The following is a 64590-nucleotide window of genomic DNA, read 5'->3' on the forward strand; positions in this document are numbered from 1 at the left end:
AAAAGTTATGGGACAAAAGGAGAGAGTGGGATGACCCGCGGCTACCTGAGGACCTATTAGCCACTTGGAAACACTGGGAGAGCGAGTTGGAAGACCTGCAGCACATCACTTTGCCCAGATGTTATTGCAGCAAGGAACTGGACTGCTCTACCAGCATTAGGCAGCTTCACATCTTTTGTGATGCCTCAGAGAAGGCCTATGGCTCTGTGGCTTACTTAAGAACAGAGAGCTCTCAAGGTAAAGTGGAGGTGGCCTTTGTAACAGCTAGGTCCCGTGTCGCCCCCAAAAAACAACAGAGCATTCCTCGTCTTGAGTTGTGTGCAGCACTCACAGGGGCGCAACTGGCTAAAGTCCTGAAAGCAGAGCTAACATTACCACTCAGTAGCATCACTCTGTGGTCTGACTCCACTACAATACTGACCTGGCTTTTATCAGATTCTTGCCGCTTTAAGGTTTTTGTGGGGACTAGAGTAGCAGAAATCCAGGACTTAACTGAATCTGATACCTGGCGCTATGTACAGTCTAGCAACAACCCAGCGGATGCCATTACAAGAGGAAAGTCTCCCTCTGATCTCACCAAAGACAGCAAATGGAACCAAGGCCCAGCTTTCCTCCGACAGACACCAGCCAGCTGGCCAGAGATGCCACCATTAGCCCATGTAACCCAAGACAGTGAGTTGAAAAGGTCAACCTTCTGTGGACTGGTAACTTCTGCTCTGTCATTACCAGATCCTCATCAATTTAGCACCTTTTCAGACTACTTAAAGGCCCTCATACAATACTCAAACAAGAAATCACCCTCGAGTGCCACTGCAGAAGACTATAAAGAAGCTGAGCTCACAGCCCTCCGTCACATCCAGATGGAATCATTCCCAGACGAGATGTTGCACTTGAAATCTGGTAAACCCATACCTAGCAATAGTCAACTGCTGTGTCTAGCCCCTGAACTGGATAACAGCACCAATCTCATTCGCGTCGGTGGTCGTCTCAGACAGATCAGTCCATTAGACGAAGATAACATCCACCCCATTGTCCTCAACCCACATCACCCACTCACCAAGCTGATTATCAAAGACTATGATGATCGTCTGCATCACCCTGGACCAGAGAGGGTGTTTTCAGAACTCAGGAGGAAATACTGGGTATTAAAAGGACGAGCAGCAGTCAGACATCATCAACGCCAATGCACTGAATGCCAGAAATGGCGAGCCAAACCTAACCCCCCCAGAATGGCAGACCTTCCACAAGCAAGGTTGAGAATTCACCAGCCAGTTTTCTATTCAACGGGGATAGATTGCTTCGGTCCCTATCTCATAAAGGTGGGACGCAGAAATGAGAAACGTTGGGGGATCCTTTTCAAGTGTATGACCACCCGTGCAGTGTATATTGATCTCCTTACAAGTCTGGACAGTTCCTTATGGCCCTTCGCCGTTTTATTGCTCGGCGAGGCAAACCCTTTGAGATCCTTTCAGATCAAGGAACGAATTTCAAAGGTGGGGAAAGGGAACTTCGGGAAGCCTTTGTAGCTCTTCAGCCCGAGATCCAGGCTCAACTTGCAAGCCAACAGATTGGTTTCGTGTTCAATCCACCCAATGCACCCCATTTCGGTGGATGCTGGGAGCGGGAAATTCGATCACTGAAAACAGCCCTGCAAGTAACTCTCGGAGCCCAAACAGTAACTGAAGAAGTATTACGAACTGTTCTCATTGAAATAGAGGGTATACTGAATGCCAAGCCCATCGGCTACACATCTTCAGACATAGCCGACCCCGATCCAGTTACACCCAACATCCTGTTAATGGGGCGGCGAGACGCATCACTTCCACAAGTGACGTACCAAGATTCCGAACTCCTGAGCAGACGGAGATGGAGGCATAGTCAGCTGCTAGCTGATCACTTTTGGAAGCGATTCATCTGTAACTACCTACCTAGCCTTCAAACCAGACAGAAATGGATGTCAGAGAAGGACAATCTACGAGTAGGTGAAACTGTTATGATTGTAGACCAGCAGCTACCTCGTGCACTTTGGCCAGTTGGAAGGATTGTGCAGGTTTTCCCGGGGAAGGATAACCGGGTCAGATCAGCTGAAATTAAAGTGAAGGACAGAACTTACCTAAGGCCAGTGACCAAAATCATCAGCCTACCTCCACTGCCTGAGTGATATACCAATAACTTAACTCTTAGTAAGGCCTTTTTAATTGTTCAAATTCACATTGTGAATTTGGGGGCGGCTGTAAAAAGGCCACCCTTCAGAAATGGACTCTCCCAAACTCCCCCGCCTCTGTTCGTGACTTGGACTGTTCCAAAACTTTCCGGGGAGTTGGAAAACAAGATGTTATGGAGAGAGACTGCGTAGATGTGCTTGTTTATTGTAAATAATAGTTAGATTCGTCAGAAGTGTTGCAATCCAAAGATTTTGAGGATTATGTGTGTGCGTGCAACTAATTGTAAGTACATTTGCATAGTTATAATACGTTCATGATAGAGATTAAAGATCGCCATCGCGGCATTCCGCCTAAATGTTTACATTGTTAAATATGTTTGCACTTTATATTGTCACGTAAATTTCATGAGCCTCCCGTGTTATTTATATGGACAGTGTTTAATGTTATATCTTTATTATATAGTGTTGGATTGAAACGCGTTTCAGGGAACATGTACAGGCATGTCTATTTAGTGAGTCAGACGCATGCGCTGTTAACACTACATGCGCTGGGCACGCAGTACAGTATTATAATCATTTGTATAGAGTTTGTATTTGTGTAATTATATAATTCACTTTGTCTAGTTTTCTAATACCCTTTACCATGCTGATTATCGTTATAACCAGTATTCAAGTACTCACTTATAGATCTAGTACTGTTTATAGATCTGTGATTGTTTGTTTGTTTATTTATATTTTGTATATTGTTTATGTTTACAGAACCACACACACAATAAATCAACTACAAGTACCCCTGGTGTGAGACGTTATGTTCTAACCGGACATCCTGTGGTCGTTCAATTACTCCGAACCAAAAAAGAGTGAACAGTAGTTTTTTTTCATCTCCAGTACTCCTCGTGTTCCTACCTGCTTGTGTGTGTGAGTGTTCCTGTCAACCATCTCCAGCGTCTCCTTCCACCATCACCTGCAATATAAAGAATAAGGACAGTATTACCTCTCATTCACCTCCAAGACTTTCGTTATCACCATTCACTTACCTGTTTGCTCTGCTGATTGTCTCAATAAACAACCCAACTGCTTTTATCTCTGCTTCCGGTGTCTCTGTTGTAACACCAATACTGTGTACAATACATTTTTAAGTCCATCTAAATGTAGAGGTAACAAACTCACAGAATAATGTCCAGAATGTCAATGTGTCATTTCTGTAATACTCTATATCAGCACCAAACAGAATTAAATAAATATTGATTGTTCTCAGGGGGTTTTCCTGAACACTCTTACTAACTTCAATTGTTCGGACAAACAAGACATGGAAACGAAGGCCTGAAGAATGTCGGTGTCCCATGGGAAGAAGTGGAGAATGTGGTCACAGATTGGATACGTTGGAGGACACTTGTTACCCAATGTGCCCAGCACAGCACTTGATGATGATGTTGTGAGTTCATACATAACCGTAGGATTTCCTTCTGTAAAGAGTGTTGCACAATTAAATGTTAAATGCATTTATGTAATAAGTTCACTGATGTGTGGGCATTTCCATGATTAAAAGTATATTAAGCTATATTCATATTTTAAAAAATAAAAATAAATAAATAACATGTTTCACATGCAAGCAGGACATTATCAGCAGTGTAAATGATCATGAAAAAATAATCGAATATCTGATGTCATGTGACAAGTCAAATGATAATTTCCACTCTTGCAAACAGAGGTAGTTATGAGGTGCGGAGAGACATCATGTATCATTGGAACATTTTGGGCCCAATCTGTAATCATTTTAAAGAATTCAATGGAATTAATATAAACTTTTATGTGTGGGACGTCCAGCTGTCCAAGAAGGGGCACAACTGATTTACAAATAAGGTGATAAATATGTACAGGATTTGACTTTAATTTTAATTTACTGGTTTAATAAATGTAATAAAATGTTTGATAAAGGGTTAAAAGCAACACATACATACCATTGCAATTATTTGCCTTTGCAGCTTTCTGTCTCCTTCATCCATTTCCGAAAGGCCCTTTTTGTCTTTTCAGCTAAAACAAGAGAAAAGAAAATATCATTATTTATAATATATAGGTTTATATATAAATATATATAGGAAAGAAGTTCTTATTGACCTTACAGTTTTTGGATTTAACATTATTAGGCATTAAATGCATGATAAGTGTTGTGGTTACTGTATTTACAACAAAAAAATCACATTAAAACTACCAATACTGTGGTAAAAAAGCATGGTAAGTGTTGTTTTTTACCGTGCTTCTACAACAAATACCATTTTGAAACTACACTTGTACTACTTTGAACCTGATATAGAGATTGCTAATGTGTCGTGACGTATTCCCGGTGGTGAACGCAAAGCATTTTCAAGTATAGGTCTCTGCGGAACAAAAGAGGGGCGTCTCCCAATTTTGGGGTGTTTTCTAACTGAGAGAGGTGTTTATAACGATCCAACCAAAAAAGTACGGAAGCCGGGATAGGCGTTTTTTTTTTTAAAGTACGGAAGCTTGAAAGGCCATTCATTATTATTTTATTTAATTTTTTCTTGTTTTCTTATGAACACAACTACTTTTTTAATGTTTAGATCCCGAGAAACAATTATGTCGAAATAATGAAAAATAAATAAAATATTGCTGCATGCTTGACTTCCGTAACAGGGAAACTATGCGTTTTTCCCGAGTGCCTGCCTAGATATATGGAAACATTTTACTATAATACATTCATTTATTTTGAAGAGTATGAACTATTTTACAGGACCTGTAGCTTCCCAGCAAACACAAACGTTCCCCTAACGTTCCCATATGGTTCCCGTTTGGTTATTTTTTTGGGGAACCAAATAAGAACGTTCTAGGAACGTTCTCTATTGGTTCTTTTTTTGCTACCTAATGAGAACGTTTCCAGAACGTTCCCTGCAGGTTATATTTGGGATTTATTTTTATAACCTAAAGAGAACGTTCTGGGAACGTTCCCTGCAGGTTATTTTTGGTTCTTTTTTGACAACCTAAAGAGAACCTTCCCAGAACGTTCCCTGCAGGTTATTTTTTGGTTCTTTTTTTTGTAACCTAAAGAGAACGTTCCCAGAACGTTCCCTGCAGGTTATTTTTTGGTTCTTTTTTGTAACCTAAAGAGAAGGTTCCCAGAACGTTCCCTGCAGGTAATTTTTTTGTTCCTTTTTGCAACCTAAAGAGAACCTTCCCAGAACGTTCCCTGCAGGTTATTTTTATTTTTAGATTTCATTATAACCAAACTATTGCAGAAGTGTCTGATCACGCGCTTCTCCAGCACGCGCTTCTGTCTTCCACAGAGAGCCGCGCACTCGCGTAATTTAAAAATTAACGGTCATTTCATTTTACTGACTGGCTAACATTTGTTTATCGATCTCCTTATTCAATAATTATTTATAATTAATATATGTACGAGTGTAAATAGTGTGATTTCAGAGACATTTGACATGTAATTGAAGACAACATGATGTTAACCGAGAAGTTTTTGTTAACCGACCAAAAGAGAGCACCCGCTAATTCAGTGGTAAGAAATTAATGTAATGTTATCCCAGTTAAAGTCACATAATTGTTATAATTTTTTTAGTGTCTGTGAATAAAATTAATATTTAAAAACCCAATATTGTGTTGAAGTCATTGTTTGTCGCTTAAGAAACGTAAAATCTGCTATTGGTACAGTGTCACTGATACAATTCACGAAATCTTACATATTAATGCATAAATTCGATCTTATTTAATCCTCCATAAGGTTTATGTGCTCGGATTATTTATAACATATTTCTATTGATTAAATAAAAGTTCAAAACAAAACATGGTCTGTAGTATTGACGTCCATTCATGCGATCTTCCGTGCCGCTTACATCAGATGGGACGCGGAGTGACAACGAGCCTACAACAGTAAATTATATCGGAGTAAAAAGAGGTTAGGGGAACGTTCCGGGAACGTTCTAAGAACGTTCTGGGAAGGTTAGGGGAACGTTCTCCAAACCAACAGGGAACGTTCTATTTACGTAAAGAAAACTTTCCTGGCTAACCAACAGAGAACGTTAGGATGTATGTTCTGGGAACGTTCCCAGAACGTTCTGGGAACTAGAAACTAACGTTCCCAGAACGTTCTGGGAACCAAAAATTGTTAGCTGGGTTATAGCTCGAGAGGGCGAAATATGATTTATGCAAGTTTTATTAGCCTACTCCGTTTTTTAGTGCTAGTTATTTATTTATTTTATTATTATTATTTTGCATAAACTAGCCTACGAATTATAATGACACGGGATGTAATTTTGTCACAATGGCTATATATTTTACATAGACAAGTAGTCATTTGTCTGAACTTATCTGATCGGCGTCATTTGGTTGGACATGCATGGGGTGTAAAAATACTATAGTAATTGATAGTATATAGTGTTTTTGAACCAGTAAATTGTAGTGTAGCCTACTGTATATTATAGTATTTACAACACTTTATTGTTAATGAATGCTACAGCAGCATAGGCTGTAGTACTTTAGTTTTTACTACAGTAAACTGCGTGTATTGTAATATATAGTTTAAAGAAAACTTAGCACAGTATTGGGTAACGTAATTTGTTTATATTACTATAGTTGTTATATTACCACAGCAATAGCCTATAATTACCACAACAAATTAATTCAAGTATGGTTCAAAACACTATAGTATTTACTATAAATTACTACGGTATTTTTTCACCTCAAATAGTTTCTTAAGGCTAGATCGCCTTCTTGTGCTACTAGTCTTGTTTAATGATTGATGCTCTTCAATATGAATATAACGCAGAAGAACACAACCAGTTGCACGCGATCAACAGCCTATTTTATTTAATCTCTCGCATGCCAAATTTCACGTGCATAGTGTAAACCTTCGTCATAAAAGCTATAGTCTTATATATATAATATATAATATAATATTATATATATAATATTATAATGATATAACCACTGCACTAACAGACAAGCAGAGAGAATACATAGGCTAGACAGTGCTTGTGATATAATTAACTTTAATTTTAAGTGTAAGTTAGCCTAATTGTTTTTTATAGGCTATCAACCACACAGAAACACATGACTGTCTCAGCGTATATTGTATGAGTATAAGCTTTATATGCATTCATAAGACTACTTACTGACCTTGTGTAAACTTAAAAAAAATAAAATAAAATGTGTTAACCTGAAATGATGACTCTGAAGACTTTAAACTTTATAATCATTTTATTGACCACAGACACTGTAGCCACAACCTCGCAAAACTAAAACAAATCAAGTGACTAACAGATACATCAAATAGAATAGCGAATGTTAGCTAATAATAGTTATCGCTAGAAGTGAGTGGAAGATTGCTTGGAGCTTTTTACAACGAGCTAGCAAACATATTCACACAAAAGAAACGTTAAACAACTTAAATAATACACTTACATTCATATACAATACATATCTCTTATTGTTTTTCCGGAAATATCCCACTCGATTTGAGCAAATCAGGTAAAGAGGTTGAAAAACACCTATTCCCGTGTGACAACACCCCAAAGTTGGGAACCGCCCCTTTCTGTTCCGCAGAGACCTCCTTCTCAGCATTTTGGGAATCCGCGGCACAAACATACACACGCATACACAAGGCGCCAGACTTCTCTGCATGCAGGGAAGAACGCAGTGTTCAAGATGTCGTCTACCTGCTGTTTTATACAGTAACTTCAAGTCGCTGCAGCAGGCACAGGTCATTTTTACAGATGGATGGGTCCAGGGTCCGTGTACCTTCGTATAATTTGTTTTTTCGTTTTTGTCTTCTAAACGGAAAAAGGAAGAAAGCATTCATTTATCACATATTCGACCCTCCTCACGAGCATAAATAAACAAATCTCGAGTCGTTTTTTCATATTTTTATTTTCGTTTTAATCACACTTTGTTCTAATCCACCAAAAGGAAAAACAATAAAACCAAAATGGATAAACGGCTTGAATATTCGATTTCTACATGGGCGGGAATAAAACGCCCCTTTCCGCTGATTGGTCAACCAAAGATAAAGCTGCGCCATCAGCTCTCGAATTAGATTTGATTCTAGATTGGTCAGTCTACTGAAGCGCAGAGCAGAATCGATTCAAGGGTCGAGTCATCTTCATTTATATAGCGCTTCTTACAATACAGATTGTTTCAAAGCAGCTTCACAGTGATAATAGGAAAATTAATAGACAGCGTTTGTTTTGGCTTTGCAGCAGCTATAAAGTCTATCGAGCTAAAGGTTTTGATTGAATCACTTTCGTTGTAAAAATCAATAATTATTAACTTAAATGACGCTTAAATGACACATTTTTTAACTGAAAACAGAACAGAAACTTTCAATGCGTCTTGCCGTTCATTACGTGTTTAAGGGTTATTGCCATCTTTTACCGTCAAAAAATTAATTAGTAAAATAAGCTATATTTAAAATAGCTATATATTATTAAAGGCATGCCATTTTTAATTTAAAATCTTACATTTAGTCAATACAATTCTATTTTTTACATTATTTTGTTTCAAAGGCATCTTGCACTGTAGAGGTGGCAATGCAGCATCTGAAGTTGCTTTTAGATGTATTTACACAATTAATGCTGCTTAGAGAGGTCCGCTAATACATTCACACAGCAGAGCAAATACATAATGCAATTACATTAATTTTATGTTTTATACAAAATGATTTGAATACAGAAATATTAAATAAATTACAAGATGAAGCGAATATAAAATATCGCCAGTAGGTGGCAGCAAGTCACTCTGTTAATGAACGAGTGATTTTATTCAATCGATTCGCTCGAAACGCTGATTCATTCAGTAATAAAAGGCTGTATGGCTGGTGAATCACTCAAAGACTCGGATTCATTCACGAATTTACTACTATAGGCTACTCTGTGCGCCTTATGTCAGGAGTCGCACAATGATCTGTGACTGATTTAGAAATTTAGGTGGCAGAAAAAAAATATAACATTGTTTTGAGGGACATACTCAATGTTAATGAAATAAACGGTTCAAAACAATGTCAGGACTGCTGATCTGCACTTCACTACAATGTAACACTCTGCGCTGTTCGTCGTGCATTTTTGGTGCACAGATTTCAAGAGATGATCAGCTAAATAAAACAGGCGGTGTGCCAATAGACCTTTTTCACAAAAATCGGAAATCACGTGACGCAGGGTAAAGTTAGTTCCGCTATGCGTCTACGGCTATTACATTGATATGCTCTTTTCTCAAATATCGCTTCTTACCTTTTCTGTTTTCCAAATAGCTTTTGTATAATCTACAAATAAATTATTTTCTACTTGTTTGTAGCTTATACAGCCACTCAGACCGTTGATCGAATTTACCGGAAGATGGATTTATATCACCAGCTGTCATACAGCAAAGGCTATGCAGCTACGCATTCAGCAATTTCCCAGATCGTATTACGTACTACGAACATTTATATAATTTATTAATTAAAAAAATTAACTCCCAATATATACTTTAATGTGGGATATAAAGTCGTGAGATACATAATATTGTCGTGAGTTTAATAGCTACGTTTTAAAAAATATATAGCATGTCTCATATGGCATCACATCCCACATTCAAGCATATGTTATCATTAATCCTGATCGATTAAAATGATTAAACTAAGACAATTTCCAAAACCACACTGTACACAACTATCAGTCTTTGCATGTTGCAAGAGCACAACAATGCTGCGCATAATACACACTTTAAGATGATGATGACAGGAAAATGAGTGAGAGATGACTGAAGTGTTTATATCCAGAAATATCATGGTGCGAGCAGTCCTGCTTCACGAATCAGAGGATCAGGCTTGTGTGATAATTAAGGGATCTACCAGTCGATCATTTCCCCAGCACGTCGCTAAAAACACTCTATACATCTCATTATGTGCATACTATCCACCCTAAATAGTACTGAATATTAATAATGTCACATAGTATGCACGTTTAGACACAGACACTGTCTTTACAGCACATGGAGCGCGATAATGCACAGCCGCGCCAAACATACACGAAGAATATAACCAGTTTAACCGCCATCACTTCAAATTATTTATTAAATTTAGCTCTTAATGCGAGCTCTGTAGTCTCACCAATAATTCACCAAGGCCGTTCAAACATTTTCAAGACATTTAATTCGTAAAACGACTTTGATTCCCGAACTGGTTCTGATCGAGGCTATCTATCACTGTAACCGGAAAATCTTTTACACTGCGTGGCTCATTCCGGAAGCCAAAAACCCGGAAGTGTGAAAAAGGTCTATTAGGGGTAGTTGTGACAGCAGATGCAATATAAATAAATTAATATTTAATATGATAAACTAATTCCACCGCATGTAAATGTATGCGCAGGCAGAAGAAAGCTATGGTCTGCAGGGTTTGTGTCGAGCCATTCATTAATCTGGTTGTTTGATGAGATATAGACCCAGATAAAATATCTGATACATTCTCTCCGAGCTGTCCAGCGCGTCGCGTTGCTCCAGCAGAGATTTTTAGAATTGGTCAGCTAAATAAAACAGCGGTGTGCCAAGCAAATACATAGGCTAGGAGTAGTTGTGAGAGCAGATGCCACGTAAATTAATATTTAATACGATATAAATCCGCCAAATATTAATATTTAAACTTACGCGAATGAATAGCTTATAAGAAAGCTCTGTTTAGGCTCTACCCCGGCACGGGTTGTGTCGAGCTAGGCCTATATATTAGTCTGGCTGTTTGATGAGAACTAGATTAAACGTAGTTGCAATAAACTCTGTAATAATCCGTACAAATGTATCGGATATATAGTCTACTGTTGCGCGGAGCAGATTCTGGAGCTGAGAACTGATGGCGCGGCTTTATCTTTGGTTGACCAATCAGCGGAAAGGGGCGTTTTATTCCCGCCCATGTAGAAATCGAATATTCAAGCCGTTTATCCATTTTGGTTTTATTGTTTTTCCTTTTGGTGGATTAGAACAAAGTGTGATTAAAACGAAAATAAAAATATGAAAAAACGACTCGAGATTTGTTTATTTATGCTCATGAGGAGGGTCGAATATGTGATAAATGAATGCTTTCTTCTTTTTTCCGTTTAGAAGACAAAAACGAAAAAACAAATTATACGAAGGTACACGGACCGTCCAGGACCTGGAGATTGTAAAAGTGGGGCAGAAAACTGTCGTCCGTTCAAATGTATGCTAATGTTTTAAGCACCACACTCCTCACTCTCTCATCTATCTGCATGGAATTCAACAAACCAGCGTGTGTGTGAGATTTTGGTTGGGTGACAGTTGTAGGTTACAGTTTGACAAGTTTACATTTTGACAAAAGCACAATGTTGTGTTTTATTGTGTGTACACAGATATAAGTAAACACTTTGCAGTTTGAAAGATGTCCTGTATGAACAAAATGACGGAGTATGTTTTTATGTTTCCACTTTTCGATCGCGCCCGCGCCTCTCTCTCTCTCACACACACACGCTGGTTTGTTGAATTCTGACTGCACGCAGATAGATGAGAGAGAGCGAGGAGTGTGTGCTAAAAACATTAGCATACCTTTGAACGGAAGACAGTTTTCTGCCCCACTTTTACAATCTCCAGGTTCTGGACCCATCCATCTGTAAACTTGGGCCTGTTGCAGCGACTTGAAGTTACTGAAAACTTCGTGTGTGTATGCACTAACACTTACTGTCATGTAGTTGTGTGTAAATATACATTTGTGTGTAAAATTATATATATATATATATATATATATATATATATATGGTGGCCATTTCCATAACACCAAAAAGGAGGACACTTTGCGGCATTTAGTGAGGCAAGAATAATTGACTCTGATGTACTTGCGACTACAATGTATTCGCAATACAAATTTGTCCATTATATCGATGGTATCATGATACAGTGATTCTGAAAAAGAATTCATTGCCGGACAATTTGATGTAGACCTATGTGTAACAGAAGAGGCAAAAAGTGTTTGTTCACAGTATTTGTATTTATTTAAGACATTGTGATGTCTGTTTCAAAAAAGTCTTGCAAAGTGCACAGTGCCTGAAATCATACAATTTCTGGACTTCTGGAAATAACAGAAATACAACGTGATGATATGACGTAGCCAGCCGGCTTGTTTACGTTTTTAACCAATGATATATCAGATATTTATTTGACACCGCTTTCAGACAATCGTTTGTTTGACCAGATCTTACGGCATTAAACGCTATGCTGCAGCGTCCTAATAAAGATTCTAGAGCGGGTTTTTTAGCCTGATTCAGCGCAACTCCAAAAGGAGGACAAATGTGTTTATGAGGGGGCTTAAAATCTCTCTCTCTCGAATATATATATATATATATATATATATATATATATATATATATATATATATATATATATATATGGGTGCTGGAAGTTGGGCAACAGTTTGACGGTTGACCAGTCGCGCTGCTCTTAAGGATCCAGTCCTTTGATTCCCTTAATTTTCTAGTCATATCTCGTCTTTGCATTAGGATTTAGTTTTAGGCGGTATGGTCCGACAATGTTTTCTTTAGCCCGCTGCATTTTGTAGGATTATATTCTGTTTATCACGCTAATTTTTAATTATTTTCATGCCAGAACACTAGCCTGCAATACCAGCCCATGTAAACTGGCCAAACATACCCATAATTCTTTGCGTTCTGATGACGTTGCCACCCAGTTGGTCACATGTCTTAGCGATCTCTATATTGCACGTCACGTGACAGTGTTTAATCGCCCTAGTTCAGTATTTAATATGAAAAGCAAAACCTCAGCGGAGGTGACAGATATAATGCAGTGACTGAATATGAGGGAGCTAACGTTAATCTGATTAATATGCAAACAGAAAAGACATTATATCAAACATTAGAAGAGCTTATTTACGACTACTTACCAAAATCCAGCACACGCGAACTGATGCCAAATATCGCGATGTGTTCTGAAGGAGACTTCTTCAGCGTGATTTCATACCAATAAAATTCGCGTCAGTTTTTGACGCTAAAGGTTTCCCATTGAAAGCAATGGAGTATGGAAGGCCATGAGGGCCAAATACACGTGAATTTTAACACGTCAACAACACGTTAAATACGTGTATTTCACGCGTATTTAACGCGTATTTCACGCGTTAAATACGCGTGAAAAATCAACGTGTTAAATACGCGTGAAATACGCGTTAAAAATCAGTTTGAACGGGTCATTGTCATTGGCTGCTGAGAACTTGGGTCAAACCATTTCTGTGAGCTTAAGGGGGTGTACCATTCATTTACTAAGATGCCACCATTTAACATGCTAGATCAGCTTATTCTGCCTTGTTATTTGGTTATTTTTGTATAATCTTTAGAAATAATATATTTAAATTGCAGTTTAATGAAAAAAATAATTTAATTTTCCCACTTATGCCTTTTTTTCTTTTTACAACGCCCTTACCTTTACTGACAATAAAATGCAGCATTATAAGCTCACTGAATGTGAGTATGCTCTCATATGACCTGCAAAGTTTTTTCTCAGGTGTGTGTTGGGGTGGGGACACATAGGCTAACTGAAGTGTGTGACTAGAGATGATAGACCTGCTGCACAGTTTTGTTCTAAAGAAATAGTGCAGGGCAGCGTTTCCCAAAAGCATCGTAAGCTTAAGTTGATCGTAGCTTCATTGAAACCAATGGAGCTACGATCAACTTAGGCTTACGATGCTTTTGGGAAACGCTACCCAGGTTAGTAATATAATTTTAAAATATAGATTTAAACGGAGCGCAAGCTCAAACCCTTTGTGACATACTGGATCGAAAATATGTAAAATAAGTTATTTCTAGTCGACTAGTACTAGTTCATTTAAGCCATTAGTGACTAATCACATTTAAATTCATTTAATTTCTTAAATACTGGAGAGAATAAACCATATTAATGAGCGTTTACGCAATATCTATATAGCAAGGGCATGCATAAACCTTGCATTGAGAACTGGCAAAAGTAATGATTATGAAACTGGCAAAAAACAGCAAGGAGACATTTTAATTGTTTACTAATAAAACAAAAATTGACATTGCTGACTCTCATCATTTCCGCAGAGATGCACATTTCATTCGGATAGGCCTACATAATCAGAGAGCCTATTTCTTTTAGCTTTGAATTATTTCGTTTAAAAAAGACATATATTAAATATATATATATATATATTATATTCTGTTCTAATTCAATTCGGTAAATTAATATTTGATTAAAAAATTATTGAATTAGTAATTTTTTTTTTTTTGTGCATCGATGTTGCGCTGTAGATTAGTTAAAGCTTGCTCGCACAGGCAATTCAGCCGATTTAATTTGATTTTCCGACATATGAAATGCATATCTATCTGCAGTGCGGCCTTTCTGCAGTTATTTACATAAATATAGCATATATATTAAGGTTAAGATCCAGAACAAAAATGAAACTGGCACAAATCTTTTGCTATGTGTTTGATAACGCACATGCAAGTACCCAGAATCTACAACAATCTATTATGCCACATTAAAGAGCGCCAAAACGGTATTTATTGCTTGAATTTCTTAATGAAATGGACAGAATTTTAAATCTGAGTCTTTGTTCCATATCAAAAGCAACACAAAGCTTTAAGCCTTTTGCAATTTATTGAGTGGGAGGTGTCAACTGAAAAAGGCATATAGCCTGGGATTCGATATTGGTCTTATGAATGTGACCAAAACAGCAAGGAGACATTTTAATTGTTTATTAATAAAGTAATGTTTTCTGAATCGGTGTCGGCTGCAAAGATGAAGTTGACATTGGCTCTCCTCGTCTCCTCATGGACGCGCTTAGAGAGAGAATGAGCATTCCATTCGGTTTATTCTACATAAACAGAGTAGCCTATTTCTTTTCGTTTTGAATTATTTCGTTTTCGTTAAAGTAGATATTGCATGCTTTCTATAGAGAAATTCCCCATGTATGTGAGGCAAGCAGCCTATACGCTGAGTTTCGGTTCATTTATTGTAAGCATTCCAGTTCACGCGCCAGTGATTGCGCTGGCACATGTCATGATTATATTTTCTACTATATTTGCTTCTTACTTATTACATCCAGGCAATTGGTTGATGAAACATTGATTAAAATTAAGATACAATTTTTACAAAACGAAATTCACTTTAAAGAAAGGCTTTCTACAAAACAAAACTTGAGTGAATTTCGTTTTGTAAAAATTGTATCTCAACTTTAATCAATGTTTCATCAACCAATTGCCTGGATTTAATAAATAAGAAGCAAAATATAGCAGAAAATATAATCCTGACATAGATGCGCGGGCGCGATCACTCGCAGGTGAACTGGAGCGTGCCTTATAGGCTAAATGAACCGAAACTCAGCGTATAGGCTGCTTGCCTCACATACATGAGAAATATACAGAAAGCGTGAAATGTCTACTTTTAAACGAAATAATTCAATAGGCTACTCTCTGATTATGTAGGCCTAATCGAATGAAATGTGCATCTCTGCGGAGATGATGAGAGTCAGCAATGTCAACATCTTTGCAGCCGACACTGATTCAGAAAACATTAGGTTATTAATAAACAATTAAAATGTCTCCTTGCTGTTTTTTTTTTTTTGTTTTTGTTTTTTTTTTTTTTGCCACTTTTATCATCATTACTTTTGCCGGTTCTTAATGCAAGGTTATATCTATATAGTAGGCTACCCAAGACTCCACAGAGTCATATAGATATTGCGTAAACACTCATTAATATGGTTTATTCTCTCTAGTATTTAAGTAATTATATGAATTTAAATGTGATTAGTCACTAATGGCTTAAATGAACTACTACTAGTCGACTAGAAATAATTTATTTCACATAGTTTTGATACAGTATGTCACAAAGGTTTGAGCTTGTGCTCCGCACCATATTCTGACACAAACACAGAGGGAGCATCTACATTATTATCAGTTTAAAATTATATTTGTGTATGACTAAACTGTACTATTTCTTTAGAACAAAACTTTGCAGCAGGTATATCGACTCAAGTCATATACCAATCTTCTTCAGTGTCCCACCCCAACACACACCAGAGAAAAAACTTTGCAGGTCATATGAGAGAGAGCATACTTGCATTCAGTGAGCTTATAATGCTGCATTTTATTGTCAGTAAACGTAAGGGCGTTGTAAAATAAATAAAATAATAATAAAATAAAAAATGCATAAGTGGAAAAATTAAATCTATTTTTTCATTAAACAACAGTTTAAATATAAATATATTAAATATATTACATTATACAAAATGACCAAATAAAAGAGCAGAATAAGCTGATCTAGCATGTTAAATGGTGGCATCTTAGCAGATGAATGGTACATCCCCTTAAGCTCACAGAAATGGTTTGACCCAAGTTCTCAGCAGCCAATGACAATGACCCATTCAAACAGATTTTTAACGCATATTTAACGTGTTGATTTTTCACGCGTATTTCACGCGTTAAATACGTGTATTTAACGTGTATTTTACGTGTGAAATACACGTCAAATACACGTATTTAACGCGTTGATTTTTCACGCGTATTTAACGCGTGAAATACGCGTTAAATACGCGTGAAATACACGTATTTAACGTGTTGTTGACGTGTTAAAATTCACGTATATTTGGCCCTCATGGCCTTCCATAATGGAGTTCCCAGTTCGTCCAAATAGTGACGCCTTTCGCGTCTCCAGAGCGACGCCGGGGGCGCTTGACCATGCTTCAATCTTTGACGCCTCGGGAGTGAGAACGGGTTGACATTCACTGAGTGAATATTATGAAAATAGAATATATATTTCTCGCTAAAAATGTAATCAAACCTTATTTTTATGCAGAAACTAACTCAAAATATTGTTCATAGCAACCAAAACGTAGCAGTTTCACATTATTCTGGCGAGATCAGATAAATCTTTGCAACAACGCGCAAGCGAGTGATTATGTACATTCACTGAATGAATATTATGAAAATTAAATATATATTTTTTTGCTTAAAATGTAATCAAACCTTATTTTGATGCAGAAAATAAAATATTGTTCATATAGCAACCAAAACGTAGCAGTTTCACATTATTCTGGCGAGATCTGAAAAATCTTTGCAACAACGCGCAAGCGATTATGTACATTCACTGAGTGAATATTATGAAAATAGAATATATATTTCTCGCTAAAAATGTAATCAAAACTTATTTTTAATGCAGAAACTAACTCAAAATATTGTTTTTTTCACTAAAAAGAGAAACGTCCACCATGTTTTTTGTTCTCACAGCCGGGCTCTCTAAAGTCACGTGACTTGGACGCAAAACAACAGGCAAAAAAAATGTAAGTGTCATACAATTTAAGGCAGGGATGGACAACTCCGGTCCTGGAGGGCCAGTGTCCAGCAGAGTTTAGCTCCAACCCTAATCAAACACACCTGAACCAGCTAATCAAGGTCTTTAGGATTAGTAGAAAGTTATAGGCAAGTGAGTTTTTATCAGGGATGGAGATAAACTCTGCAGGACACTGGCCCTCCAGGACTGGAGTTGTCCATCCCTGATTTAAGGGCCATTATTGTAACCCCTCTACGTTTTGCACTTTGGACCAACGTAGTCAGGATACGTTTTCATATGAGACTGGGTTGCTTATTTTCTTTTGGCTTTTGTGCCATAACAAATGTGTTTTAAATGGTTACAGCAAAAAAAAAAAAAAAACATGTTATCAAGTATAAACATTAAGGGAAATGTAATTAACATTCCCCTTATCACTAGAATAACAGAATATTGATTCAATTTCCAGTGAATAATAAATCACAAGAATTTGAAGAAACTTCCTGGGCATGTCAAAAGACCATTTCCTAGAGTGACTCAGACAATGACCTGAAACTTTCCAACCTTGAATCATGTATGTTTTCCAGCAGAATGTAACCTCTTTTATCCAGCTGATATGTGTTGGAGGGTCTGCCTTTTTCCACTGAAATAATATTTAACCATTACTCAGAGATTGGATCTAAATGAGTTTGGTGATTCAGGTCAAATATTGATTATGTGAAAACATAACGAACACCACCTGATCACCCTTTTGTCTTTGCTTGTCTGGCTGCTATAACTCAACTACAACTTGCCCAAACAAATTCTAACATTAAAAAGCCAAGGGTCAAGAGCTCAACTAAAGCAAACCCTAATCTCTGTAATAGTGTCTTAAAAATTGTGATTTTCTCCTTTGGCGATTCAGCGTGTTATCATCAGGTGTCTTCAATAATGGTCAATCATCACTCAATTAAACACTTATTTATCTCATTAATGCGTCAGTGGGTGGAATAAAAATATGGCAGGACTTTTACTTTCTGACCCCTGGACTTTCCACCTCTGCTGTAGTGTAAACTTGGCCTTAGACTGTTTGACACTACTCTATTTCTGTAAATGGTTTTTATGATCAGTTAAGTCTGAAATAAATAATTAATAATTATTAAATAATTAAGTCCCATAATTGTTATAAATTACATTTAAACTATGGAAAACATTAAATCTGTGTTTTAAATTAGAGTGATTTTTTTTCCCTAAACCACTTCAGTGGAAATCCCGCCCTGGACCCAGCCAACATAGCATGGTGGGTCCCAGATGGATGTCACCTGGGCAGCCTAACTGGGGCCCAGACATTTTTGTCCACGGTTTCCATGGAGGCCGCACATGGGTTAGCCCTGATGAAATGAACACTGCTCAGTGTGCACACTACAGGCTGTTAAATGTTACACAGAAACATACTGGAGTTAATGAGATAATTAGGTGATAATGAGCAGAATCACAGAAGGACAGAGGAACAACAAGAACTACAACTTCAGCCAAAGCCTTCGATGAAATCAACTGAAGATAAAAGACATTAAATCACTGAAGATCTGATTAAACATCTCCACAAACAGCATTTCCAGCTTCACTTATAACTAACCAGACTGACTTTATTTCTGACATACATCTACAAAAGTTGTTATTGAGAATTACCAGAGGTTTAGATGTTGATGATTTGTTGAAAATAAGTTTGGTTTGATGTCACCGTGATCGAGGTCAGCGCTTACTTCAGTTAGGCAGTTTGACTCTTGACTGTTTTTGTAATAATGTTTCTTTGGCTGCTCTTGCTGTTTGTTATGGCAAGAAAAGCAAAATACAGTATGTTTAGCTGTTGTCAGCTGTTCAATGATATGAATCTAATTGTCATAATTTTGTGGCTTTTTTCACTGATCTAATGACTGAGCTTTATATGAAAAAAAAGTTATTAATTTTGTGCTGGATCTTCTCCAGAACTAAAAAAAAAAAAAAAAAGAGCAGAAGAATAAATCTGAATAATACAACATACATTAAATCCTTTAAAACATCTGCAAAATTTATATACACACAGACATCAAGAATCAGTGTATGAGTCTCAACAATGGTGACATGCTTCATGCTGCAATGCATTCTGGGTGCCTCATACAAAACTCATCCATGACTCCCAGAATGCATTGCAGCATGAAGCATGTCACCATTCTTGAGAATCATATGCTGATTCTTGATGTCTGTGTAAGTCAATATTGCAGGAGGTTTGACATGTTTAGTGAACAATATATTTTTCAAACTTTCTGATTAAAATATTTTTATTGTTGTAATTCAAGAAAAGATTCAGCACAAAGTTAATCACATTTTGCTCATAAAAAGCTCAGTCATTAGATCAGTGAATTAAGCCACTAAACGACTATATTTTTAATCATTTAGCAACAAACGACTATATTTTTAATCATTTAGCAAAAAACTACATTACCTCTAGTTTTTCTTGCCATAACTAACAGCAAGAGCAGCCAAAGAACACTAATACAGTCAAGAGTCAAACTGCCTAACTGAAGTAAGCGCTGACCTCGATCACGGTGACATCAAAGCAAACATTTTCAACAAATCATCAACATCTAAACCTCTGGTAATTCTCAATAACAACTTCTGTAGATGTATGTCAGAAATAAAGTCAGTCTGGTTAGTAATAAGTGAAGCTGGAAATGCTGTTTGTGGAGATGTTTAATCAGATCTTCAGTGATTTAATGTCTTTTATCTTCAGTTGATTTCATCGAAGGCTGTGGCTGAAGTCGTAGTTCTTGTTGTTCCTCTGTCCTTCTGTGATTCTGCTCGTTATCACCTAATTATCTCATTAACTCCAGCATGTTTCTGTGTAACATTTAACAGCCTGTAGTGTGCACACTGAGCAGTGTTCATTTCATCAGGGCTAACCCATGTGCGGCCTCCATGGAAACCGTGGACAAAAATGTCTGGGCCCTAGTTAGGCTGCCCAGGTGACATCCATCTGGGCCCCACCATGCTATGTTGGCTGGGGAGATGGTTCTAAACATTTAATTGGCTATTTCAATAACGATTGCCTACACCCAACCCTGATCCCTAAAACTAAAGGCCCTAAAATATACTTCAAATGAAATCGAAGACCGAACTGATGTGACATAATTTCGAACAAAATCAGGTCGAAGCGGAGTTCGTTTTGTGTTCTTTTTGGAAGTTCGAAATGGCTTGCCAAAGTGAACTTTCAGGGAAAGTTAGCTTCAGCTGAAAAACACCTTCATGCCCCTACTGGTCCATGACGATAACGTAATAAGAGGTGTGCACTGAGGCTCCGCCTTCATTCACGTGGAAGTCTTCTCTGACTCATTTGATCTGTTGAGTTCGTTGAGGTAAGATCTCCGCAGCTGAAAACATGAACACACAAACGAAGGTAACGGCTACGTACGACTAATTTGAAAAATCTGTGTGACTGCCACAAGGGGGCGAAATATACTGTGTCCTAACCAGACTTGACAAAGCTACAAGAGGACAAAATCAATCAAAAATCACAGCCAATCATAACAGCGTGTGGGCGGGCTCTGTTCGCAGCTAAACACAAAACCAAACGAAATTAAACTCAACAAAATTAAACCATAAAACATTATTCAAAATACAGTGACTGATACAATCTTTGTCATGAAATATACTTGTTTAAGCTTTGCTTAATATTAAAATGGTTTGAGCTTGAATATCATTTGGCATGACTATGAGACCAACAATGGATAATTTACCTCAGACTTAGAGTTTGAAAAGAAATAAAAGGAAAAAAGAACGTTCAAACTGTAATAAATACTTTTCTTTGTGCATTAATGTCCTTGTTCCCTCTCTATGACCTGTCCTGAAATATTCCCATCCCAGAAATATAGAAACCATTTCAAAAATAGAATCCTTTGTCGTGTCGCAGCTGGTTAGGACAGTGGTCATTTTGTAGCCAAAGCTCTTGAAATTTACATTTTCCTGGCATGTTTGCCTTATTTAACAGGCACAGGTGACTGCATTTGACTTAAGTTGATGAGCGGGAAAGGAATAAAATGCTGCTAAAAAATAGCCTAACCATAACAATAGGCAAAACAACTAAATAAAAAAATGTGGTATAGAAAAATTACATTTTGATAAATGGAAACTTTTGAGGAGAATTTGTCATTCAGATACAGATTTTATTGAAGAATCGGAAATTATGAAAAATACTGAATGGATTGACGAAGCTTTCAGTACTACTTTGCAAAAGACTCGTTCTGATTTGTTAAAAAAGAAGTCAAGAAAAAGTCATGAAAAAGCATTCCTTTACTTTTATTACGACCTATTCTTCTAAGTCATTCTTGATACGATCCATTTTTAAAAAATATTGGTATTTAGTATCTTCTGATCCTGAACTGAGTACAATTTTCCGATACCCTCCACTGATTGTATTTAAACGAGCGAAAAATCTAATAGATCATGTAGTACACGCTCGTTTTCAAAGTGGTATCGCTAGGTCCTCTCAGAAATGAATTAGTCCATTACAAAATGGAAATTATCGCTGTGGTAAATGTGCGCAGTGTAACAATACAACTAAAACCTCATTCTTTTGTCATCCTAGAACTGGGAAGAAATATGGTATTCATTCTGTTATCACTTGTACGTCTACACACGTTGTTTATCTGATTCGGTGTCCTTGTGGTTTGGGCTATGTGGGAAAAACTTCACGTCAATTAAAACAAAGAATCAGTGAACATAAAAGTTCTATCAGAAGAAAAGATGTTAATTATCCAGTCGCTGCCCAATTTTTAATATTTTAATCATGATGTTTCTTCCTTACACTTCTGTGGGATTGAAAAAGTGAGTGTACCACCTAGAGGGGGCGATATTGAATTGCTCTTACAGAGACGTGAATTGTTCTGGATTTTTACTCTTCAGACTTTATCACCTATGGGTATGAATGATGAAGCACTGTTTAATGTGATGTTATGAAATATGATCATTATATATATGATATCATTAATAATACTCCTTTAAAGATATCATTAATAATACTCCTTTAAATTTATTATATATATATATATATATATATATATATATATATATATATATATATATATATATATATATATATATTCTATTTTATTATATAATTGTTGAGTTAATGTGATGTGGTGTTAATGATTATTTAATCACTGATCTTGATTGGATATTGATGATTCTTTGTGATTCATGATGTTTTAAATACAATGGAGTTTGAATACAATGTTTATGCCTGATGAAGATCTTACGATCGAAACGTTGCTAATAAAGTGTCTTTTTTATTGTTTTGCAAGTTGATAGTGTGCGGGATTTAATTTTTTGTTTTTTCATATTTTGACTATACCAGTCTTCTTTCCTACGCACCTATCTATCACCTACAGGTGTGCGACGCTAATTATTCATTGATTGATAAATGGAAACTAAAATTTAAAGTGACAAACAAAAATCCCTGTTATTCCATGACTTGGACAAAATATATATATATATATATATATATATATATATATATATATATATATATATATATATATATATATATATATGACTTTCAATGTCTGGAATAGACCTTTTAAAATTCCATGATATTCCAGAAATTCCATGACCCGTGGGAACCCTGAGAAACATAAAAAGAATACAGCATAGACATCCTCAACTTGTAGTGTGTAACTTTAAAGCTGCAGTCCGTAACTTTTTTGGTTAAAAATGATCCAAAATCAATTTTTGAGCAAGTACATAACTAGCCAGTGTTCAAAACCATCTCATTATCTTAGCTCGATTCACAATGGTAAACTTGTAATAATGTTTTATAATAAGAGCGTCATGGTGGATTTCCGTGGGAAATTTGAGCATGCAGCATCTGTGCGTCATTACGTCACGTCTGTAAACAGAAAGGAAGGAGTCCCGTCCAGGCTAGTCGGACTGTGGAGTGGTTACAGAAATTGAAATCTACAGGTAACGCTAATTCTAAATACACATAGTCATGCAATGCTGATGTGAATTTGAGAAAAATATAACAGTAACAATAATTTGCACAGTTTGGCATGATCCGAGCTAAGCGATCGTTAGATTTATTCATCATCGGCAGTGTGATTTATTGTAGGCCTAATGCTTTTCCCCTCAGTTGGTCAGAACAAAAGTGGCAGAAATGTTAGTTACTTGTTCAGATGGTATTTTCCAGTGAAAATTCTTATATTGGTCATACTTTCAAGACCTAGAATCTGTGATTCTGAAGTACAGTATCCACACCGGTGCGGTGACTGACAGCAAGCATTAGATTAATCCGCGCTAACGAGCTGTGCCGACGCACAACGCACTTACAGATAACTGTTCCGTATATGCACTCTAAAAAATCTGGGTTAAAAACAACCCAAGTTGGGTTGAAAATGGACAAACCCAGCGATTGGGTTGTTTTGACCCAGCGGTTGGGTTAAATGTTTGCTGGGTTAAATGACCCATCGTGCTGGGTAGTTTTATTTAACCCAAATATTGTTTAAAAATTACTGTACGGCTGGCTTAAAATGAACCCAAAATAGGTTGGAAATTAAAAATCAGACACATAATTACTAGAGGCAACAATAATAATCAAAAGATGAGCATTTATTAATAAGCAATTTAATAAATGTTTATTGTTTAAGTATTATTCAAATGTTTGTTTATTAAACATATTAATAAATATTAATTTCCAACATATTATGGGTTCATTTTAAGCAAGAAATACAGTATTTTTTAAACAATTTTTAGGTTAAATAAAACTACCCAGCAGGTTGGGCAAACATTTAACCCAACCGCTGGGTTTGTCCATTTTCAACCCAACTTGGGTTGTTTTTAACCCAGCATTTTTTAGAGTGTGACTGCAATTGCAAGTTTCAAACAGAGATGGCAAAAAAGAAGAAAAATTGCGGACTGCAGCTTTAAGTGTAATAGATAGATTTGATTAAACACTAATAGTTGTAATAGTAGGCAAAATTTTAATTTTATAATTGTTTTCAAGTGTCTTGTTGAGTTTTTATGTAATAATCAATCATTTAACCTATGATGGTGAACACACTTGCATTTTTTGTTTTATGCGCTCTTTTGAGCCCATATCAATGCACTGCCACAGTATAGTCACACCAAGTAAACTAATTGTTAGCAAACATTTTTCAAATGTACAATCCGTGTGCAAATTTAATATATGAAGTATAAATACATCTTATGTTTTAATTGGACCAGAATGTAGTCACGCCCCTGCATGACATTGAAGCACACACCCTCTTCTCTCTGATCAGACTCCTCAAGACCACTTGTGACATTGTTCAAAACTGGGTTTCAAGAGTTGCTGTTCATCAGAACTCTACAGCTATGGACTCAAGAACAGTGTTGGTCTTATTATGGATGTTGCTGTCGTCCTCCACTGGAATCAAACTAGATGGAAATGGTTATGTTGATGTTACCATTGCAATCAGTTCAAGAGTACGACAGGATAACACACTCATTGATAAAATCAAGGTGATTATATACTTTTTTGTCTATTTAAGGATGCAGCAATATTATCAATATCGTAGTATCACGATAGCAAAATTGTCTCTATATGACTCACATGACTGTATGAAACAATGCGTCTTCTAATATTTGATAGTGTTATAATATTTAATAATATTTTTCTGTTATACAGATGTTTTTATTACTGTTTTATGTATATGTTTTAAGCAATATTGTATTATTTACAGTCATGCCAATAAAGCAATTCTGGATTTGAAAGAGTGAGACCCAGCTAACTTGTCGGGCTATCACCAGACCAAGCTCAATTTAAAATTGAACATTGGTCTGGGGAGTCTGCTACGTATTTTCTACTGCACAAGAGGCGTGATCAACGAGCATTATTCACGCAACTGGATAGTCCTTCAACCAATCAGATCAACGATCCGGGTGACGTACTTTGCAGCGAGGGTACACAGCAAAATCTCCAGAGTTAAATCAACTCTGCTCAGGGCACATATGGTCCCTCTCTAAATAGTTTTAAAATAGAAATGTTTTCTGAAAACACCTGCAATTGTTGATAAAGAAGCTACTTTGCAAAAGTCAGGGGTCAAGAGCTCAACTAAAGCAAACACCAACCTCCATGATAGTGACCTCAAACGAAACATCTAAACTTCTGTAGATGTGTGACAGAAATAAAGTCAGTCTGGTTAGTAATAAGTGAAGCTGGTAATGCTGTTTGTGGAGATGTTTAATCAGATCTTCAGAGATTTTATGTATTTTATCTTCAGTTCATATAAGGCTGTGGATGAAGAAAGTTGTAGTTTGTGGGGACTTACATTATGAAATAAACGTTTTTCTCTAAAACATGTTGGCCACAATTATTGGCACCCCTAGAAATTCTTAGGAGTAAAATATCTCTGAAGTATATTCCTATTCATATTTACATTTTTAGCACACCAGGGTGACTAGGAGCATGAAATTGTCCAGCCATGACTTCCTGTTCCACAGCAGTATAAATATGAGGAAACGCAAAGGCCCAATTCCCGTAATCATTCATCCCAATGAGTAAAACAAAAGAATATAGTTCTGATGTGCAACAAAAGATTGTTGAGCTTCACTAAATAGAAAGTGACTGTAAGAAAATGGCTAAAGCATTGAAAATCCCCATTTCCACCATCAGGGCAATAATTAAGAAGTTCCAATCAAATGTTACAAATCTGCCTGGAGGAGGACGTGTGTCTAAATCGTCCTAATGTGTGGTGAGGAGGAGAGTTTGAGTGGACTAAGACTCTCCAAGGAGCACAGATTGTTAGTTGAGTCTTGAGTCTCAGAAAGCCTAAAAAAATGATCAAACAGCACCTACATCGCCAAAAGTTGTTAGGAAGGGTTTCAAGAAAAATCCTCTGCTCTCATCCAGAAACAATCTTCAGCATATTCAGTTATCAGACACGACTGAAACTTCAAAAGGGATCGGCATCTATCGTCAGATTAAACTAAAACAAGAGCTTTTTGGCAGCAAACCCACCAGATGGGTTTGGTGCACACATGGATAAAAGTACCCCATGTCCACAGTTAAATATACTACTGGATCTTTAATGTTGTGGACCTATTTTTCTGCTGGAGGTCCTGGACATCTTGTTCAGATACATGGTATCATGGATTCTATCAAATACCAAATAATACTTTATATCGAGGAATTATCATACTGTGAGATTTTGATAATGTTACATGCCTACTATTTAACAAAACAAGCATTAATTTTTTTTGTGGCTTTTGTGAAACATACTATTTTGTTGCATTTTTTTAAAGAAAATCATATAAAGAAACATATAGGGTGAATTCAGGTTGATTGGGACACTTTTTATCTCAATTGCAAAAAGTTTTATCTCAATTCACCCTAATCAAGTTTCATTAACAGTATTTGTGAATGAACAAATTAATTACTTTTTTTCTAAATACTGTATATTGAGTTTTTTCTCATTTTTCATTCTGACAGGACATGGTCACTAAAGGGTCGACTCATCTTCATCAAGCATTGGATAAAAAGGTCTATTTCAAAGAAGCAACGATACTCGTTCCACCCCACTGGAATAGTACGGAATTTACCAAAGCAAGAACAGAGTCTTATGAAAATGTACAGATAATTATGCCATTTTATCTTACTTGTCAAATATTAACGTTTAATCATTTCATTAACATACTGCTGACAATTTCAATGTGAAATGCAGGCAAACGTAAGAATTGATAATGCTAATCCAGCATATGGTGATGAACCCTACACTCTTCAATATGGTGAATGTGGAGCTGAGGCTCAGTTCATTCATTTCACCCCAAACTTCCTCAGAGACGACACACACATTAAGACTTATGGGTCAAGAGGTGAATGTCATTTGTTATCCTTCAACATTTATGGAGGTTAATGCACTAATCTCTTTGTTTTTTTAACATGAATATTTGTTTGTTTGTTTGCAGGAAAGGTCTTGGTTCATGAATGGGCTCATCTGAGATGGGGCGTGTATGATGAATACAGTGAAACAAATCCATTCTACCACTCTAATGGTCGTATTAAAGCTACAAGGTCATAAAACTTAATAAAACAGAATATTTTTAAAATGTCACTGGAAATTATCTCAACCATTGATTTCCTGCTTATCTTTAGGTGTAGCAAAAATATTGCAGGTCAGTTTTCTGATGAATCACGTCGACCGTGCCACAATGATCCACAAACTTTACTACCGACTAAGGAGTGCAAGTTTTTTCCTAACAAATATCAAAACACAGTCAGCTCTATAATGTTCTTACCAAGCCTGGATTCTGTAAGCATAGATTTTACATGTTCCCACATATGCAAATTTTATCTTTGACCATTTGACGAATGAAGAAATTATTTGAAATATTTGGTTTCAGGTGAGCAATTTTTCATTTTGTCGTGACAAGGAGCACAATTCTGAAGCCCCAAACTTGCAAAACAAAAAATGTGGCAACAAAGCAACAAGGACTGTGATATTTGAGGATTCTGTTGATAAAGACGCACTTCGTTCTCTGAAACCACTGCTGTCCTCTCCACCAGCGCCAACTTTCAAAGTTGTACAGCGAAAGCATCGGGTTGTTTGTCTCGTCCTTGATGTCTCAGGAAGCATGACCGTATGCCATAACATTAACTTTACTTGAAAACAAAGATGCTTCCAATTATTATAACCTTCAATGCTCTGATATGATCTAAATCATTTTGAATGAGTATAAACCTGATATTACATGCCTTTTTTTATTGCACCCCTTTTCTAGGGCTCCAGAATCCTCCGACAGCAGCAGGCTGCCACACATTTCCTGCAGACCATCATTGAGGATCAAGCCAGTGTTGGAATTGTAACCTTTAGTTCTGATGCTAAAACTCTGAGCCCCTTGACTACTATTGACAGTGAATCCACACGAGAGAAACTCATCAAATTGTTGCCAAAAGTAGCAGGTGGAGGGACATATATTTGTAAAGGACTCACCCTAGGCTTACAGGTGCAATATTGATCATGTTTATGATGTGTTAAGTATATAGCCTACAGTTTGTTTTATACCAATGATCTGTATTTGTCTTCAAAACTTAAAGGTACTTGAAAAGGACAATGGGGATATGAATGGGGATGAAATCATTTTTCTGACAGATGGTGAGGCGACGGACAACATTAATAGTTGTGTTCCAGCTGCAATTGAAAGTGGCGCCATTATACACACAATAGCTTTGGGTGATAAAGCAGATAAAGCACTGAGGGAAATGGCTGACAAAACTGGTAAGTACCATTGTCACATAATGACGTACAGTGTTCCAGAAAAAGTCTAAATTTATTATAGTAGGCCTTCATCTATAGGTGGATCTTGACATGAAACATTTTGGGAACTAACAAAATTTCAAAGCAATTGGCAAATCTACAAACATATGTTGCTAGAAGGATAACAAATTATCTGAGCCACATTAGTAACTTTTAACCAATTGATCCCAAGGTGATTTTTGTTATATATTGTTTGATGTTTTGGTATGTATGTGTGAAAAATGCAAAAATGTAGTAAATCATAATATTCATATTATGAATGTCTGTTTATTATCCAGTGTGTGTTTCTCATATGTTTTATGTTGGAATTAGAGGGGAAATTTATCACAGCCAGTGACGACATTCTCTCTAATCAGCTATTGCATGGATTTTCTTCACTCACGATACAAACAGGAGATCAAACAAAAGACCCAGTTCAGGTTTGACATGTAATTTCTCATGGTAAAATACTTTAAGATTATTATGAATATTCTAATAATTCATTTTTATCAACACTTTAGATAGACAGTGCGGGAAAAAAAACATCAGACTGGTTCAATGGGACAATATTAGTGGATCAGACCATTGGTACCAAAACCAGCTTTACAATAACCTATGAAACAAGTTTACCTGACATTTCCATACAGTCACCAAGTGACTCAACCTACAAACAAGTACAGATGCGTCACTATGAATCAGCAAAAACAGTCACTTTAAAAGTTCCAGGAACTGCACAGGTGACAACCAGCACGAGATTTCATTAACTTTCCTAAAACATTAAAATTCATTAATTATTAATCTAATAATACTATTGTGTGTTTGCTAGCCTGGGGACTGGAAGTACAGTATCCAAACTACAATAAGTCAGTCTCTGATTATAACAGCAACGAGTCAAGCGGCGCGAGCTGATGTTCCTCCTATCATAGTAAAAGCCCGCATGAACCAGCAGTTCAGTGACGGCACTAAACCCTTGATAGTGTTTGCTCAGGTCAGTCAGAATTACATGTCTGTAATAAAGACTGAAGTGTGGGCTACGCTGGAGTCTGAATCTGGATCTGCACAACAATTACGACTCCTGGACAATGGAGCAGGTAAATTACCCATCATTTTTGTTTCAAGTGTGCACTCAACTCAGATTTACACTATAAGGCCAAAAGTGCTCAAATTAATCGAGTATTTTTTTACAGGAGCTGATGCTTTTAAAGATGATGGCATTTATTCCAGATATTTGATACAGATGAAAAAAGGGAGAAGCAGCTTGAAAGTAAGAGTGAAGAATCTAGATGGACAAGCCAGATTCACTGTCCAAAAAAGGGGTGGTGCCCCATACGTACCTGGATATGTGGTAAACGGTAAATCGTGTTCAAACGGTAAAACTGTTCAAACATTTGTCCAAGTGGATGCTGCTTACTGGTGGTGTTGAAGAGGAGAAACCCCCTGATATGGGTGTACAGTAGTACAGGAAATGCAAAAACATATAAATACTTCATTAATTAATTAAATTCCTCAACTTTAAATGTATTCATGCGGTTCCTCTAATTTCAGGTGTGGTGGAGCTGAACCCTCCAAAGCCTCCAGTTTCTGAGGAATCACTCGAGGTTGGAAGATTTACCAGGACAGCCACTGGAGAGAGTTTTGAGGTGGTTTTTACAGGCTCAACACCACCAAATTTCCCTCCTAACAGAATCACAGATCTGAGTGCTGAGATCCAGGAGGACTCTGTGCTTCTCAACTGGACGGCTCCTGGTGAAGACCTCGACCAAGGGACAGGTAAATCATACAGTTACTATACCAGAATTTAAAATTTCGTTAACGTCTTCACTGACAACATAGAAGTAGTGTCAAATTTAGAGATTTTAGATGAAATAATGAAAATTTAACTGTCTTGCATGGGATGTTTCTTTTCCTTTAAGCTAAATCCTATGAGATCAGGTGGAGCTATGACCTTCAAATGCTTCGAGAAAACTTCAGCAATGCTCATGTAGTCAACACATCTACCGTCTCACCGCTGGAGGCTGGATCAGTTGAACAGCATTCATTCAATCTCAGTTTCACAATCCAAAATGGCACCACACTCTTTTTTGCAGTTCAGTCTGAGGACAAACAAAATGCGAAATCAGAAACTTCCAACATTGCTCAAGCTTCAAAGATCCTCCCTGATGCTCTCTCCAGTGGACAGCCACTCCAGTCGACAGCCACCAGAGAGTGTTTTGAAATGGTTTTTACAGGCTCAACCCCACCAAATTTCCCTCCTAACAGAATCACCGATCTGAGTGCTGAGATCCAGGAGGACTCTGTGCTTCTCAGCTGGACGGCTCCTGGTGAGGACCTTGACCAAGGGACAGGTAAAGCATACAGTTACTAAACCAAAATTTAAAATACAAAGTTTTTCATCTTCACTGACAACATAGGAGTAGTTTCAAATTTAGATCATGAAATAATGTAAATTTAATTGTCTTGCATGGCATGTTTCTTTTGCTTTAAGCTAAATCCTATGAGATCAGGTGGAGCTATGACCTTCAAATGCTTCGTGAAAACTTCAACAATGGTCATGCAGTCAACACAGCTGCCGTCTCACCGCTGGAGGCTGGATCAGCTGAACAGCATTCATTCAATCTCAGTTTCACAATCCAAAATGGCACCACACTTTTCTTTGCAGTTCAGTCTGAGGACAAAGAAAATGCGAAATCTGAAACCTCTAACATCGCTCAAGCTTCAAAGATCCTCCCTGATCCAACCCCCTCTGCAATATCAAACCCAGGCTTGAATTTGACAGTTCTAGTAATTTCATTGTGTGTTGTAACTATGGTCATATGCTTTGTTGTTGCTGTAATCACATGGTCAGAGAGACGCAGAAAAAGCTTTGATATAAGCAGTAATTTGGAATTAACAATTTGGAATCCAACAACTTTAGAACATTACTTAAAATAACCATTTTGATCAGACAGAATTTCTTACTTTCTGAATATTTTTTCAAGTACATGTATTGCTATCTCATTTAGAAGTCACATTTATAATAGATTCTCTATCGATTTATCTTCCTCTGAAATGTGAGCGACTTTAAATACAAAAGAATAAAAATATTTTTGTACAGTAAGACATGTATTAAACTTTTATTATGATGATTTAAAGCACATTTAAGTCAGTCTTTGAATTTTAAATGGGGACCTATTATGCCATTTTTCAAAGTCTTGAATTTGTTTTTGGGCTCGACTAGCTTGTCATGCTTGAATGCTCAAAAAAACACTTTATTTTTCACCTTATTTTATAGTGTTGCAGCACCTTTCTTCCCAGTCTGTCAGTAATGCATGGTTTAGAATCCTGTCTCTGTGAAGCCTCTCCTTCTGAAAAGCTCAATGTGCTCTGACCAAACGCACCAAAAGATTATGCCCAGCATGTGCATGCTGTCACTGTTTTCACAGATTTGTGTATTTGTAGTTTACATCGAAACTATAACTGTATCATTTTCAAAAACTTCCACTTTGAACCCCGTTTTCAAACGTTTGCATTTTCAGGCCCCCAAAACGTTTTTTTTGTCATGTAAATGAGTGGCCAAAACGTATGAAGAGGTAAACTCAAGAAACTCAACCAGGCATCACCCCCTTTTTTTTGCATAAGCCTTGGACAGGAATTATTTATATTAAGACTACAATCGAGGTGTTAAAGGATTAGTTCACTTTCAAATTAAAATTTCCTGATCATTTACTCACCCCCTTGTCATCCAAGATGTTCATGTCTTTTTTTCTTCAGTCAAAAAGAAATTAAAGTCCCTGTGAAGTTGCAAACGACAGTGTTGTGCTGTATTTCCAAGTGAAACAGAATATTGAATAAAGGGAAGGTTTTACTTTAGCGCTCCTCCTCTCCATCTCTCACTCATAGCAGACTACGGTTTGAGGGGAGTGTTTTAAGCGTTTTCAACCCAAGCCGTCAAACTGACGTCATCAGAGAAGGGACGCCATTCCAGACCGGAAGTAACTTTTCAGGTTTTGATTAAAGATTAAGCCATTTTTTTCTGTGTAATAACTTGCACGGATTAATTGTTTACCACAAGACTAGTAATATGCACTAACAAAGTAAATAGGGTTAATTTTGATTTCATGACGACTTTAAGGTTTTTTTATGAAAACATTCCAGGATTTTTCTCCATATAGTGGACTTCAATGGAGCCCAAACGGTTGAAGGTCAAAATTACAGTTTCATTGCAGCTTCAAAACATTCTACACAATCCCAGACGTGGAATAAGGGTCTTATCTACAGAAACCATCGCTCACTTTCTAAAAAAAGATTTAAAAATTTTATACATTTTAACCATAAATGTTCATCTTGAACTAGCTCTCTTCTTCTCTATTAGAATTCCGGCATTGTAGACGCTGCTAAGTGTATTACTGCCCTCCTCAGGTTAAAGTTTAAACTAACTGTTATATACTTGCACTAGCATATTGTATATGAAAATTTTGTTCAAACTTTGACCTGTGGAGGGCAGTAATACACTTACCAGTGTCTACACTACTGGAATTCAAATAGAGAAGAAGAAGAAGAGAGCTAGTTCAAGATGAGCATTTATGGTTAAAACATATAAAATTATTATTTTTTTAGAAAATGAGCGATGGTTTCTCTAGATAAGACCCTTATTTCTCGTCTGGGATCGCTGTAAACTGTAATTTTGACCTTCAACCGTTTGGAGGCCATTGAAGTCCACTATAAGGAGAATAATCCTGGAATGTTTTCATCAAAAACCTTAATTTCTTTTCGACTGAAGAAAGAAAGACATGAACATCTTGGATGACATGGGGGTAAGTAAACTAATCCTTTAAGCACCCAAAAAATTCTGTTATCATTTACTCACCCTCATATCATTCCAAACCCACAAGACTTTCGTTCATCCTCAGAACAAATGAAGATATTTTAATGTCCATGCATCTACCACTTTGTCGCTTCAAAACGTTCATAAAGAGATCATAAAACTAATCCACATATGAATCGAGTGGTTTAGTCCAAATTCTCTGAAGAGACTCGATTGCTTATATGATGATCAGATTAATTCACTGATCTAATGACTGAGCTTTTTATGAGCAAAATGTGGTTAATTTAGTACTGGATCTCTTCTAGAATTACATCAACAAAACCGTTTTAATCATAAAATTTGAATAACACATTGCTCACTAAACACTTCAAACCTTCTGCAAGATTTACTTACACACAGACATCAAGAATCAGCGTATGAATCTCAACAATGCTGACAATGGTGCTGCTGAAGGACAAAATACCCAGAGTAACATTGATCAATTACTGTTACTCCAGACCTTCCCTGAAGCCGATATGGTAGGCTATGTATATTCTATTGATTTTTAATTTGGAAAATATGTTCATTAAATGTTTATCAGAGCTTAGCAGACTAATTAAGAATTATTAAGACAATAGACAGATCATATACATACACAAAATAATCCTAGTCTGTCATAATTTATGTTAGTTACTTACAGAATGACAAATTAGTGCACACTAAATTAAGCCTAATATAAAACAATATTTGTTTAAGTTTACATAAGCTACTTCATCTATTTTTGTCATCTGTCCTTGTCATGAATGGGTGTCCCTTTTTTTTTTTTTTTTTAAATGTACACATATGCAGACCTGTTTGCACCTACTTAATTTTCATATCGGAGAGTTTTTGTGGAAAATGGAGACTTTTGAGGGCGATCCTAGAGATTTTCTAGAGAGGGAAGACAGCTCTGTGAATGAATTATGGGGAATGTAGTCTTTGATGGAATGGCAAAAGTCTGTGATGCAGTGCACCCTGCTGGCTCTCAAGGGCACTCCAGCTGGTGATCGTGAAAATGTATTACTGAATGGCAAGAAAAAAAAGAATGTGATACTTTATTGTGTACCTTGAAACACTGTATCACAATAAAGCAGTTTTTATTACATTTATCATTTACATTTGTTGTTTCTTATTCATTTTATTCTACCTGTATTGTACAGCACTTTGGATCAACTAGCAGTTGTGTGAAAGTGCTTTATAAAGAAAGAAAGAAAGACACACAAGGAATTTTTTGGTGACAGAACAAGCTTCCAGTACACAGAGCCAACAACAGTACACATATACCAAAATAAAATTAATATGTGAATAAGATCCACACTATAAACAAATTTGTATTAACTAGAATTAACAAGGCAAGGAATGGAATAAGAAGAGATATAGTATTGTATCAATAAGTGATATTGCATATGATAGTCATTGCACAGTGGGGAGAACATTTAACTGCTCATGATTTCCTGGGGGAATAAACTTTTCTTGTGCCTGTCTGTTCTGGTGCTCAGTGCTCTGTATAGCGCTGGCCAGACTGCAAAAGTTCAAAGAGAAGGTGGCTTGGATGTGACGGATCCAGAGTGATTTTTTGAGCCCTTTTTCTCTCTCTAGATGTATACAGTTCATGGAGAGTATACAGTTATCTAGTGAATACTACTTTGATTCCTGAGAAGTTGACACAATGCTTGAGGCCAATAAGTTTATTTAAAAAGCACCATCAGATTTGAATCATCAGTCCATAACAGCAGGGGTGTGACTTGGGCTAACAGTCCCTAATGTTGTGTTTTTGTATGTTTTCACTAGGATCATATTTCGGAGCGTTATGAATCAGCGTGTCGAATCTATTGTTCGGAGCGCCAAAGTCACGTGATTTCAGCATTCATTGTGCTCCGAAGCTTCCTGAAGCAGTGTTTTGAAATCGTGACACTTTGAAACAGTGTCATGTAAAAGCTAAACTATTTTTTTTATTTGTTTGTTATTATTCTATTGTTGAGGGCCAAAAGTTGAATGGAAAGGATGTATTACTTTAACATAGTTAACATACAATAACATAGTTGCATGGTTGTGAACGCACTTGTCACGGTTGTGTTTCTCTTTTCTTCAGTGATTCGCTTGTTAAGAGCAGATGTTCATCATTAAAGCTTAATCATCTCTTAATTAATCTTTTAATTACATCATTAACTGTCAGGGTTGGAGCTAATCTATGCAGGAATGTGGATCTCGTGGTCCAGATTTGAGGACACCTGCTATAGCATAAATAGGCTAGTCTCCTACACAGCAAAATCCAGAGTTAAATCAACTCTGCTCAGAGTACATTTAGTCCCTCTTTAAATAATGTTAAAATAACACTGAAACAGAGTTAATTAATGACTGATCATTAATGATGAACACCTGCTGTTAACAAACAAAATCGATGAAGAAAAGAGAAACACAGGAACTACAACTGACTTTAGCAGATCTTTGCAAAGAGTCAATTGCACAAAAACAATTTATTTTAAAACACAAAAGGGTCAAGAGCCCAACTAAAACAAACCCTGACCACCACGATGGTGGCATAATTTTTTGACCAATAAAACACCAACATGTAAACCTCAGTTAATTCTCAATAAGAACATCTTTAGGGTGACAGAAATAGTCAATCTGGTTAGTAATAAGTGAATCAGATCTTTTGATCAGATCTTGAGAGATTTAATGTCTTTTACCTTCAGTTGATTTCAGTTATGGTTTTGGCTGAAGTCCGTTGTAATTCTTGGGTTTCTCTTTTCTTCAGCGATTCTGCTTGTTAACAGCAGGTGTTCATCATTACTATTCAATCATCACTTAATTAATAGCTTAATTATCTCATTAACTTTAACTCTGCTTCAGTGTTATTTTAACACTATTCAGAGATGTTCCTAATGTACTCTGATCAGAGTTGATTTAACTCTGGGGATTTTACGTACTAAACTTCTCCATATAACAAAGCAATTGTAAATCATCCAAAATAAATGCCATGATCAGTAGATTTTATACAGGAGTTACTATAATGATTTTGTAAATGGTGATCATCAGCCAAATATTGATAATGTGGAAGCTACAGCCATTTGCCTTGGTGTCACTTCTCACTTTTTGCAGACAATACAAAGGCAGAGTACATTAAATGGACCATGATGTTAGCAGAATGTAGTCACGCCTCTGCATGACCCTGCAGCACACACCCTCTTATCTTTGATCAGACCCCTAAAGATCATTTGTGAAATTGTTCAAAACTGGGTTTGGGGAATTGCTGTTCATCTAAACTCTACAGCTATGGACTCAAGGACAGTGTTTGTCTTATTATGGGTATTGCTGTCGTCCTCCACTGGAATCAAACTAGCAGAGGTGGGAAGTCCAGGGGTCAGAGAGTAAAAGTCCTGCCATATTTTTATTTCATCCACTGAAGCATTAATGAGATAAATAAGTGTTTAATTAAGTGATGATTGAGCATTATTGAAGACACCTGATGATAACAAGCAGAATCACCAAAGGAGAAAATCACCATTTTTAAGTTACCATCATCGAGGTCAGGGTTTGTTTTAGTTGAGCTCTTGACCCTTCACTTTTTAATATTAGAATTTGTTGGGCCAGTTTTAACTGCATTAAAACCAACCAGACAAGCAAAGTTAAAAGTTGGTCAGGTGTTGTTGGTTATATTTTCACATAATCATTGTTTGATCTGAGTCACTGAACTCCTTTAGAGCCCAATCTTAGTTAGATTTACATTATTGATTACAAATACAATTTTTTTTTTCTTGAAGTTCTGTTTTAAAACAAAGTTTCATTTAAACACACAGACATCAAGAATCATGTAATAAAATAAAGCATGTTGCAATGCATTCTGGGTGCCACCAATCAAAATTCATTCATGCCTCCCATCATGCATTGCTGTATGAAAAAACTCAGGATGACGTGAGAAGCACCGGGCCCGAATTCTAGGCACGTTTCGTCGACCGAAAATGCATGCAGATCCCCTACCCTCTTCAGGGAAGCCAATGCAACCAGAAGAACCGTCTTTAGAGACATTAGTTTCAGGTCGACTGATTGCAAAGGTTCGAAGGGATGACCCCGGAGAGCTGTGAGAACCAGGGTCAAATCCCAAGAGGGTACGGAGGAAGGGCGAGGAGGATTCAGTCTCCTGGCCCCCCTCAGGAATCTGACGATCAGATCGTGTTTCCCCAGGGACTTACCCTCAACTGCATGGTGATGTGCGGCAATGGCGGCAACATACACCTTGAGGGTGGAGGGAGACAGCCTTCGCTCCAACCCATCTTGCAGAAAGGAAAGCACGGATCCGACCGAACATGATCGGGGGTCCTCTCGGCGAGAGGCGCACCATTCGACGAACAGGTTCCACTTCAGCGCGTAGAGATTCCTAGTGGAAGGAGCTCTAGCGGAAGTGATGGTGTCTACGACCGCTTGCGGGAGATCACTCAGAACCTCCGCATCCCGTCCAGGGACCACACGTGGAGGTTCCACAGATCGGGATGCGGGTGCCACAGGGTGCCCCGTCTCTGAGTCAGGGGGTCCTTCCTCAGAGGAATCGGCCAGGGAGGTGCTGTCACGAGGAGAATGAGGTCTGAGAATCAGGTCCGAGAGGGCCAGTACGGAGCCACTAACAGAACCTGCTCCCCGTCCTCCCTGACCTTGCACACGAGTTGTGTGAGAAGGCTCACTGGGGGAAACGCATGTTTGCGCAGACCCGGGGGCCAGCTGTGTGCCAGGGCATCCGTGCCGAGCGTGCCGCCGGTCAGGGAATAATACCACTGGCGGAGGGCAGTTTCCGGGGAGGCAAGCAGGACTACCTGGGCCTCGCCGAAACGCTGCCAAATCAGCTGGACCGCCTGGGGGTGGAGCCGCCACTCGCCCGCAAGTAGATGCTGCCGTGACAGCTCGTCGGCTGCACGGTTGAGCACACCTGAGACACGAGTGGCCCGAAGGGACCTCAGATCCTTCTGACTCCACAACAAGAGATGGCGGGCGAGTTGCAACATGCGACGGAAGCGTAGACCACCTTGACGGTAGGTGTACGCAACGGCCGCAGTGCTTAGTGAGCGGACTAGAACGTGCTTGCCTGACAACAGCTCCTTGAAGCGGGCCAGCGCAAGACGAACCGCTAGCAACTCAAGGCAATTGGTATGCCAATGCAGCTGAGGCCCCGTCCAAAGACCTGTCACTGCATGCCCGTTGTACGTGGCCCCCCATCCCGTGGCAGAGACATCTGTGGAGACCACAGCGTGCCTGGACACTCGTTCGAGGGGTACTCCGGCCCACAGGAACAAAGGGTCCAACCACCGGACAAGGGTGCGACGGCAGCTCGGTGTCACGGGGACACGGAGCGTGCCGCACTGCCACGCCCATCTCGGGACCCGGCCGCGGAGCCAGTGTTGAAGCGGTCTCATATGAAGCAATCCGAGCGGCGTTACCGCGGCTGCAGATGCCATATGCCCCAGGAGCCTCTGAAAATCTTTCAGTGGAGCCGCTGTCCTGCACTTGAGCGAGCTCAGGCAGTTCAACACCGACTGGACGCGCACCTCGGTGAGACGCGCAGTCCGTGCGACCGAGTCTAGCTCGAGACCGAAACAAGAGATCCTCTACCCGGGGGCGAGTTTGCTCTTGTCCCAGTTGACCTGAAGACCCAACCGGTTGGGAGCTACAACCATGTCGGGTAGGACTTTGTACTGACATGCCCGACCCTCGAACGCAGACCGACCTAGGAAGGGTCTGTGTCGAGGCAGAATCGAGACATGAAAGTATGCGTCCTTCAGGTCTATTGCTGCAAACCAATCCTGGGGACGGTCCAGGATTGGCCGTAGCCCACCGCCCTCTTACGGTACAATGAAGTAGGGGCTGTAAAACCCCGACTTCATATCGGCTGGAGGGACCGGCTTGATTGTACCCTTCGCCAGGAGGACAGCAATCTCCACCCGGAGAACAGGAGCACTGTCCAACGACACCTGAGTGAAGTGGACAGCCCTGAAGACCGGGGGACGCCGGGCGAACTGAATCGCATAGCCGAGTCTGATAGTACGAATGAGCCAACTGGACAGGCTGGGGAGCGCTATCCACGCTTCCAGACACTGAGCCAGCTGGACCAAAGGCACCACAGACGCACCGGGGGTGGGGCAGCAAGGCAGAGAGGGACCCGACTCGGACGGCTTGAGGGCGGCCCGGAGTGGGGTCGGACTCTGCGAGGCAGCAGTGTGCATGGGAGACGGCGCACGGGACGCGGTCTGCACCATCACACTGCCACCTGCTGGCGAATGGGGAGGGAGCTGACAGCAGCGAGGCGGAGCCTGGCACACTGGCAGACACCCCTTGTTGTGACCTGGAGTTTGAGGAAACTGCTCTTTTTGTGGCAAAGTGGGTACCGCTGGACTCCGGAGAGCCAGCGGCGGTAGATGGACAGCCGCCACAAAATCCCCCCGGCCCTCCTCCGGGGGTGGGAGAGCAGATGGAATACTCTCCCAAAGGGCAGGAACCTTCCGCTCCAGGTCGCCCGTCTCAGGGCCGAGTTTTCCCCGACCGCTTGCCACCTGGCTGGCAGAGACGGGCTGGGCACCACGTCCGCGCCCGGCACCCTGCTGTTTGGCTGGTGTAGGCTGCTGCTTTGCCAACTTAGCAGGGGCGGAGGAAGACGCAGGCGGGCGCCCTCGGCGACGAGCGGGCTGAGGCTGAGCCACGTGCGGCTGGGTGGAGGCAGCAGCGGACCGCCGTGGCATGACATGTCTGATAGCCTCAGCCTGCTTCTGTGCAGCGGAGGACTGTTGGGCACAGCTCTCCACCGCGTCGCCGAAAAGGCCGACCGGAGACATGGGGGAATCCAGGAACCGATGTTTGTCGGTCTCCCTCATGTCTGCCAAGGCCAGCCAGAGGTGGCGTTGCTGGGCTACCAGAGTAGACATCGCCTGGCCAACAGAACGCGCTGTCACCTTCGTTGCCCGGAGGGCAAGGTCAGTGGCAGCGCGCAGCTCCCCAAGCAGCTGTTGGTCAGGACCTTCCTGGGGCATCTGCGACAGCGCTTTTGCCTGATAGACCTGCAAAAGGGCCATTGCGTGCAGGGCAGAGGCAGCCTGCCCACAGGCACTGTAAGCTTTCTCAGTCAGACCGGCTGAGAATTCACAGGCCTGGGACGGGAGACGCGGCTCACCGCGCCAGCCAGCGGCCGTTGGACACAACTGCGTCGCAACAGACCGCTCGACTGGCGGGATCTTCGCGTACCCACTGGCTAGCCCGCCGTCCAGGGAGGTGAAGGCGGACGAGGGACCAGGCCCTGTACGAGCCCCATGCGGAGCTTGCCAAGACCTGGTCACCTCATCGTGTACTTCCGGGAAGAAAGGCATTGGGGCGGGACGCTGGATTTGACCAGCGCGACCCCCCGCCAAGTACCAATCGTCCAACCGAGATGGGCCGGGACAGGGTGGAGTGTTCCACTCAAGCCCGACGCACAAGGCGGCCCGGGAGAGCACAGCCGTGAGCTCGGGATCCGACTCGGGCAACGCTACCGTCCCGGGCGGCAGCGCGTCCGAATCCTCCCCCGAGGACTCAGGCTCACCTTCCGATGCAGCGATCAACATCCGATCCGCCGCCAGCACACCAAAGGTAACGGCTGGACAGTCCGTAGAGGGCCCAGCGGAAACCAACGGTGGCACGATGGGTTGCGGTGCTGATGAGGCGGCAGGGGCCCGAGGAGCGTTTCCGCTCGGCGGGGAAGCCCTGACCGTAATCCTCCGGTCACCCTTCCTATACAGCGCCGTACCGTCATTCCGGTTCCCGGGGCCGGAAAAAACGGTCGTACGCGGCATAGGAGAGGGGACCCCCGCTTCCTGAGACTTCAGGAAGGAGAGTCTCGACCTCAGCATCGCGATAGTCATGTTCCCGCAATGGGAACATGAACCATCCACAAAAGCTGCTTCAGCGTGCAGAATGCCCAAACACGAGATGCAACGATTGTGCCCATCAGCAGGGACCAGGGAACGACCGCACCCATTAACGCACAGACGAAATGACATACTGTCAGGGTTCGTCTGTAAAGCTCTTTTAGAAGGGGAAGTCAACTCACTCGTGCTGAAGCACCCAGGGAGCGACGCGATGTGTCAGGTACACCACTCCCTGACACACAGAGGAACCGGCCCAAATCGCTACACACGCACACACTCTTTGTGTTGCTGTGAAAACAGCAGTTTTCGAGCTTATAGCTCAGCTCCTCGGAGACTCGCGACCTCGCTGAACGTGCCCTTTCACCAGCACTGAAAGCTCGCTGTAAATCCTCTTCTGAGGCAATGTTTTAGAATAAAACAAACGAAGAAAGGAGTCTTCTAAAACAGGACACCAGTGAATGGCTCCGAAGCGAAAGACAGAGTGCGATTGCATCTGCTTCCTATTTATATACACCTGTCGGGGGCGGTGCGCATTATGCAAATATCGCACGCCAATTCCATTGGCTTGTTTTAGTTTACACGAAGATGATAGGGCTCTCTAAGCGATATCCCAATTCGTCGGTCACTACTGACGTACGTCGAACGTGACCGACTGAAAGGGAACATTGCAGGTCAGTTTTATGATGAATCACGTCAACCGTGCCAGACTGATCCACAAACTTTACTACCGACTAAGGGGTGCAAGTTTTTTCCTAACAAATATATATTTTATATATTATTTTTGCACTTTAAGCATACTTCTATGTTTAGGTATTATTTTTTATACTTGAAATACCTTGAACTGTACTTTAACTCTTTCCATTTTAAAAACATTTTATTCTAGCTTCATTAATCCTTTTTATCAACACTTAAATAGAAGTAAGTTTAATTTTTTTTTTTAAAGTAGATCAAGTCCATAAACAAGTCCACGTATAGGCCAAATATACTTAGACTTTTGTCAAGTATACTTTAGTGCAATTTTGAGTATATATCTCAGAAGTACATAAAGTATATTTCTGAGAAGTATATAAAGAGTAGACTGAAAGTATACTTTCTTATTTTTAGTTTAAAAGAAGTATACTAATTGCACACTTGAATAAACTTCTTTTTCGTAAGGGAACACGGACTGTGATATTTGAGGATTCTGTTGATAAAGACGCACTTCGTACTCTGAAAGTTGGAGTTGGTGGAGAGGACAGCAGTGGTTTTAAAGTTGTGCTGCGAATGCATCGGGTTGTTTGTCTCGTCCTTGATGTCTCAGGAAGCATGACAGTATGCCATAACATTAACTTTACTTGAAATCAAAGATGCTTACAATTATTATAACCTTCAATGCTCTGATATGATCTTAATCATTTTGAATGAGTATAAACCTGATATTACATGCATTTTTTTTTTTTTATTGCACCCCTTTTCTAGGGCTCCAGAATCCTCCGACAGCAGCAGGCTGCCACACATTTCCTTCAGACCATCATTGAGGATCAAGCCAGTGTTGGAATTGTAACCTTTAGTTCTGATGCTTTAACTCTGAGCCCCTTGACTACTATTGACAGTGAATCCACACGAGAGAAACTCATCAAATTGTTGCCAAAAGAAGCAGATGGAGGGACATACGTTTGTAAAGGCCTCAATCTTTGCTTACAGGTGCAATATTGATCATGTTTATGATGTGTTAAGTATATAGCCTACAGTTTGTTTTATACCAATGTTCTGTATTTGTCTTCAAAACTTAAAGGTACTTGAAAAGGACAATGGGAATGTGATAGGGGATGAAATCATTTTTCTGACAGATGGTGAAGCATCGGATGACATTAATAGTTGTGTTCCAGCTGCAATTAAAAGTGGCGCCATTATACACACCAATTTTGTCAGCCATTTTCCTCAGTGCTTTATCTGCTTTATTACCCAAAGCTATTGTAAGTACCATCATCACATAATGACATACAATGTAAAAAGTCTAAAAAAAAAAAAAAACAAACAAAAAAAACTCCAAGTTCCATGTAAATGATTTTGATTTATTTTTTATTTTTTTATTTTTTTGGGGGGTTAATCTCTAAATTTATTATAGTAGGCCTTCATCTATAGGTGGATCTTGACATGAAAAATTTTGGGAACTAACAAAATTTCAAAGCAATTTGGCAAATCTACAAACATATGTTGCTAGAAGAATAACAAATTATCTGAGCCACATTAGTAACTTTTAACCAATTGATCCCAAGGTGATTTTTGTTATATATTGTTTGATGTTTTGGTATGTATGTGTGAAAAATGCAAAAATATATATTCATATTATGAATGCCTGTTTATTATCCAGTGCATATTTCTCATATGTTTTATGTTGGAATTAGGGGGGAAATTTATCACAGCCAGTGACGACATTCTCTCTAATCAGCTACTGAATGGATTTTTTTCACTTAAACTACCAACAGGAGATCAAACAAAAGACCCAGTTCAGGTTTGACAAGTGATCGCTCATTGCTCATGGTAAAACACTTTAAGATTATTATTATTATTATTATTATTATTATTATTATTATAATTCATTTTTATCAACACTTTAGATAGACAGTGTGGGAAAAAAAACATCAGACTGGTTCAATGGGACAATATTAGTGGATCAGACCATTGGTACCAAAACCAGCTTTACAATAACCTATGAAAAAAGTTTACCTGACATTTCCATACAGTCACCAAGTGACTCAACCTACAAACAAGTACAGATGCATCACTATAAATCAGCAAAAACAGTCACTTTAAAAGTTCCAGGAACTGCAGAGGTGACAACCAGCACGAGATTTCATTATCTTTCCTAAAACATTTTCATTAATTATTCATCTAATTATACTATTGTGTGTTTGCTAGCCTGGGGACTGGAAGTACAGTATCCAAACTACAATAAGTCAGTCTCTGACTGTAACAGCAACGAGTCAAGCGGCGCGAGCTGATGTTCCTCCTATCGTTGAAAAAAGGGAGAAGCAGCTTGAAAGTAAGAGTGAAGAATCTAGATGGACAAGCCAGATTTACTGTCCAAAAAAGGGGTGGTGCCCCATACGTACCTGGATATGTGGTAAATGGTAAATTGTGAGATTAAGATCAAAGCAAACTGTTCAAACATTTTTCCAAGTGGATGCTGCTCACTGGTGGTGTTTGAGGAGAAACCCCCTGATATGGGTGTACAGTAGTACAGGAAATGCAAAAACATATAAACATATAAATGCAAAACATATAAATACTTCATTAATTAATTAAATTCCTCAACTTTAAATGTATTCATGCGTTTCCTCTAATTTCAGGTGTAGTAGAGCTGAACCCTCCAAAGCCTCCAGTTTCTGAGGAATCACTCGAGGTTGGAAGATTTACCAGGACAGCCACTGGAGAGAGTTTTGAGGTGGCTTTTACAGGCTCAACCCCACCAAATTTCCCTCCTAACAGAATCACAGATCTGTGTGCTGAGATCCAGGAGGACCCTGTTCTTCTCAGCTGGATGGCTCCTGGTGAGGACCTCGACCAAGGGACAGGTAAAGCATACGGTTACTATACCAAAAATGAAAATACAAAGTTTTTCATCAAATTTAGATCATGAAATAATGTAAATGTAATTGTCTTGCACGGCATGTTTCTTTACCTTTAAGCTAAATCCTATGAGATCAGGTGGAGCTATGACCTTCAAATGCTTCGAGAAAACTTCAGCAATGCTCATGCAGTCAACACAGCTGCCGTCTTACCGCAGGAGGCTGGATCAGTTGAACAGCATTCATTCAATCTCAGTTTGACAGTCCAAAATGGCAGCACACTCTGCTTTGCAGTTCAGTCTGAGGATGAACAAAATGCAAAATCTGAAACCTCTAACATCGCTCAAGCTTCAAAGATCCTCCCTGATCCAACCCCCTCTGCAATATCAAACCCAGGCTTAAATGTGACAGTCCTAATAATTACGTTGTGTGTAATAATTATGGTCATATGCTTTGTTGTTGCTATAACCACATGGTCAGTGAGATGCAGAAAAAGCTTTGATAAAAGCAACAACTGAGAATTAACAATTTGGAATTAAAATGCAAATGATCAAATCAATCCTTTGGTCTAATCTGAACATAACTATGTACATCCAACAACTTTAAAACATTACTTAAAATAACCATTTTTATCAAACAGAATTTCTTACTTTCTGAATATTTTTTCAAGTACATGTATTGCTATCTCATTTAGAAGTCACATTTATAATAGATTCTCAGTCGATTTATCTTCCTCTGAAATGTGAGCGACTTTAAATACAAAAGAATAAAAATATTTTTGTACAGTAAGACATGTATTAAACTTTTATTATGATGATTTAAAGCACATCTTTGAATTTTAAATGGGGACCTATTATGCCATTTTTCAAAGTATTGAATTTGTTTTTAGGCTCAACTATGTTGTCATGCTTGAATGCTCAAAAAAACACTTTATTTTTCATATTATTTTATATTGTTGCAGCACCTTTCTTCCCAGTCTGTCAGTAATGCTTTTAGTTGAAGCCCCTCCTACTGAAAAGCTCAATGTTCTCTGATTGGTGGTGTGTTGTGATAGGTCAACCATTCCGAGTGTTTTTTTTGGAAATGTCACTCCCCTTAACATAACCGTGAGTTTCAACACACTACTACTAAGGGTACGTTTACATGACAATTATGTATTCAAAATGGAAATGTTTTTTCTTTGTATAATTCTGTGAAAATGACTAAAAACACATATCTGGCCTCTAGTTGGTAATGTCAGTTTGTAAAGAAAGACTACACTTCTGCACACATACACACATTTTTTTCACAGAGCACCAAACGTTTAAGCCCATAGGCTAAACATAATAAAAATGTGCATGCTGTCACTGTTTTCACAGATTTACGTATTTGTAGTTTACATGGAGACGATAACGGTATCATTTTCAAAAACTTCCACTTTGAAACCCGTTTTCAAAAGTTTGCATTTTCAGGCCCCCAAAACGTTTTTGTCATGTAAATGAGTGGCCAAAACATATGAAAAGGTAAACTCAAGAAACTCAATCAGGCATCACCCCTTTTTTTTTTTTTTTTTTGCATAAGCCTTGGACAGAAATTATTTATATGAAGAATATCATGACGTGAATGTTCCTGGAAGAAAATCAAGACTACTATTTACTCACCCCCTTGTCATTCAAGATGTTCATGTCTTTCTTTCTTCAGTCGAAAAGAAATGAAAGTCCCTGTGAAGTTGCAAACGACTTTTCTCCAGTGTTGTGATGTATTTCCAAGTGAAACAGAATATTGAATAAAGGGAAGGTTTTACTTTAGCGCTCCTCCTCTCCAACCACTTCCCTTTTTTCTGTGCTTCTAATATGTAAAGCTGCTTTGAAACAATTACCAATTGTAAAAGCGCTATATAAATAAATTTGACTTGACTTGACTCCATCTCTCGCTCATAGCAGACTACGGTTTGAGGGGAGTGTTTTAAGCATTTTCAACCCAAGCCGTCAAACTGACGTCATCAGAGAAGGGACGCCATTATAGACCAGAAGTAACTTTTCAGTTTTTGATTAAAGATTAAACAATTTTTTTCTGTGTAATAACTTGCACGGATTAATTGTTCACCACAAGACTAGTAATATGCACTAACAAAGTAAATAGGGTCAATTTTGATTTCATGACGACTTTAAGGTTTTTTTATGAAAACATTCCAGGATTTTTCTCCATATAGTGGACTTCAATGGAGCCCAAACGGTTGAAGGTCAAAATTACAGTTTCATTGCAGCTTCAAAATGTTCTACACGATCCCAGACGAGGAATAAGGGTCTTATCTACAGAAACCATCGCTCATTTTCTAAAAACATAAAAATAAAAATGTTATACATTTTAACCATAAATGTTCATCTTGAACTAGCTCTCTTCTTCTTCTCCTCTATTAGAATTACAGCAGTGTAGACACTGCTAAGTGTATTATTGCCCTCCACAGGTTAAAGTTTGAACTAACTGTTATATACTTGCACTAGCATATTGTATATGACAATTTAGTTCAAACTTTGACCTGTGGAGGGCAGTAATACACTGACTAGTGTCTACACTGCTGGAATTCAAATAGAGAAGAAGAAGAGAGCTAGTTCAAGATGAGCATTTATGGTTATAAAGTATAAAATTGAATTTTCTTTTTAGAAAATGAGCGATGGTTTCTCTAGATAAGACCCTTTCTTGTCTGGGATCGCTGTAAACTGTAATTCTGACCTTCAACCGTTTGGAGGCCATTGAAGTCCACTATAAGGAGAATAATCCTGGAATGTTTTCATCAAAAACCTTAATTTCTTTTCGACTGAAGAAAGAAAGACATGAACATCTTGGATGACATGGGGGTGAGTAAATTATCAGGAAATTTTAATTTGAAAGTGAACTAATCCTTTAAGCACCCAAAAAATTCTGTTATCATTTACTCACCCTCATGTCATTCCAAACCCGCAAGACTTTAGTTCATCTTCAGAACAAATGAAGATATTTTAAAAGAAATGAGAGATTTCTGTTCATCCACTGACAGTTCAAGCGTCTACCACTTTGTCGCTTCAAAAAGTTCATAAAGAGATCATAAAACTAATCCATATATGAATCGAGTGGTTTAGTCCAAATTCTCCAAAGAGACTTGATTGCTTATATGATGAACAGATTAATTCACTGATCTAATGACTGAGCTTTTTATGAGCAAAATGCGATTTTTGTACTGGGTCTCCGTTTTAATCATAAAATTTGAATAACACATTGCTCACTAAACACTTCAAACCTCCTGCAAGATTTACTTACACATAGACATCAAGAATCATCGAATGAATCTCAACAATGCTGACAATGGTGCTGCTGAAGAACAAAATACCCAGAGTAACATTGATCAATTACTGTTACTCCAGACCTTCCCTGAAGCCAATTTGGTAGGCTATGTATTCTATTGATTTTTAATTTGGAAAATATGTTAATATAATGTTTATCAGAGCTTAGCAGAAAGATAATTATTAAGACAATAGACAGATCATGTACATACACAAAAAAATCCTAGTCTTAATTTATGATATTAAAGGAGTTAGTTACTTACAGAATGACAAATTAGTGCACACTTCTGAAGGAGTTCTTTATAAATAATTAATTAGATGTAAAAAAATAAAAATAAGCCTAATATAAAATAATATTTGTTCAATTTCACATAAGCTACTGTAGCAGTTTTACTCTGGTTGTGTTTTGTTGCTATCAAAGAAGACGATACGGGTGGAGCAGGTCTCAGGATGATTTATTCTGAAGAAGCAGGTCTGCAGAAATACACAGAGCACAATTAATCTTTTTTGGGATACACGTCTCTCCCCTTCAGTGGTCCATACAGCATGGAGAAAGCAGCACTCTTGTTTGAAGAGCGAGAGAAAGCACAACCGACCTCGTCAATAGCAAATGTGCTTCTAAAGATCACAATTTACTCACTTAAGTCAAGTCAAGTCAAGTCAAATTTATTTATATAGCGCTTTTTACAATTGGTAATTGTTTCAAAGCAGCTTTACATATTAGAAGCACAGAAAAAAGGGAAGTGGTTAAAAATAAGCTGTACAAACAAGCGTGGTAATATGTAACATATACAAGATGCTGCTACATTAAGCCAATGTCGGCTGACTTCCAGGGGTGGAAAAAAAACCCTAGGAGAAAAACCCAGCGTGCTAACACTGGGAAAAAAGTCCTAGGAGGGAAAAAAACCCTTGAAAGATATATATAATATATGTAAATGGATATGGAGATCAAAATCTGAATTATACATTTTTATTATAGAGATTAAAAATAGATTATATATAAATATATGTAAGCGGATACAGAGATTAAAAATCTGAATTATAGATGCAGCCAGAACTGGATCTGTAGGCCCATTGTCTCCTGGGCTACGTTGTAGTCAGGTCCAGACACAGGTTCTCCATCTGATCTGGATACGGCCTGGATCCAGCACCCGGCAAACCTCAGGATAAGCAGAGAGACAGATATTAGTGTAGATGCCATTCTTATTCTGATGTACAGGTATATCTAGTGTTATAGGAAATGTTCTCGGTTCCGGCCAACCTAATTATTGCAGCGTAACAATCCTTTAACGGATTTGAAAAATGTTAATGCATTGATAATGTGTTATGTGTATGCAAGAGCAAAGCGATGGAGGGAAAAAACCCCTTGGAAGATATATATAATATATGTAAATGGATATGGAGATCAAAATCTGAATTATACATTTTTATTATAGAGATTAAAAATAGATTATATATAAATATATGTAAGCGGATACAGGGATTAAAAATCTGAATTATAGATGCAGCCAGAACTGGATCTGTAGGCCCATTGTCTCCTGGGCTACGTTGTAGTCAGGTCCAGACACAGGTTCTCCATCTGATCTGGATACGGCCTGGATCCAGCACCCGGCAAACCTCAGGATAAGCAGAGAGACAGATATTAGCGTAGATGCCATTCTTATTCTGATGTACAGGTATATCTAGTGTTATAGGAAATGTTCTCGGTTCCGGCCGACCTAATTATTGCAGCGTAACAATCCTTTAACGGATTTGAAAAATGTTAATGCATTGATAATGTGTTATGTGTATGCAAGAGCAAAGAGATGGAGGGAAAAAAACCCTTGGAAGATATATATAATATATGTAAATGGATATGGAGATCAAAATCGGAATTATACATTTTTATTATAGAGATTAAAAATAGATTATATATAAATATATGTAAGCGGATACGGGGATTAAAAATCTGAATTATAGATGCAGCCAGAACTGGATCTGTAGGCCCATTGTCTCCTGGGCTACGTTGTAGTCCAGTCCAGACACAGGTTCTCCATCTGATCTGGATACGGCCTGGATCCAGCACCCGGCAAACCTCAGGATAAGCAGAGAGTATGATATTAGCGTAGATGCCATTCTTATTCTGATGTACAGGTATATCTAGTGTTATAGGAAATGTTCTCGGTTCCGGCCAACCTAATTATTGCAGCGTAACAATCCTTTAACGGATTTGAAAAATGTTAATGCATTGATAATGTGTTATGTGTATGCAAGAGCAAAGAGATGTGTTTTTAGTCTAGATTTAAACTGACAGAGTGTGTCTGCTTCCCGAACAATGCTAGGAAGATTGTTCCAGAGTTTAGGTGCTAAATAGGAAAAGGATCTGCCGCCTTCAGTTGATTTTGATATTCTGGGTATTATCAACTGGCCTGAATTCTGAGATCGCAATAAACGTGAAGGACTATAATGCATTAAGAGCTCACTTAGGTACTGGGGAGCTAAACCATTTAGAGCTTTATAAGTAAGTAGCAAGATTTTAAAATCTATACGATGTTTAATAGGGAGCCAATGTAATGTTGACAGAACTGGGCTAATATGGTCATACTTTCTGGTTCTAGTAAGAACTCTAGCTGCCGCATTTTGGACCAGCTGTAGTCTGTTTAAAAGCCGAGCAGAACAACCACCCAGTAGAGCGTTACAATAATCTAGTCTTGAGGTCATGAATGCATGAACCAACTGTTCCGCATTTGTCATTGAGAGCATATGTCGAAATTTAGATATATTTTTTAGATGGAAGAAGGCGGTTTTACAGATACTAGAAACATGACTTTCAAATGAAAGATTGATATCAAAGAGCACACCCAAGTTCCTAACTGAGGACGAAGGTTTAATGGAGCACCCGTCAAGTGTTAGAGAGTATTCAAGGTTTTTTCGTAAGGAAGTTTTTGGTCCAAAGATTAGGATATCAGTTTTTTCTGAATTTAATAATAAGAAATTTCTTGTCATCCAGTTTTTAATGTAAGCTATGCATTCTGTTAGTTTTGTGAATTTGTAGGTTTCGTCAGGGCGCGAGGAAATATAGAGCTGAGTATCGTCAGCGTAGCAGTGAAAACTAACACCATATTCCTAATTATCTCTCCTAAGGGCAGCATGTACAGAGTGAAAAGCAACGGTCCTAGTACTGAGCCTTGTGGTACTCCATATTGAACCTGTGATCGATACGACATCTCTTCATTAACTATAACAGACTGATAACGGTCAGATAAGTACGATTTGAACCATGCCAAAGCAATTCCACTAATGCCAATATAGTTTTCAAGTCTTTTTAAAAGAAAGTTGTGATCGATAGTGTCCAAAGCAGCACTGAGATCTAATAACACTAATAGAGAAATACAGCCACGATCGGATGATAGGAGTAGATCATTTGTAACTCTAACGAGAGCAGTCTCAGTACTATGGTATGGTCTAAATCCTGACTGGAAATCCTCACAGATTCCATTTCTTTCTAAAAAGGAGCACAGTTGTGTTGAAACTGCCTTTTCTAGTATCTTTGACAGAAAAGGTAGATTTGAGATTGGCCTGTAGTTTACTAAATCTCTCGGATCTAGTTGAGGTTTTTTAATAAGAGGTTTAATAATAGCCTGCTTAAAGGTTTTTGGCACATATCCTAGTGTTAAAGATGAATTAATTATATCAAGAAGTGAACCTACGACCTCTGGAAGCATTTCTTTCAGTAGTTTAGTCGGCATTGGGTCTAACATACATGTCGTTGATTTTGATGATTTGATAAGTTTAGATAATTCTTCCTCTCCTATAGCGGCGAATGATTCTAGTTTTACCTCAGGGACACTACAGTGCACTGTCTGAAGCGAAACTGTAGACGGTTGCATGTTTTTAATTTTCTCTCTAATATTATCAATCTTGCAAGTAAAGAAGTTCATAAAGTCATTACTGCTGTGCTCTATGGAAACGTCAGTAGTAGAATCTCTGTTTCTAGTTCATTTAGCCACTGTATCAAATAAATACCTAGGATTATGTTTGTTTTCTATTAAGAGATTTGAAAAATAAGTAGATCTAGCATTTCTTATAGCCGTTCTGTACTCAATCATTTTTTCTTTCCACGAAAGGCGAAAAACTTTTAGTTTTGTTTTCTTCCAACTACGTTCAGCTTTCCTAACAGCTCGTTTTAGAGCCCGAGCGTGCTCATCATACCACGGCGTTGGATTAGTTTCCTTAATCTTCTTTAGACGTAAAGGAGCGACTGCATCTAATGTGCTGGAAAAGAGAGAGCCAATAGTTTCTGTTGCAGCATCGAGTTCTTCTAAGTTGTCAGGTATACTAAGGCGATGAAACTAGATTATTTTTAAAGCAATCTTTAGTGGTAGACGTGATGGTTCTACAATATTTATGGCTGGGTGGTTGTTTTGTAGCCTTGGCTAATTGTATTATACACGAGACTAAATAATGATCTGATATATCATCGCTCTGCTGTAGAATTTCAACAGCATCAATATCAATTCCATGCGACAGTATTAGATCTAGGGTATGATTACGACAATGAGTGGGTCCTGACACGTGTTGTCTAACTCCAATAGAGTTTAAAATGTCTGCAAATGCCAATCCAAATGCTTCTTTATTATTATCTACATGGATATTAAAATCACCAACAACAAGGACTTTATCCGCAGCCAGTACTAACTCTGATAGAAAATCAGCAAATTCTTTGATAAAGTCAGTATGGTGCCCTGGTGGCCTGTATACAGTAGCCAGCACAAATGTCAACTTACATAATGTTACATAAAGCACCATCACTTCAAAGGAATTATATTTGAAATTCTTTTGAATGATTCTGAATATATTACTATAAATTACAGCAACACCTCCCCCTTTGCCTTTCTGTCGAGGATTGTGTCGATAATCATAACCTTGAGGACTAGATTCATTTAAAGTAATGTAATCGTCTGGTTTTAGCCAGGTTTCTGTCAAACACAGCAAGTCTAGTTTATTGTCTGTGATAATTTCATTTACAATAAGTGCTTTTGAAGAAATAGATCTAATATTCAGTAACCCAAGCTTTATCATTTGTTTATCTGATTTATCTGTGATTTTCATTTTTTGAACATCAATTAAATTTTTATCCTTAAAAGGTTTCGGAAGTTTTTTTGTATTTACTAGTTCGAGGTACAGACACAGTCTCTATGTGATAATATCTAGGTGAAAGAGTTTCTATGTGCTGTGAATTATTTGAGTTACAAAACAGTTACAAAACATAAAACAAACAGGATAAATCAAATAAATTAAATAATTAAGATAAAACAAATAAAAAAAGTCACAAAATACATGTCACCATTATTCGGCAGAGGAAATAATATAAAAAAGGAAAATATAGTTTCCTGACCACTTACTCGCATCAGTGAATGAATTAAATGGGGGAAAATGTCAAAAGTTACAGATTTTGCACAATTTAAATTGAAAATATTCAATTTGATAACAAGTTTGCATACAGACCTCTTTTTTTGTATCTATCAAACTCGTATAAACTTGATAGTAAACACATTTCTCAACATATAACACAAACAACGAACATACCTGCAGAAATACACAGAGCACAATTAATGTTTTTTGGGATACATGTCTCTCCCCATCAGTGGTCCATACAGCATGGAGAAAGCTAGTAAGCAAAACCAATCTTGGTAAAATATTCAAAATACAATTCACTGCGTTACATTTCATGACATCACCGTCTAACATTACACTTAAACATTATTTATCTCATGAAATTAATCGATGATATTGTTTACACTTAAAGTTGCCATCGAACGTTTTTTTACAAGATGTAATATAAGTCTAAGGTGTCCCCTGAATGTGTCTGTGAAGTTTCAGCTCAAAATACCCCATAGATTTTTTTAAATTATTTTTTTTAACTGCCTATTTTGGGGCATCATTAAATATGAGCCGATTTATGCTGCTACCCCTTTAATTCTCGTACTCTCCACCCACGGAGCTCGTGCCTGCCTTAAACAGTGCATAAACTTTAAAAAGTTTAAGTTTACACAGCTAATATAACCCTCAAATGGATCTTTACAAAGTGTTCATCATGCATGCGTCGGATTATGTGAGTATTGTATACTGTTATATTGTTTACATTTGATTCTGAATGAATTTGAGGCTATGCTCCGTGGCTAACGGCTAATGCTACACTGTTGGAGAGATTTATATAGAATGAAGTTGTGTTTATGAATTATACAGACTGCAAGTGTTTAAAAATGAAAATAGTGACGGCTCTCTTGTCTCTGTGAATACAGTAAGAAACGATGGCAACTTTAACCACGTTTAACAGTACATTAGCAACATGCTAACAAAACATTTAGAAAGACAATTTACAAATATCACTAAAAATATCATGTTATCATGGATCATGTCAGTTATTATTGCTCCATCTGCCATTTTTTGCTATTGTTCTTGCTTGCTTACCTAGTCTGATGATTCACCTGTGCACATCCAGATGTTCTGCCCTTGTCTAATGCCTTTCATAATGTTGGGAACATGGGCGGGCATATGCAAATATTGAGGGCGTACACCCCGACTGTTACGTAACAGTCGGTGTTATGTTGAGATTCGCCTGTTCATCGGGAGGTCTTTTAAACAAATGAGATTTATATAAGAAGGAGGAAACAATGGAGTTTGAGACTCACTGTATGTCATTTCCATGTACTGAACTCTTGTTATTTAACTATGCCAAGATAAATTCAATTTTTAATTTGAGGGCACCTTTAGAGAAATCTCATTACCAGCACTCTTGTTTGAAGAGCGAGAGAAAGCACAACCGACCTCGTCAATAGCAAATGTGCTTCTAAAGATGGCGCTGTTCACACATCGTGGTCATCGCGGTATTGTGTGCGTCACCATTATGTGCCCCATAAATATTCTGCATTAACGGTTCCTACTAGAATTAATTATGCATGTTATGCCTCATTATAACTCTGAACACAAACATGAGAATATAAGTTTTCATAAGTTTTGATGAAGTTCATTAACACTATCCTTTATATATATATATATATATTGTAATATTTGAACCAGCTACACTACTTCATCTATTGTTGAGCGGTCATTGTCATGAATGGGTGTCCCTTTTTTTTTTTTTTTTTTTTTTTAATAAATAAACACATATGCAGACCTGTTTGTCCCTACTTAATTTTCATATTTTGAGAGTTTTTGTGAAAAATGACTTTTGAGGGCGATCCTAGAGATTTTCTAGAGAGGGAAGACAGCTCTCAGAAATGCAGAAATGATGTGACCGGGCAATGAATTATGGGGAATGTACAGTTTAGTCTTTGATAGAATGGCAAAAGTCTGTGATGAAGTGCCCCCTGCTGGCTCTCAAGGGCACTCCAGCTGCACTCAAGCAAATGTATTACTGAATGGCAAGAAAAAAAATAATGTGATACTTTATTGTGTACCTTGAAACACTGTATCACAATAAAGCAGTATTTATTACATTTATCAGAATCAGAAGGAGCTTTATTGTCAAATATGTTTGCACACAAGGAATTTTTTGGTGACAGAAGAAGATTCAAAGAGACAACAACAGTACACATATACAAAAATAAAATAAATATATATGTGAATAAGATACACACTATAAACAAATTTGTATTAACAAGGAAAGGAATGGGATAAGAAGAGGTAGGGTATTGTATTGTAACTGATATTGCGTAGTTGTTGATTTGAATCATCAGTCCATAACAGCAGGGTTTTTACATTATTTAAACAAAACTTGAAGTTGGGTTTATGACAAGCCAACATAAATTTGTCTTATTGTTTTTCTTGATTGCTAATGCACAATTCAGGAAACAATTCAACATTTTCTCACAACTAAACACAATATCAAAACTATACACCAACTTGCACAAACCTCAAAGTTCCAGGTCAAAATAAAATAGCCAAAAACTTATTCTTGTCTGACAAAATCAAACTTTGGCATCAGATGACACACAAAACATAACAAATACACAGACTACTGCACTGCCCAGTGAACACTAGTGAGATCAATTCATGTAACAGTAACAAAAATACCTCTATTTCATTTTACTATTATAAATTGATCTTGCAGTAGATGAAAAGCATGAGAAAAATAAGTATGAACTTGGTATGCACCACAATACAGTATATTGTCAATTGCAATAAAAGTAAATTCAGCATCCTCTGCACATTTGGCTAAATTTCATTACAGTATATACAGTACTATAGCAGTGTATTGGTCTTCTGACACACTATATCAATGAGCAATCATTTCTCAGTGCTGCAAAAAATACAGTATAGCCTGTGTATAACAAATGGCTACAAAGAAAGTTGACAATCACAACATTGAGGGTGTACAACGTGAAATTTCCCTCATCTAAAGTAGCCTACTGGTACTGTGTAAGTTTACAACCCCTGTAAATTATTCATTCAGCTCTCTCAGATTTTGACTGGTGTGTCATCAGTTTTGCTACCTAATGTTGTCATTGTTAAATGTTTTGAGAAATGTGTCTTTGTTTTGAGAACTGAACGAATGGTTTGGCAAACTGGGCCAACTGAATCACTTATAATGTGTTAGCAATCGAGAAAAGCTAAAATATGTTTAGATTCTTACCCCAACTCTGCTATAGGTCATTAAAACATTTGCAGATAAGAGAGACGCAGCAGAAGCCAAGGAGAGCAAAGGAGGGAAAAGCTAAATTATCAACAACTCAAAATTCCCAACCCACTCAAACTGATGTTTTTTTTCTAATAAGAAAAGGTTAAATGGTTTTACCCATTATATCATAAACTGGTCAGATGCCAAAAATAGATCTAAGAGTTGTTTTGACCCCCTTAGGGAATTTTGCAAATCTTACACTATCAAATGTCAGCAGAAATAATAACAGACATATTTTGATCAGATTCAAATGAGCAACTGATTCTGAAGAACATCACTTCTGCAGTACTTGGCAGGCGTCCAATATCTAACCACAAACGTGTCAGTGTGACCTGTCACACTGGAACACTTGAAGAACAATTGAATATAGCAAGCATACACTAAAAAATAAAGTACAAATTTGTACCCTTGTGATTTGTACCTTAAGAGACCAGTTTTGTACTTTTGGAGACAATTTTGTACCTTTATTTAACCGTACAAAAATTGACCCCCCCAAAAACTGATTCTGACAGTCTGGGCGAAGGTTAATGTGTGTATGCCTTTTCAGCGTCTCTATTAAGTTCACTTAATTTCACTCGTTCAATCTGACTCCAATTTCAAATGATTATTACTCTTAGGTTGTGTTTCCAATTAGAAATTAATCATTAGTTATGCATTAATTTAGATTTCTGATTATTCTGATTACCTTATATTTTCAACTATTTCATTCACTGCAGTCCCGGTATTGCTTTAGAAGAGTCATTTCGGCCGAATTAAATGTTCTTCCCAGACACAAACTCGTCAATTCTGATCTTAAACATTGGATGCAGGGTAAATATCTACCTTTAAGTCGGTCATGCTCTGCTTACTCGTAACAAAAAGCATAGTTTTTATATATTTAAGAAAACTGCAACTTATTTAAGGCAGCGATAGTCTGAAATCGAAATGGACTTAATCGGTGTGCCCCATGCTCCATCTATTAAACCTTCTGTATGATCGATCCTGAACACAGATTTGCGGTAATACCTTCACTTTAATCTACTAGAAATAATGAATTAAGAATAATACAGAATAAACCAATTATAACATTTTATTTGTCAAGTAAAACTGTATCATGCCAATTACATTACAATTAGACAATTAGAAGCCAATTCAGAAATGATAAATGCATAACATCAATTACTCGAAGAAATGCATATACACACAGTGATGTGTGAATGTCTTCAGACATTCACCCATCTCTGCATGGGGGTTTCTGGCTATTTTAAAACAATCTAATTAAATATTGGGCACAAAAAATTTTGCCAGTAAGAAAAGAAAACCTGTAGGTTACACACACACACACACACATACATTATATATAATTCAGGTTGATTGGGACACTTTTTCCGAGTAATTTCAATAGCAAAAAGTGTCCCAATAAACCTGATATATATATATATATATATATATATATATATTATATATTATATATTACAGAACAGAGTATAGACTAGAGTATAGAGTTGCAGAGTTTATTGTGCTTTGGCTACAGTAGGTAGTTCCAGTGAGAACAACAACCATACATGTCATTTCTGCAAGCTGCATCTTACTCTTTCACTCTTTTCATAGATTTTGCTGGCTCTGAAACACTCACTTGGTATTTCATGAAGGCCTGATTGTTCCAGGGGCCTTGTCGCAGGTCTATTGACTTTTAATTTCTGTGTTACTTTTGCTATATTTTCACACTTAAAACAATGATTTGGTAATCCTCTTGTAGCACTGTCCCCTTTTGTGCTAAGAAATAAGTCTCCAGACAGTTCTCTCCCAAGTGCTTCCATTGTTGTCTGCATTAAGTCTGAGAATGATTAAGTGGGCTATATAACACTTAATTGTTAAGAAATGACTTCTCTTTAAATGTTTTGGTTCATCACACTTACCTTTTAATAATAAAAAAATGCCTTAAACTTACACCATCTTTTTAGCACTATTTAGTAAATGTGTGTGTGTATATATATATATATATATATATATATATATATATATATATATATATATATATATATATATATATATATATATATAATGTTAATAAATGTATATATGCTAATTATGTTAATAAAGTCAAATAATTGTATGTGAGAGAGTCAGTTGTAATATCATTGCGTTCCTATTGGTCAGTGTTAGAGGAGCTCAGCTTAGCCTGACAGTTAGCCTGCCCTGGACCAAGCTAGTTTCCCAGCAGAAGTTGCCAGAGTAACTGAGTTTTAACTAATTTAAGTTTGTTTTATGAAACAGAATTCGCTGACAACAAGTCTGACTAAGTAAAATAAGCCTGACTTGTATTCTAATCTTGTTTTATGAAACAGCCCTCTGATGTGTGAGTTTATGAATGTTTATATGTGAACAAAAGCCTAATGACGTCTCAGACTGTCTGACAGCAAATACATAATAATGAGGACTTTTGAGCGATTCAATACTGTTTTGTACACGTTGCACGTTATATTATAATTCAAATGGATTGTTTTTCATTGACCACAATATTATTGTTAATAATTGAGAGGGGTTCTTTTGATTCATTTTGAAAAAGGGCATGTGCTTGAGAAGTTTATCCAACTACAACGACTTCTACTTCTGAGAACCCTGGAAATGTGAAAAGGGTCCATTAATATTCTTGACCATTTTTGGGGGGTTGTTGCAAAGTTTTATGTCATGTAACTGCTCCAAGACACAAAGTGTGGGGATCTAAATGCAGTATTTATTGAAAGGGTAATCCACAATCAATGTCTAAATACAGACAAAGGGTAAACATGAGAAGTAAAAGACAGCAAGACTACAATGAATGGCTGTGTGAACAGGGTTTAAATAGGCTGGGCTAAATAATGTGAAACTGCTGTAGACAATCATGGATGATGAGACCAGGCAAGGAGTTATGGGGGATGTGATGGAGTGCCCCCTAGTGGCTCTCAAGTGCACTTTAGCTGGTGATCATGACAAAAAAAAAAAAAAGAATGTGATACTTTATTGTGTACCTTGAAACACCATATCACAATGAAGCAGTATTTATTAAATTTATCAGAATCAGAAAGAGCTTTATTGTCAAATATGTTTGCACACACACAAAGATTTTTTTGGTGACAGACAAAGCTTCCAGTACACAGAGACAACAACAGGACACAGATAGTAACATACAAAAAAAAATAAAATAATAATAAATATATATGTGAATAAGATACACACAATATAAACAAATTTGTATTTACTATATAACAAAATTAACAAGGAAAGGAATGGAATAAGAAGAGGTAGGGTATTGTATCAATATTGCATATCGTCGTTGCATAGTGGGGAGAACATTTAACTGTTCATGATTGCCTGGGGGAATACATTTTTCTTGTGCCTGTCTGTTCTGGTGCTCAGTGCTCTGTATAGCGCTGGCCAGACTGCAAAAGTTCAAAGAGAAGGTGGTTTAGATGTGACGGATCCAGAGTGATTTTTGAGCCCTTTTTCTCTCTCTAGATGTATACAGTTCATGGAGGGTACACAGTTATCTTGTTATATAGAATACTACTTTGATTCCTGAGAAGTTGACACAATGCTTGAGGCCAATAAGTTTATTTAAAAAGCACCATCATATTTTCATCATCAGTCCATAACAGCAGGGGTGTGACTTGGGCTAATACCCAGCCAGCACACACTGTTAGACCTTGCTGTAGAAAAATGGCCAAATTCTGACAGTAACAAACCATTTCCCATTAAAACAGTAATATACTGTAGAAAACAATGCATTCTGGGTAATATTTGGAATCTTCGAGAAAATAGCCTACAGGAATATACTGTGAGTTAACATCGCTCAAAGTCAACACTCAGAGGCTGTTTTCCAAATCACACCCTATACCCTCATTCACTATTCCCTAGTTCACTAATATAATCCACTTTACAGAGTGAAAGAAAAGAAGTGAGTGAATTCAGACACTGACGAACACCTGATTAGCAGAATCACTGAACGACAGAGAAACAAGACCAGAAAAAAGAGACGAGATGAACAGAAACACAAGAACTACAAGTGACTTCAGCTAGTTTGACATTATTTCTTTAATCTGATCTCTATGTTTAGCCTTTGTCTATCTATGAAGCAACATTTCATTTATCAGTTATTTAGAAAAATATTTAAGTTCTATAACGTATAAAATACTTTAAGCATAACTTGGACAGCAGAGACATCAACAATCTGATTATGAATCTCAACAGTGGTGACATCCAAAAGTTTAATGTTGCAATGCATGCTGGGTGCCAGCATAGTACAAAACTCCCAGCATGCACTGCAGCGTGAATAAATTATGCTGCTTTATTGCCACCATTGTTGAGATTGTGTGCTGATTTTTTATATCTGTGTATGTCTCAGTTGCAGCTCTTTTTTGAGTGTGGTGTTAAAAATAAGTTATTTTTTAGCTGATTGTTGTTTGGGACTCTTGTTGTAGTTTCACAGTGGTAATAACGTAACACAATAGATATAACCAGAGGTGGGAAGTCCAGGGGTCAGAGAGTAAAAGTCCTGCCATATTTTTATTCCTCCCACTGAAGCATTAATGAGATAAATAAGTGTTTAATTGAGTGATGATTGACCATTATTGAAGACACCTGATGATAACAAGCACCAAAGGAGAAAATCACTATTTTTAAGTTACCATCATCGAGGTCAGGGTTTGTTTTAGTTGAGCTCTTGACCCTTAACTTTTTAATGTTAGAACTTGTTTGGGCAGTTTTAACTGCATTAAAACCAACCAGACAAGCAAAGTTAAAAGATGATCAGGTGGTGTTGGTTATGTTTTCACATAATTATTACTTGATCTGAATTACTGAACTCATTTAGAGCCCAATCTTAGTAGTGATGTCCGGTTCGCGAACGAACCGCTCTTTAACCGGTTCTTTTTAGTGAACCGGTTGAACCAGTTCACCAAATCGATCTGAATCGATCCAAACAGTTCGCATCTCCAGTAAGCAAACATGAATCCACAAATTACTAAAGTTACTCACTTGATGACATGCCTGACACTACCTCTTGAAATAAACCAACATCACGGAGTTATTCAGTTAATCCAACAGTACGCTGACATAACCTGCTGATGATGATGAGCACGAGCTGCAGAGCAGCTGATACGGCCTGTGACCGTTCTCGTTCTCGAGTCAAGAACCGGTTGCAATGGTTTTCGGATCATCAGTACACAACCGAGAAACGCTTCTTTCGGACATGTCCGATTTGAGAACCGATGAGCTGATGATACTGCGCATGCGTGATTCAGCGTGTGATCTGTAGCTACTGAACAGTAACATCACAGCACCGGTTAACTAGGACAACTGATGCTATGAGAGAACTCGAATGAGGGGCCAATCTGGCGAAACGTAAGTTTATTTAATCATAATGTAAGAGGATCATGATGAAGACTAATTTATTCACTTTATAACTGTAAAACTTTGTTTGCACATCACTGCCTGTATATGTCATGGGTTTGGATGCAAAACTAAATTGTAAGAAACGCTTCAGATTATAATATTTTAGTTGACTGATGTTATGATTACTAACTTTATATATTTGAATCACTTGTTTTTTCAACCCGGCCCGCGATAGACGACGTCATCGCGGATTACGTCATTACGTCAGAGCGTAAAAGAACCAGTAAACAGGTTTTTTCAACCGGTTTATTGAATCAAACTGTCCGAAAGAACCGGTTCGCGGAAAAGAACCGAACTTCCCATCACTAAATCTTAGTTAGATTTACATTATTGATTACAGAAGCACTTGTGATTCTACAGCAGAAGATCAATTTCATCAATACAAAAATATATTTTTTAAAGTTCTGATTTTTTTAAAAAAAAGTTTAATTTAAACACACAGTCATCAAGAATCAGTCTGTGAATCTCAACAGTGGTGAGACAATAAAGCATGTTGCAATGCATTCTGGGTGCCACCAATCAAAATTCATCCATGCCTCCCATCATGCATTGCTGTATGAATAAATTATGAGCTGAATTATCTTAGTAATTTTCTTTATTCTCACTATTTAAATTTTGCTGTTTTTCTGTGACTTTTTAGTAGCGTGTTTTCTAATGTTCAGAGTTGATCTGTTTATCAGAATATGTTGCTTGTCACCGTCATTGAGATTCATACGCTGATTCTTGATGTCTGTGTGTGCCTAAAGTATTTTTTTTTAATAAGGACAACATCTTTAAAACAAAACGTTGTATTGATAAAGTTGATCTTCTACTGTAGTATCACAGTGCTGCTGTAATCAATAACGTTCAGTGATTCAGAACAAACAATGATTATGTGAAAACTTAACTAATACCACCTGATCACCTTTTAACTTTGTTTGTCTGGTTGGTTTTAATGCAGTTAAAACTGCCCAAACAAAGACTAACATTAAAAAGTTAAGGGTCAAGAGCTCAACTAAAACAAACCCTGACCTCGATGATGGTAACTTAAAAATAGTGATTTTCTCCTTTGGTGATTCTGCTTGTTATCATCAGGTGTCTTCAATAATGCTCAATCATCACTCAATTAAACACTTATTTATCTCATTAATGCTTCAGTGTTTATGTTTTCACAGAATCATTATTTGATCTGTATTCATTTAGAGCCCAATCTTAGTTAGATTTACATTACTGATTACAACAAAAGATCAACTTTATTAAAACATTTTTTTTTTTTTTTTGAAGGTTGTCTTTAACAGAAAAAAAAGATGATTGTTTTTTTTTTTTTTTTTTTTTTATTAGGCACACAGACATCAAGAATCAGCGTATGAATCTCAATAACGGTGACAAGCAACATATTCTGATAAACAGATCAACTCTGAACATTAGAAAACAAGCTGCTAAAAAGTCACAGAAAAACAGCAAAATTTAAATTGTGAGAATAAAGAAAATTACTAAGACAATTCAGCTCATAATTTATTCATGCAGCAATGCATGATGGGAGGCATGGATGAATTTTGATTGGTGGCTCCCAGAATGCATTGCAACATGCTTTATTATTCTCACCACTGTTGAGATTCACAGACTGATTCTTGATGACTGTGTTTAAATGAACCCATTTTTTTTTAAATCAGAACTTTTTTGTATTGATAAAGTTGATCTTCTGCTGTAGAATAAAAGTGCTGCTGTAATCAATAATGTAAATCTAACTAACAGAATCTCATTTGGTGATTCTGCTTGTTATCATCAGGTGTCTTCAATAATGGTCAATCATCACTCAATTAAACACTTATTTATCTCATTAATGCTTCAGTGGGTGGAATAAAAATATGGCAGGACTTTTACTCTCTGACCCCTGGACTTCCCACCTCTGCCGGTGGTAAACAAACACTCGTGCACGAGTTTTGGGAGGCGTTCACTTGAAATGAGCTGTGAAGGAGGGGGATTGTTCTTCTGCATGCACTCATTTAAAAAACTCAGTCGACGAAAACATCCTCTCTACCACCTTTAAATATTAACTTAATTGTCAGTGTCAATGTTACTTTTTCTCTGTAGTGTGGACACTAGAGCAATGTTTCCCAAACCTGTTCCTGGAGGCACACCAACACTACACATTTTCCAACTCTTCCTAATCAGATACACCTGATTCAACTTATTAGCTCCTTTGTAGAGACTGCAAGACCTAGAAATGTCCCATACATGTTCAGAT

At 37.8% G+C, this 64590-nt stretch overlaps 2 protein-coding genes across 3 annotated transcripts; both read left to right on the top strand.

The window, feature by feature from the left end:
• The first annotated feature begins 24803 nt into the window (after nucleotides 1-24803).
• Nucleotides 24804-32322, top strand: LOC137004714 (calcium-activated chloride channel regulator 1-like). 2 transcript variants are annotated; one of them, XM_067365300.1, is made up of 15 exons: nucleotides 24804-24961; nucleotides 26931-27068; nucleotides 27163-27313; nucleotides 27407-27512; nucleotides 27594-27750; nucleotides 27842-28078; nucleotides 28220-28444; nucleotides 28536-28716; nucleotides 29068-29174; nucleotides 29256-29471; nucleotides 29561-29825; nucleotides 29922-30086; nucleotides 30280-30504; nucleotides 30648-31079; nucleotides 31220-32322. In XM_067365300.1, exons 1-15 carry the CDS (start codon nucleotides 24815-24817, stop codon nucleotides 31663-31665), a joined length of 3198 nt encoding a protein of 1065 aa, XP_067221401.1. In that variant the 5' UTR covers nucleotides 24804-24814; the 3' UTR covers nucleotides 31666-32322. The 2 variants fall into 2 exon arrangements, with proteins under 2 accessions (XP_067221401.1, XP_067221402.1); XM_067365301.1 differs by lacking the exon at nucleotides 30648-31079.
• A 1654-nt stretch (nucleotides 32323-33976) lies between these two features.
• On the top strand, nucleotides 33977-45508 carry LOC137004145 (calcium-activated chloride channel regulator 1-like). The gene is made up of 7 exons (XM_067364351.1): nucleotides 33977-34006; nucleotides 42595-42750; nucleotides 42898-43122; nucleotides 43214-43345; nucleotides 44399-44552; nucleotides 44772-44996; nucleotides 45111-45508. Exons 1-7 carry the CDS (start codon nucleotides 33977-33979, stop codon nucleotides 45506-45508), a joined length of 1320 nt encoding a protein of 439 aa, XP_067220452.1.
• Nucleotides 45509-64590: the final 19082 nt, after the last annotated feature.

Source organism: Chanodichthys erythropterus, chromosome 17 (genome assembly GCF_024489055.1).
Source record: "Chanodichthys erythropterus isolate Z2021 chromosome 17, ASM2448905v1, whole genome shotgun sequence".
Lineage (NCBI taxonomy): Eukaryota > Metazoa > Chordata > Actinopteri > Cypriniformes > Xenocyprididae > Chanodichthys > Chanodichthys erythropterus.

Excerpts from the sequence above, each read along its gene's own strand:
- LOC137004145 (XM_067364351.1), top strand. The coding sequence starts at position 33,977 with ATGGTGCTGCTGAAGGACAAAATACCCAGA. Across the intron at positions 44,553-44,771 it reads ACCTGGATATGTGGTAAATG|GTGTAGTAGAGCTGAACCCT; the intron begins GTAAATTGTGAG and ends CTCTAATTTCAG. Across the intron at positions 44,997-45,110 it reads GGACCTCGACCAAGGGACAG|CTAAATCCTATGAGATCAGG; the intron begins GTAAAGCATACG and ends TTTACCTTTAAG.
- LOC137004714 (XM_067365300.1), top strand. The coding sequence starts at position 24,815 with ATGGACTCAAGAACAGTGTTGGTCTTATTATGGATGTTGCTGTCGTCC. Across the intron at positions 28,445-28,535 it reads GACTCACCCTAGGCTTACAG|GTACTTGAAAAGGACAATGG; the intron begins GTGCAATATTGA and ends CAAAACTTAAAG. Across the intron at positions 28,717-29,067 it reads GGAAATGGCTGACAAAACTG|AGGGGAAATTTATCACAGCC; the intron begins GTAAGTACCATT and ends TGTTGGAATTAG.